The sequence below is a fragment of the Pelophylax lessonae genome, assembly GCF_965119305.1.
Source record: "Pelophylax lessonae genome assembly, chromosome: 6".
NCBI lineage: Eukaryota > Metazoa > Chordata > Amphibia > Anura > Ranidae > Pelophylax > Pelophylax lessonae.
Genome location: NC_138773.1, coordinates 318,914,603 through 318,986,691, shown reverse-complemented (window position 1 = coordinate 318,986,691; position 72,089 = coordinate 318,914,603).

Here is a 72,089-nt window from a genome sequence, read left to right as displayed (position 1 = left end):
GGGTGGAGTGAACAACATCCTTTTTGGGGTGCAGTGAACAAAATCCTTTTTGGGGTGCAGTGAACAAAATCATTTTTGGGGTGCAGTGAACACAATCTTTTTGGGGTGCAGTGAACACAATCTTTGTGGGGTGCAGTGAACACAATCTTTTTGGGGTGGAGTGAACAACATCCTTTTTGGGGTGCAGTGAACAACATCCTTTTTGGGGTGCAGTGAACACAATCTTTTTGGGGTGCAGTGAACACAATCTTTGTGGGGTACAGTGAACAGAATCTTTGTGGGGTGCAGTGAACACAATCTTTGGGGGGTACAGTGAACACAATCTTTGTGAGGTGCAGTGAACACAATCTTTGTGGGGTGCAGTGAACACAATCATTGTGGGGTGCAGTGAACTCAATCTTTGTGGGGTACAGTGAACACAATCTCATACTGAAGGTTTGAGGGTGCTGCCTGTTCCATACTCCCCCTACTCCTCATCTAGCCTTTTAGGGGTACAAACAATAGTAATTGGGGCCTAGTGTGGTTGTGTACGTGTGATATACATACACTTTTTTGGGATCATATTTTCTATTCCGCTATTTAATCAAAAACCTTTGGGGATCAGTTAAATTGGGGGATAGTCTGTGTTGGTACGTGTGAGAGAGATCCACCTTTCCAAGTTGTTGGGGTTCATCTCATACTTCTGAAGGTTTGAGGGTGCTGCCTGTTCCATACTCCCCCTACTCCTAGCCTTTTAGGGGTACAAACAATAGTAATTGGGGCCTAGTGTGGTTGTGTACGTGTGATATACATACACTTTTTTGGGATCATATTTTCTATTCCGCTATTTAATCAAAAACCTTTGGGGATCAGTTAAATTGGGGGATAGTCTGTGTTGGTACGTGTGAGAGAGATCCACCTTTCCAAGTTGTTGGGGTTCATCTCATACTTCTGAAGGTTTGAGGGTGCTGCCTGTTCCATACTCCCCCTACTCCTAGCCTTTTAGGGGTACAAACAATAGTAATTGGGGCCTAGTGTGGTTGTGTACGTGTGATATACATACACTTTTTTGGGATCATATTTTCTATTCCGCTATTTAATCAAAAACCTTTGGGGATCAGTTAAATTGGGGGATAGTCTGTGTTGGTACGTGTGAGAGAGATCCACCTTTCCAAGTTGTTGGGGTTCATCTCATACTTCTGAAGGTTTGAGGGTGCTGCCTGTTCCATACTCCCCCTACTCCTAGCCTTTTAGGGGTACAAACAATAGTAATTGGGGCCTAGTGTGGTTGTGTACGTGTGATATACATACACTTTTTTGGGATCATATTTTCTATTCCGCTATTTAATCAAAAACCTTTGGGGATCAGTTAAATTGGGGGATAGTCTGTGTTGGTACGTGTGAGAGAGATCCACCTTTCCAAGTTGTTGAGGTTCATCTCATACTTCTGAAGGTTTGAGGGTGCTGCCTGTTCCATACTCCCCCTACTCCTAGCCTTTTAGGGGTACAAACAATAGTAATTGGGGCCTAGTGTGGTTGTGTACGTGTGATATACATACACTTTTTTGGCATCATATTTTCTATTCCGCTATTTAATCAAAAACCTTTGGGGATCAGTTAAATTGGGGGATAGTCTGTGTTGGTACGTGTGAGAGAGATCCACCTTTCCAAGTTGTTGGGGTTCATCTCATACTTCTGAAGGTTTGAGGGTGCTGCCTGTTCCATACTCCCCCTACTCCTAGCCTTTTAGGGGTACAAACAATAGTAATTGGGGCCTAGTGTGGTTGTGTACGTGTGATATACATACACTTTTTTGGGATCATATTTTCTATTCCGCTATTTAATCAAAAACCTTTGGGGATCAGTTAAATTGGGGGATAGTCTGTGTTGGTACGTGTGAGAGAGATCCACCTTTCCAAGTTGTTGGGGTTCATCTCATACTTCTGAAGGTTTGAGGGTGCTGCCTGTTCCATACTCCCCCTACTCCTAGCCTTTTAGGGGTACAAACAATAGTAATTGGGGCCTAGTGTGGTTGTGTACGTGTGATATACATACACTTTTTTGGGATCATATTTTCTATTCCGCTATTTAATCAAAAACCTTTGGGGATCAGTTAAATTGGGGGATAGTCTGTGTTGGTACGTGTGAGAGAGATCCACCTTTCCAAGTTGTTGGGGTTCATCTCATACTTCTGAAGGTTTGAGGGTGCTGCCTGTTCCATACCCCCCCTACTCCTAGCCTTTTAGGGGTACAAACAATAGTAATTGGGGCCTAGTGTGGTTGTGTACGTGTGATATACATACACTTTTTTGGGATCATATTTTCTATTCTGCTATTTAATCAAAAACCTTTGGGGATCAGTTAAATTGGGGGATAGTCTGTGTTGGTACGTGTGAGAGAGATCCACCTTTCCAAGTTGTTGGGGTTCATCTCATACTTCTGAAGGTTTGAGGGTGCTGCCTGTTCCATACTCCCCCTACTCCTAGCCTTTTAGGGGTACAAACAATAGTAATTGGGGCCTAGTGTGGTTGTGTACGTGTGATATACATACACTTTTTTGGGATCATATTTTCTATTCCGCTATTTAATCAAAAACCTTTGGGGATCAGTTAAATTGGGGGATAGTCTGTGTTGGTACGTGTGAGAGAGATCCACCTTTCCAAGTTGTTGAGGTTCATCTCATACTTCTGAAGGTTTGAGGGTGCTGCCTGTTCCATACTCCCCCTACTCCTAGCCTTTTAGGGGTACAAACAATAGTAATTGGGGCCTAGTGTGGTTGTGTACGTGTGATATACATACACTTTTTTGGGATCATATTTTCTATTCCGCTATTTAATCAAAAACCTTTGGGGATCAGTTAAATTGGGGGATAGTCTGTGTTGGTACGTGTGAGAGAGATCCACCTTTCCAAGTTGTTGGGGTTCATCTCATACTTCTGAAGGTTTGAGGGTGCTGCCTGTTCCATACTCCCCCTACTCCTAGCCTTTTAGGGGTACAAACAATAGTAATTGGGGCCTAGTGTGGTTGTGTACGTGTGATATACATACACTTTTTTGGGATCATATTTTCTATTCCGCTATTTAATCAAAAACCTTTGGGGATCAGTTAAATTGGGGGATAGTCTGTGTTGGTACGTGTGAGAGAGATCCACCTTTCCAAGTTGTTGGGGTTCATCTCATACTTCTGAAGGTTTGAGGGTGCTGCCTGTTCCATACTCCCCCTACTCCTAGCCTTTTAGGGGTACAAACAATAGTAATTGGGGCCTAGTGTGGTTGTGTACGTGTGATATACATACACTTTTTTGGGATCATATTTTCTATTCCGCTATTTAATCAAAAACCTTTGGGGATCAGTTAAATTGGGGGATAGTCTGTGTTGGTACGTGTGAGAGAGATCCACCTTTCCAAGTTGTTGGGGTTCATCTCATACTTCTGAAGGTTTGAGGGTGCTGCCTGTTCCATACCCCCCCTACTCCTAGCCTTTTAGGGGTACAAACAATAGTAATTGGGGCCTAGTGTGGTTGTGTACGTGTGATATACATACACTTTTTTGGGATCATATTTTCTATTCCGCTATTTAATCAAAAACCTTTGGGGATCAGTTAAATTGGGGGATAGTCTGTGTTGGTACGTGTGAGAGAGATCCACCTTTCCAAGTTGTTGGGGTTCATCTCATACTTCTGAAGGTTTGAGGGTGCTGCCTGTTCCATACCCCCCCTACTCCTAGCCTTTTAGGGGTACAAACAATAGTAATTGGGGCCTAGTGTGGTTGTGTACGTGTGATATACATACACTTTTTTGGGATCATATTTTCTATTCCGCTATTTAATCAAAAACCTTTGGGGATCAGTTAAATTGGGGGATAGTCTGTGTTGGTACGTGTGAGAGAGATCCACCTTTCCAAGTTGTTGGGGTTCATCTCATACTTCTGAAGGTTTGAGGGTGCTGCCTGTTCCATACTCCCCCTACTCCTAGCCTTTTAGGGGTACAAACAATAGTAATTGGGGCCTAGTGTGGTTGTGTACGTGTGATATACATACACTTTTTTGGGATCATATTTTCTATTCCGCTATTTAATCAAAAACCTTTGGGGATCAGTTAAATTGGGGGATAGTCTGTGTTGGTACGTGTGAGAGAGATCCACCTTTCCAAGTTGTTGAGGTTCATCTCATACTTCTGAAGGTTTGAGGGTGCTGCCTGTTCCATACTCCCCCTACTCCTAGCCTTTTAGGGGTACAAACAATAGTAATTGGGGCCTAGTGTGGTTGTGTACGTGTGATATACATACACTTTTTTGGGATCATATTTTCTATTCCGCTATTTAATCAAAAACCTTTGGGGATCAGTTAAATTGGGGGATAGTCTGTGTTGGTACGTGTGAGAGAGATCCACCTTTCCAAGTTGTTGGGGTTCATCTCATACTTCTGAAGGTTTGAGGGTGCTGCCTGTTCCATACTCCCCCTACTCCTAGCCTTTTAGGGGTACAAACAATAGTAATTGGGGCCTAGTGTGGTTGTGTACGTGTGATATACATACACTTTTTTGGGATCATATTTTCTATTCCGCTATTTAATCAAAAACCTTTGGGGATCAGTTAAATTGGGGGATAGTCTGTGTTGGTACGTGTGAGAGAGATCCACCTTTCCAAGTTGTTGGGGTTCATCTCATACTTCTGAAGGTTTGAGGGTGCTGCCTGTTCCATACTCCCCCTACTCCTAGCCTTTTAGGGGTACAAACAATAGTAATTGGGGCCTAGTGTGGTTGTGTACGTGTGATATACATACACTTTTTTGGGATCATATTTTCTATTCCGCTATTTAATCAAAAACCTTTGGGGATCAGTTAAATTGGGGGATAGTCTGTGTTGGTACGTGTGAGAGAGATCCACCTTTCCAAGTTGTTGGGGTTCATCTCATACTTCTGAAGGTTTGAGGGTGCTGCCTGTTCCATACCCCCCCTACTCCTAGCCTTTTAGGGGTACAAACAATAGTAATTGGGGCCTAGTGTGGTTGTGTACGTGTGATATACATACACTTTTTTGGGATCATATTTTCTATTCCGCTATTTAATCAAAAACCTTTGGGGATCAGTTAAATTGGGGGATAGTCTGTGTTGGTACGTGTGAGAGAGATCCACCTTTCCAAGTTGTTGGGGTTCATCTCATACTTCTGAAGGTTTGAGGGTGCTGCCTGTTCCATACCCCCCCTACTCCTAGCCTTTTAGGGGTACAAACAATAGTAATTGGGGCCTAGTGTGGTTGTGTACGTGTGATATACATACACTTTTTTGGGATCATATTTTCTATTCCGCTATTTAATCAAAAACCTTTGGGGATCAGTTAAATTGGGGGATAGTCTGTGTTGGTACGTGTGAGAGAGATCCACCTTTCCAAGTTGTTGGGGTTCATCTCATACTTCTGAAGGTTTGAGGGTGCTGCCTGTTCCATACTCCCCCTACTCCTAGCCTTTTAGGGGTACAAACAATAGTAATTGGGGCCTAGTGTGGTTGTGTACGTGTGATATACATACACTTTTTTGGGATCATATTTTCTATTCCGCTATTTAATCAAAAACCTTTGGGGATCAGTTAAATTGGGGGATAGTCTGTGTTGGTACGTGTGAGAGAGATCCACCTTTCCAAGTTGTTGAGGTTCATCTCATACTTCTGAAGGTTTGAGGGTGCTGCCTGTTCCATACTCCCCCTACTCCTAGCCTTTTAGGGGTACAAACAATAGTAATTGGGGCCTAGTGTGGTTGTGTACGTGTGATATACATACACTTTTTTGGGATCATATTTTCTATTCCGCTATTTAATCAAAAACCTTTGGGGATCAGTTAAATTGGGGGATAGTCTGTGTTGGTACGTGTGAGAGAGATCCACCTTTCCAAGTTGTTGAGGTTCATCTCATACTTCTGAAGGTTTGAGGGTGCTGCCTGTTCCATACTCCCCCTACTCCTAGCCTTTTAGGGGTACAAACAATAGTAATTGGGGCCTAGTGTGGTTGTGTACGTGTGATATACATACACTTTTTTGGGATCATATTTTCTATTCCGCTATTTAATCAAAAACCTTTGGGGATCAGTTAAATTGGGGGATAGTCTGTGTTGGTACGTGTGAGAGAGATCCACCTTTCCAAGTTGTTGGGGTTCATCTCATACTTCTGAAGGTTTGAGGGTGCTGCCTGTTCCATACTCCCCCTACTCCTAGCCTTTTAGGGGTACAAACAATAGTAATTGGGGCCTAGTGTGGTTGTGTACGTGTGATATACATACACTTTTTTGGGATCATATTTTCTATTCCGCTATTTAATCAAAAACCTTTGGGGATCAGTTAAATTGGGGGATAGTCTGTGTTGGTACGTGTGAGAGAGATCCACCTTTCCAAGTTGTTGAGGTTCATCTCATACTTCTGAAGGTTTGAGGGTGCTGCCTGTTCCATACTCCCCCTACTCCTAGCCTTTTAGGGGTACAAACAATAGTAATTGGGGCCTAGTGTGGTTGTGTACGTGTGATATACATACACTTTTTTGGGATCATATTTTCTATTCCGCTATTTAATCAAAAACCTTTGGGGATCAGTTAAATTGGGGGATAGTCTGTGTTGGTACGTGTGAGAGAGATCCACCTTTCCAAGTTGTTGGGGTTCATCTCATACTTCTGAAGGTTTGAGGGTGCTGCCTGTTCCATACTCCCCCTACTCCTAGCCTTTTAGGGGTACAAACAATAGTAATTGGGGCCTAGTGTGGTTGTGTACGTGTGATATACATACACTTTTTTGGGATCATATTTTCTATTCCGCTATTTAATCAAAAACCTTTGGGGATCAGTTAAATTGGGGGATAGTCTGTGTTGGTACGTGTGAGAGAGATCCACCTTTCCAAGTTGTTGAGGTTCATCTCATACTTCTGAAGGTTTGAGGGTGCTGCCTGTTCCATACTCCCCCTACTCCTAGCCTTTTAGGGGTACAAACAATAGTAATTGGGGCCTAGTGTGGTTGTGTACGTGTGATATACATACACTTTTTTGGGATCATATTTTCTATTCCGCTATTTAATCAAAAACCTTTGGGGATCAGTTAAATTGGGGGATAGTCTGTGTTGGTACGTGTGAGAGAGATCCACCTTTCCAAGTTGTTGGGGTTCATCTCATACTTCTGAAGGTTTGAGGGTGCTGCCTGTTCCATACTCCCCCTACTCCTAGCCTTTTAGGGGTACAAACAATAGTAATTGGGGCCTAGTGTGGTTGTGTACGTGTGATATACATACACTTTTTTGGGATCATATTTTCTATTCCGCTATTTAATCAAAAACCTTTGGGGATCAGTTAAATTGGGGGATAGTCTGTGTTGGTACGTGTGAGAGAGATCCACCTTTCCAAGTTGTTGGGGTTCATCTCATACTTCTGAAGGTTTGAGGGTGCTGCCTGTTCCATACTCCCCCTACTCCTAGCCTTTTAGGGGTACAAACAATAGTAATTGGGGCCTAGTGTGGTTGTGTACGTGTGATATACATACACTTTTTTGGGATCATATTTTCTATTCCGCTATTTAATCAAAAACCTTTGGGGATCAGTTAAATTGGGGGATAGTCTGTGTTGGTACGTGTGAGAGAGATCCACCTTTCCAAGTTGTTGGGGTTCATCTCATACTTCTGAAGGTTTGAGGGTGCTGCCTGTTCCATACTCCCCCTACTCCTAGCCTTTTAGGGGTACAAACAATAGTAATTGGGGCCTAGTGTGGTTGTGTACGTGTGATATACATACACTTTTTTGGGATCATATTTTCTATTCCGCTATTTAATCAAAAACCTTTGGGGATCAGTTAAATTGGGGGATAGTCTGTGTTGGTACGTGTGAGAGAGATCCACCTTTCCAAGTTGTTGGGGTTCATCTCATACTTCTGAAGGTTTGAGGGTGCTGCCTGTTCCATACCCCCCCTACTCCTAGTCTTTTAGGGGTACAAACAATAGTAATTGGGGCCTAGTGTGGTTGTGTACGTGTGATATACATACACTTTTTTGGGATCATATTTTCTATTCCGCTATTTAATCAAAAACCTTTGGGGATCAGTTAAATTGGGGGATAGTCTGTGTTGGTACGTGTGAGAGAGATCCACCTTTCCAAGTTGTTGGGGTTCATCTCATACTTCTGAAGGTTTGAGGGTGCTGCCTGTTCCATACCCCCCCTACTCCTAGCCTTTTAGGGGTACAAACAATAGTAATTGGGGCCTAGTGTGGTTGTGTACGTGTGATATACATACACTTTTTTGGGATCATATTTTCTATTCCGCTATTTAATCAAAAACCTTTGGGGATCAGTTAAATTGGGGGATAGTCTGTGTTGGTACGTGTGAGAGAGATCCACCTTTCCAAGTTGTTGGGGTTCATCTCATACTTCTGAAGGTTTGAGGGTGCTGCCTGTTCCATACTCCCCCTACTCCTAGCCTTTTAGGGGTACAAACAATAGTAATTGGGGCCTAGTGTGGTTGTGTACGTGTGATATACATACACTTTTTTGGGATCATATTTTCTATTCCGCTATTTAATCAAAAACCTTTGGGGATCAGTTAAATTGGGGGATAGTCTGTGTTGGTACGTGTGAGAGAGATCCACCTTTCCAAGTTGTTGAGGTTCATCTCATACTTCTGAAGGTTTGAGGGTGCTGCCTGTTCCATACTCCCCCTACTCCTAGCCTTTTAGGGGTACAAACAATAGTAATTGGGGCCTAGTGTGGTTGTGTACGTGTGATATACATACACTTTTTTGGGATCATATTTTCTATTCCGCTATTTAATCAAAAACCTTTGGGGATCAGTTAAATTGGGGGATAGTCTGTGTTGGTACGTGTGAGAGAGATCCACCTTTCCAAGTTGTTGAGGTTCATCTCATACTTCTGAAGGTTTGAGGGTGCTGCCTGTTCCATACTCCCCCTACTCCTAGCCTTTTAGGGGTACAAACAATAGTAATTGGGGCCTAGTGTGGTTGTGTACGTGTGATATACATACACTTTTTTGGGATCATATTTTCTATTCCGCTATTTAATCAAAAACCTTTGGGGATCAGTTAAATTGGGGGATAGTCTGTGTTGGTACGTGTGAGAGAGATCCACCTTTCCAAGTTGTTGGGGTTCATCTCATACTTCTGAAGGTTTGAGGGTGCTGCCTGTTCCATACCCCCCCTACTCCTCATCTAGCCTTTTAGGGGTACAAACAATAGTAATTGGGGCCTAGTGTGGTTGTGTACGTGCGAGATACATACACTTTTTTTGATCATATTTCCTATTCCGCTATTCAATAAAAACCTTTGAGGATCAATTGAATTGCGGGATAGTCTGTGTCGGTACGTGTGAGAGAGATCCACCTTTCCAAGTTGTTGGGGTTCATCTCATACTTCTGAAGGTTTGAGGGTGCTGCCTGTTCCATACCCCCCCTACTCCTCATCTAGCCTTTTAGGGGTACAAACAATAGTAATTGGGGCCTAGTGTGGTTGTGTACGTGCGAGATACATACACTTTTTTTGATCATATTTCCTATTCCGCTATTCAATAAAAACCTTTGAGGATCAATTGAATTGCGGGATAGTCTGTGTCGGTACGTGTGAGAGAGATCCACCTTTCCAAGTTGTTGGGGTTCATCTCATACTTCTGAAGGTTTGAGGGTGCTGCCTGTTCCATACTCCCCCTACTCCTAGCCTTTTAGGGGTACAAACAATAGTAATTGGGGCCTAGTGTGGTTGTGTACGTGTGATATACATACACTTTTTTGGGATCATATTTTCTATTCCGCTATTTAATCAAAAACCTTTGGGGATCAGTTAAATTGGGGGATAGTCTGTGTTGGTACGTGTGAGAGAGATCCACCTTTCCAAGTTGTTGGGGTTCATCTCATACTTCTGAAGGTTTGAGGGTGCTGCCTGTTCCATACTCCCCCTACTCCTAGCCTTTTAGGGGTACAAACAATAGTAATTGGGGCCTAGTGTGGTTGTGTACGTGTGATATACATACACTTTTTTGGGATCATATTTTCTATTCCGCTATTTAATCAAAAACCTTTGGGGATCAGTTAAATTGGGGGATAGTCTGTGTTGGTACGTGTGAGAGAGATCCACCTTTCCAAGTTGTTGGGGTTCATCTCATACTTCTGAAGGTTTGAGGGTGCTGCCTGTTCCATACTCCCCCTACTCCTAGCCTTTTAGGGGTACAAACAATAGTAATTGGGGCCTAGTGTGGTTGTGTACGTGTGATATACATACACTTTTTTGGGATCATATTTTCTATTCCGCTATTTAATCAAAAACCTTTGGGGATCAGTTAAATTGGGGGATAGTCTGTGTTGGTACGTGTGAGAGAGATCCACCTTTCCAAGTTGTTGGGGTTCATCTCATACTTCTGAAGGTTTGAGGGTGCTGCCTGTTCCATACTCCCCCTACTCCTAGCCTTTTAGGGGTACAAACAATAGTAATTGGGGCCTAGTGTGGTTGTGTACGTGTGATATACATACACTTTTTTGGGATCATATTTTCTATTCCGCTATTTAATCAAAAACCTTTGGGGATCAGTTAAATTGGGGGATAGTCTGTGTTGGTACGTGTGAGAGAGATCCACCTTTCCAAGTTGTTGGGGTTCATCTCATACTTCTGAAGGTTTGAGGGTGCTGCCTGTTCCATACCCCCCCTACTCCTAGTCTTTTAGGGGTACAAACAATAGTAATTGGGGCCTAGTGTGGTTGTGTACGTGTGATATACATACACTTTTTTGGGATCATATTTTCTATTCCGCTATTTAATCAAAAACCTTTGGGGATCAGTTAAATTGGGGGATAGTCTGTGTTGGTACGTGTGAGAGAGATCCACCTTTCCAAGTTGTTGGGGTTCATCTCATACTTCTGAAGGTTTGAGGGTGCTGCCTGTTCCATACCCCCCCTACTCCTAGCCTTTTAGGGGTACAAACAATAGTAATTGGGGCCTAGTGTGGTTGTGTACGTGTGATATACATACACTTTTTTGGGATCATATTTTCTATTCCGCTATTTAATCAAAAACCTTTGGGGATCAGTTAAATTGGGGGATAGTCTGTGTTGGTACGTGTGAGAGAGATCCACCTTTCCAAGTTGTTGGGGTTCATCTCATACTTCTGAAGGTTTGAGGGTGCTGCCTGTTCCATACTCCCCCTACTCCTAGCCTTTTAGGGGTACAAACAATAGTAATTGGGGCCTAGTGTGGTTGTGTACGTGTGATATACATACACTTTTTTGGGATCATATTTTCTATTCCGCTATTTAATCAAAAACCTTTGGGGATCAGTTAAATTGGGGGATAGTCTGTGTTGGTACGTGTGAGAGAGATCCACCTTTCCAAGTTGTTGAGGTTCATCTCATACTTCTGAAGGTTTGAGGGTGCTGCCTGTTCCATACTCCCCCTACTCCTAGCCTTTTAGGGGTACAAACAATAGTAATTGGGGCCTAGTGTGGTTGTGTACGTGTGATATACATACACTTTTTTGGGATCATATTTTCTATTCCGCTATTTAATCAAAAACCTTTGGGGATCAGTTAAATTGGGGGATAGTCTGTGTTGGTACGTGTGAGAGAGATCCACCTTTCCAAGTTGTTGAGGTTCATCTCATACTTCTGAAGGTTTGAGGGTGCTGCCTGTTCCATACTCCCCCTACTCCTAGCCTTTTAGGGGTACAAACAATAGTAATTGGGGCCTAGTGTGGTTGTGTACGTGTGATATACATACACTTTTTTGGGATCATATTTTCTATTCCGCTATTTAATCAAAAACCTTTGGGGATCAGTTAAATTGGGGGATAGTCTGTGTTGGTACGTGTGAGAGAGATCCACCTTTCCAAGTTGTTGGGGTTCATCTCATACTTCTGAAGGTTTGAGGGTGCTGCCTGTTCCATACCCCCCCTACTCCTCATCTAGCCTTTTAGGGGTACAAACAATAGTAATTGGGGCCTAGTGTGGTTGTGTACGTGCGAGATACATACACTTTTTTTGATCATATTTCCTATTCCGCTATTCAATAAAAACCTTTGAGGATCAATTGAATTGCGGGATAGTCTGTGTCGGTACGTGTGAGAGAGATCCACCTTTCCAAGTTGTTGGGGTTCATCTCATACTTCTGAAGGTTTGAGGGTGCTGCCTGTTCCATACCCCCCCTACTCCTCATCTAGCCTTTTAGGGGTACAAACAATAGTAATTGGGGCCTAGTGTGGTTGTGTACGTGCGAGATACATACACTTTTTTTGATCATATTTCCTATTCCGCTATTCAATAAAAACCTTTGAGGATCAATTGAATTGCGGGATAGTCTGTGTCGGTACGTGTGAGAGAGATCCACCTTTCCAAGTTGTTGGGGTTCATCTCATACTTCTGAAGGTTTGAGGGTGCTGCCTGTTCCATACCCCCCCTACTCCTCATCTAGCCTTTTAGGGGTACAAACAATAGTAATTGGGGCCTAGTGTGGTTGTGTACGTGCGAGATACATACACTTTTTTTGATCATATTTCCTATTCCGCTATTCAATAAAAACCTTTGAGGATCAATTGAATTGCGGGATAGTCTGTGTCGGTACGTGTGAGAGAGATCCACCTTTCCAAGTTGTTGGGGTTCATCTCATACTTCTGAAGGTTTGAGGGTGCTGCCTGTTCCATACCCCCCCTACTCCTCATCTAGCCTTTTAGGGGTACAAACAATAGTAATTGGGGCCTAGTGTGGTTGTGTACGTGCGAGATACATACACTTTTTTTGATCATATTTCCTATTCCGCTATTCAATAAAAACCTTTGAGGATCAATTGAATTGCGGGATAGTCTGTGTCGGTACGTGTGAGAGAGATCCACCTTTCCAAGTTGTTGGGGTTCATCTCATACTTCTGAAGGTTTGAGGGTGCTGCCTGTTCCATACCCCCCCTACTCCTCATCTAGCCTTTTAGGGGTACAAACAATAGTAATTGGGGCCTAGTGTGGTTGTGTACGTGCGAGATACATACACTTTTTTTGATCATATTTCCTATTCCGCTATTCAATAAAAACCTTTGAGGATCAATTGAATTGCGGGATAGTCTGTGTCGGTACGTGTGAGAGAGATCCACCTTTCCAAGTTGTTGGGGTTCATCTCATACTTCTGAAGGTTTGAGGGTGCTGCCTGTTCCATACTCCCCCTACTCCTCATCTAGCCTTTTAGGGGTACAAACAATAGTAATTGGGGCCTAGTGTGGTTGTGTACGTGTGATATACATACACTTTTTTTGGATCATATTTTCTATTCCGCTATTCAATAAAAACCTTTCTAGGGCAAGATCTTAAATTACAGAAATATGAGGAGACCGTCAAATAAGGGCCGTGGCCTGGGTCGTGGTGCTGCTGGTAGAGCTCCTGTTGCAAGGAGAGGACATGGTCGATCTGTGCCAGCTACACGCACAAGTGAAACACCTTCCTCAAGTGTGAGTAGGCGACAGAACCTGCATCAGTATTTGGTAGGGCATCAAACGCCCCTAGAAGTGATGAGGCCAGAACAAGTTGAGGCGATAGTAGATTGGTTTGCTGCTGACAGTGCCTCCAGTTCCTTCACATTGTCTCCCACCCAGTCTACTGCAGAAAGGTCAGAGTTGGCACCTGCAGCCAATGTCCAACCGTCTTTCACCTCACCCCCTTGCAAATCAGGCCAGCAGTCTGAGCCCCAAGCCATACAGCAGTCTCTTATTCTTTTTGAGGACTCTGTCAGCAGGGTTTCCCAGGGCCATCCACCTAGCCCTGCCCCAGAAGTGGAAGAGATTGAGTGCAGCGATGCCCAACCACTTATTTCTCAAGATGAGTACATGCAAGGATCATCGCAGCACGTCTCCGATGATGACGAAACGCAGGTGCCAACTGCTGCGGCGTTCAGCATTGTGGAGACCGACAAGGAGGGCAGGGGTGAAGACTGGGTGGAAGATGATGTGGAGGACGATGAGGTCCTCGACCCCACATGGAATGAACGTCATGCAGGTGAACTGAGTAGTTTGGAGGAAGAGGCGGTGGTCGCACAGAGCCACCAGCACAGCAGAAGAGGGAGCAGGGTGCAGAAGCGGAGCGGCCGTGCCCTAGACACTACGCCCGCTACTGCCCAACGCAGCAAGGGAACGAGCGCACCAAAGTCAGCTCAAAGGAGTTCTCTAGCGTGGAAGTTCTTTAGAAAATGTGCTGATGACAGGACACGAGTGGTTTGCACCCTGTGCAATCAGAGCTTGAAGCGAGGCATGAACCTTCTCAACCTGAGCACAACCTGCATGATCAGGCATCTAAGTGCAAAGCACGAGCTGCAGTGGAGTACACACCTTCAAAACCAAGAAACGTCTCTGGCTCATCCTGCTTCCTCTTCTGCTGCAGTCTCGGCCGCTCCAGCCACATCTGTAGTGATACCGGCACCTGCCACCCCGCAAACAGACGATCTGTCAGCAACACCACCACCTGGGTCACCAACAACCATCTCCACAATGTCCCGTGGAAGCGTTCAGCTTTCCATCTCCCAAACACTTGAGAGGAAGAGGAAGTACCCCCCTACCCACCCGCGATCCCTGGCCCTGAATGCCAGCATTTCAAAATTATTGGCCTTTGAAATGCTGTCATTCCGTCTGGTGGAGACGCACAGTTTTAAAAACCTTATGTCGGTGGCTGTCCCACAGTACGTCGTGCCCAGCCGCCACTACTTTTCCAGGCAAGCCATCCCTTCCCTGCACAACCAAGTGGGGGAAAAAATCAGGTGTGCACTGCGCAACGCCATCTGTGCCAAGGTCCACCTAACTACGGATACGTGGACCAGTAAGCACGGTCAGGGGCGTTATATCTCCCTAACGGCACACTGGGTAAATGCAGTGGCGGATGGGCCTGAGGCGGATAGCAATTTGGCGCATGTCCTTCCACCACCGAGGATTGCAGGGCGCTTCAGTTTGCCTCCTGTTCCTAACTCCTCCTACTCCGCTTCCTCATCCTCTACCGCCTCCTCATCCGGACAGCGTAACACCTTCACCACCAACTTCAGCACGGCCAGGGGTAAACGACAGCAGGCAGTTTTACAACTTGCCTGTTTGGGGGACAAACCACACACCGCGCAGGAGTTGTGGAGGAGCATGGAACAGCAGACAAATGAGTGGTTGCTGCCAGCGAGCCTCAAGCCCGGCCTGGTGGTGTGCGATAACGGGCGAAATCTCATAGCAGCTCTGGGCCTAGCCGGTTTGACGCACATCCCTTGCCTGGCGCATGTGCTGAATTTGGTGGTGCAGAGGTTCCTTAAAAACTACCCCGATATGTCAGAGCTGCTGCAGAAAGTGCGGGCCGTTTGTGCGCACTTTCGGCGTTCTCACCCTGCTGCTGCTCGCCTGGCAGCGCTGCAGCGTAACTTCGGCCTTCCCGCTCACCGCCTCATATGTGACGTGCCCACAAGGTGGAACTCCACCTTGCACATGCTGGAAAGACTGTGCGAGCAGCAGCAGGCCATAGTGGAGTTTCAGCTGCAGCACGCACGCGTGAGTCGCTCTGCGGAACAGCACCACTTCACCACCAATAACTGGGCCTCCATGCGAGACCTGTGTGCCTTGTTGCGCTGTTTTGAGTACTCCACCAACATGGCCAGTGGCAATGACGCCGTTCTCAGCTTAACTATCCCACTTCTATGCCTCCTTGAAAAAACAATTCGGGCGATGATGGAAGAGGATGTGGCACAGGATGAGGAGGAGGAGGAGGATGAAGAGGTAACATTTCCAAGGCTTTCAGGGCAGTCATTCGCAAGGGGCTCCGAGGGTGGGTTCCTGCACACGCAAACGCCAGGGACGCAATTGTCCAGCAGGGGCACAGTTCTGGAGGATGAGGAGGAGGAGGAGCTGGAGGAGGAGATGGAACCATGTTCACAGCAGGGTGGCACCCAGGCCAGCTCATGGCCATCACTGGTGCGTGGCTGGGGGGATACAGAGGACACGGACCATACACCTCCCACAGAGGACAGCCTTTCGTTGCCTCTGGGCAGCCTGGCACACATGAGCGATTACATGCTGCAGTGTCTCCACAACGACCGCCGAGTTGCCCACATTCTAACTTGTGCTGATTACTGGGTGGCCACGCTGCTGGATCCCCGTTACAAGGACAACGTACCGTCCTTAATTCACTCACTGGAGCGCGATCGCAAGATGCGCGAGTACAAGCGCACGCTGGTAGACGCCATGCTGCTGGCATTCCCATCTGACAGCGGGGCCACAGTGGAAGCACAAGGCAGAGGAGGAGGAGGAGGAGGTCGCCAACGCAACCAGGGCACCGCCAGCACCTCAGAAGGCAGGGTTAGCATGGCCGAAATGTGGAAAAGCTTTGTCAGCACGCCACAACAAACAGCAGCACCAGCAGCTCAGATGGAACGTCTTAGCAGGAGGCAGCATTTTACCAACATGGTGGAGCAGTATGTGTGCACACGCCTACATGTAGTGAATGACGGGTCTGCCCCCTTCAACTTCTGGGTCTCCAAATTGGGCACATGGCCTGAGCTTGCCCTTTACGCCTTGGAGGTGCTGGCGTGCCCTGCAGCCAGTGTATTATCTGAACGGGTATTTAGCACGGCTGGGGGCGTTATAACAGACAAGCGCAGCCGCCTGTCCAGAGACAATGTGGACAAGCTCACGTTCATTAAAATGAACCAGGCATGGATCCCACGGGACTTTTCCGTACCTTATGCAGAATAGCAATGGATACCGACCTTACCCACCCATTGTTCCATTTTTGCTCTTTCTCACTCTTTTGGGGTGTACCCTCATTTAAAATTTGTGAAAAGAAGCAGTGTTGGCTACCTCGTCCTCCTCCTCAGGGCCAGATTAATGTAGGGGCTATTGGAGCTGCAGCTCCAGGCCCCTACCTTTTATATAGGCCCCGGGTTGGCCATATTCACTGTTACCGCTCTTCTGTCACTTGTAAACACAGAAGTCTGGCTTCTATGCTCGCTTCCCCAGGCAGCACCCTCAGAACCTCCCCACACAGCGTGAAGGCCGGACAAGGAGGGACAGTTGGCGATGCATGGATGTGTTTATGGGCTTCAGAGACAGCATCCCATGTTGAATTAGGCATGCATGGCTGCACCCTTCATCCTCTGGGTGCATGGCAAGGCACGGCCCTAAGGCCCTTCAAAATCCTCAGCACCAAGCCCATGATGCTGTTAATCCGGCCCTGGTCCTCCTCCACCGCCGCTTCCACCTACACCGCCCATAGGTGTGCGCAGCCTATTGCATTAAGGTGTGCACCCCAAAGTTGAAATACACATGCATGTGTTTGCCAGCAGGGAGAGTAATGTATCGGGGCCATGTACCTGTAGGCAAGGAGAAATAGAGCAGAGCAGGTCCCAGGGAGATCTTTCCCATCTCCTCACTGGCAATGCTATGTGCCCTAGGTGATTAGGGTGTGCCCAGGCACACCCAGCACACCCTGTGCGCACGCCTATGTCACCGCCACATCCACCACCACCTCAACCTCCCTCCTACTCCATATGGGCCTCGTCCTTCAGAGATGAAGAAGAACATTGTTTTATTTTTCTGTTTTTTTTTGTTGTTTTAAGTTATTTCCCTATCCACATTTGTTTGCAGAGCACTTGCCATGCTCTTAATTACGTTTTGCTGCCATTTGCAGCACTCTAGCCCTTTCCTTTGGTGTTTTAGAGCCATTTTAGTGCCTTAAAGTTCGGGTCCCCATTGACTTCAATGGGGTTCGGTGTCCGGGAAAAGTTCGGTAAAAGTCCGGGACACGGACCCGGACTTTTTTTTAAAGTTCGGCCGAACCCGTCGAACACGGACATCTAGGTGTCCGCTCAACCCTACTGACTTTTTTTTTTAACCTCTGGAAGGTTTTACCCCCTTCATGAACAGAACATCTTTTGCTATTCAGCACTGAGCTACTTTAACTGGTAATTGTGCAGTCATGCCACACTGTACCCAAATTAAATTGATATATTTTTTCATATTTGATCACCACTTTTTTTTTTTTTTTTTTATTATATAAATAAAATATGTTGAAAAAAAAAAACTATTTTCTACTTTCTGTTATAAAACATATCCAAACAAAATCTAATTTCTTAATACATTTGGGTAAAAATGTAATCTAATACATTGCAATGTGTAGTGCTGCACTGCCTCTCATAAAGTGCAATGTGACTTAAATAAATAAATAATAATAACTGGATTTTTGACTTACCGTAAAATCCTTTTCTCTTAAGCTCATTGACAGACGCAGAATCCATATCTTGATATGCATAGGGTTATACTGCCCCCTACAGGAGTAGGACACTAGGCAGGAAAAAAGTTCTGGCCACACCTATGGGCAGTCCCAGGGGGTATATCCTCTCTCTCCCTGCTATAGGATGTCAGTTATGTAACAAAGCAGTGTCAAAGACTTATACCAACCCAACTCAAAAATAGAGGGGCGGGTACTGCGTCTGTCAATGAGCTTAAGAGAAAAGGATTTTACGGTAAGTTAAAAATCCAGTTTTCTCTGTCGCTCATTGACAGACGCAGAATCCATATCTTGATATCCATAGGGACGTCCCAAAGCAGTGCCATAAATGAGGGGTGGGACAACAGAAAAAATCCAATCCAGAAGGTCAAAACAGAGCCAACCAGAAAAACAGAGGACTCATTGAACTAAGCAGATGAGACCCACCTGAAAAAACAAAACCCCCGAGGTAGACCAAAGGTCCCCTCAAACAGCGGCCTGCAAAACCTTGCGGCCAAAAGAGGCATCCGCCGATGCCAGCACATCAATTTTTTTAGTTCAGGGTCTGTGGCTTCTGAACACTGGGCATTATTCTAGGGCCAAAGGAAATCACAGCACCACGACCACGATGGCCCTTGCGGGGTGGCCTGCCTCTGCCTGTCATTTTTTTTTAGATTTGTGGTACTATGAGTGCAAGGTGCTGTGCCACCCTATAGGAGTGCTGGGCAGTGGGTACAGTACACTCTGTGGACCTGACAGTCACTGGCAGCCCAGGCAACTGCAATTAAAAAAATATATATTTTTTTTTAATTTGCAAGCTGCTGTGCCACCGTATATATCAGTGGTGGGCAGTGGCACTGCAGTGGGCACAGTACACTCTGTGGACCTGACAGTCACTGGCAGCCCAGGCAACTGCAATTATAAAAAAATATATATATTTTTAATTTGCAAGCTGCTGTGCCACCGTATATATCAGTGGTGGGCAGTGGCACTGCAGTGGGCACAGTACACTCTGTGGACCTGACAGTCACTGGCAGCCCAGGCAACTGCAATTATAAAAAATATTTTTTTTTCAATTTGCAACAAGCTGCTGTGCCACCGTATATATCAGTGGTGGGCACTGAAGTGGGCACAGTGCACTCTGTGGACCTGATACAGCACTCACTGCAATTATGACAGAGGAAAAAAAAATATAATATATATATAATAAAATAATTTTTAAACTGCAAGGTACTGTGCCTGTGCAACCCAAAATGAGTGTGGTGTGCACACAGTACAGTCTGTGGTGGGTCTGTGGCCTCTCACACACAGCGGGCAGGCAACTGCACAATAGATATATATATATATATATATATATATATATATATTAAAAAAATAACTCAAATACCAGCCCTAAAAAGGGCTTTTTGGGGACAATATATATAAATACTCAAATACCAGCCCTAAGAAGGGCTTTTTGGGGTGCTGTCAGGATGCTGTCGTTACAGCAGAAGTGGACCGAGAACACTGACTAACTGTCCCTAGCTATTAACAGCAGCAGCGACAGCAGCAGCAGCTCTCCCTGCTCTCACTAACACACTGCTTCAGAATGATCTAAGATAGATGCTGCCCTTGCTTATTTATAGGAGGTGGGAGGGTCTGGGAGGGAGGTATGCTGATTGGCTGGAATGTGTCTGCTGACTGTGAGGTTCAGGGTCAAAGTTTGCCTCAATGATGAATTATAGGGGGCGGACCGAACATCGCATATGTTCGCCCGCAGCGGTGGACGTGAACAAGCGATGTTCGCCGGGAACTGACCGCCGGCGAACAGTTCGGGACGTCTCTACCCACCAGCAGTACCCATCAGCAGTCTGTAAAATAAGCAGAAAAGGTACGTGTTTTAGCGTGTGTAAATAGTTGCAATGTGTTTTTTTAATAACTAGTTGTGTTCTGTCATAATAAAATGTCATGTCCTTGTTCAAACATGTATGAACAAGGACATGGCATTTTCTGGCTGCCTTCCTGAAATTAGTTTTTGCAGGTTGGGATGTCTGAGTCCCGACTCCCATATGCATCCCACCACCAAACTTAGCAGGTGGCAAGCGCCTGTCGGCCCTGCACTGCTGTCAGGCCACTTGGGCCATGGAGGGGGAGCCCACTACTGCAGGAATGCCTGTCCACCTCCTCGGGAACAGACACACAACACAGGACAGTCGAGTCTGACTCCCTTCCGTGTGTGTGTTCACCGGACCCAGCCGCCGAACTTGGAAGCTGTCATTAGCCTGGCTTCTGCGTGTCACTTTCATATCGGTAACCTCATGGGCCGATTCCGATATATCAGGAAAAGTGCATATCGGCCCCCGATATATCGGCTTTGCCGATAATTGGCGATCCCTACTATGGACCTCAAGCCGCATCAAAGTCATATCAAAGTAGTGTAGGGACTACTTTAAAGTAGCTGCAGCTTGAAGTTGCAAAGATATGAATGGTACTCATTGGGAATCATGGGGTACAACTTGTCATGTGACTTTGCAGTCCCAAATCGCAGGACAAGTCACACAAGTGTGAAAGGGGCCTTAACCCAATACTCACACATTTACATAATATTCCATCTGAATAAAACATGTCAATCTTGTGTCAAAGTTGGGTGAATCTTGCATAAGAATATTGATAGTTAGACCATTGTTAGAGATAGCGATTCATAATGCGTTACTCCCTATATAAAGCTACTGTATGTCTTGGTGAAGTTTGTGTTTGAAACAGGAATCAGAAAACTTTCTTTTTCTCGTATTTTGTGATTTGTGATTCCTTTTATTTATGTGTGTGTTGTGTTGTAAATTTTAGAACCATCATGTTAGAAAAAAATGAAAAAGAAATATATTCCTGTAAAAAAAAAATCTTGTACTGTCATCCCGTTTATTATTCGAATAAAAATACACAAAGTATTCTTTTTTTTTTTGTTACTTTTGTAAGACAGCTTTAGATAATCCGGCTGTTTATGGAGATGGTAAATAAGTCTATTTTCTACTTATTTTTATACATATTTTTAATTCTTATTTACTGAGCCTCCATTGTTGTCCATTGATGCATTTCTTTTTATTGGACCCATTTTAAATCCCGCAGTTTAACCATGTGAATTATTATCCAATTACAGATCGCAGGAAGAAGAAACTGCATTCCTTCTTAGCTTGCGCACATTTTTTCTTCTTCTTTTCTTTATCATCTGTTTTAATTCCGCTGTTGTTTTTGTTGAAAGATTGTATTTTTTATTTGTTATATTGATTTATCATATGTTAAAAAATATGAGAGTGGCTCCGATTTCACTGGGATTTTATTTATATGTTGCATCCAACATCTCATTATCATCACTATACATCCTCTGGAGATTTATGGATTGCATCTACTTTATTGGCTAAGGAAGACATAAATTTCTAGCGGTGTAGACAAAAAAAATAAATAAAAAAATAAAATTAAATGTGACTTGTGATATAAACCCAAAGGCTGAGCCTATTTTTCTTCTTTTCAAGACAAATAACCTGAAAGAATACAGTGATACAATGTTCTCCTTTGATACAATAAAATAAGGTTTGAACAAAGAACAGATAACAGTAACTGCACATTAAGGATGAGTAAATCCTCATCTAGTAAATCCAGACTTGTAATCTCCTTTATTGTAACATAGTTACGATGGTAGCTTGAAAAAATTACTTGCTTTTACATAATGATGACATGATAAAAAAAATAAATAAAAAATTCTTACATCCCCAAATGAACCATCAACCTTTGGTTGTTTCCAAGGAATTCAAACAATGGTTTGTTTTAGAAAGGACATTTTTCATCCTGATCCACAAATGCAACTACCGTATTTATCGGCGTATAACACGCGCCGGAGTATAACACGCACCTAAATTTTAGGGCAGAACTTTCAGGAAAAAAAGCTGAAATTTAAAATAAACAGCTTTAAACTCAGAACATTTTTTTTAATTAAATGTAGCCTTACCAGTGCCCACAAATGCAGCCTCATCAGCGCAGTGTCCTTAAATGCAGCCTCGCCAGTGCAGTGCCCATACATGCAGCCTCGTCACTGCAGTGCCCATACATGCAGCCTCACCAGCACCCATAATTGCAGCCTCGCCATCGCCAGTGCCCATACATGCAGCCTTCGCCAGTGCCCATACATGCAGCCTTCGCCAGTGCCCATAATTGCAGCCTCGCCAGTGCCCATAATTGCAGCCTTGCCAGTGCCCATAATTGCAGCCTCGCCAGTGCCCATATATGCAGCCTCACCATCGCCAGTGCCCATACATGCAGCCTTCACCAATGCCCATACATGCAGCCTTCGCCAGTGCCCATACATGCAGCCTTCGCCAGTGCCCATACATGCAGCCTTTGCCAGTGCCCATACATGCAGCCTTTGCCAGTGCCTATACATGCAGCCTTCGCCAGTGCCCATACATGCAGCCTTCGCCAGTGCCCATAATTGCAGCCTCGCCAGCGTCCATAATTGCAGCCTCACCAGCGCCACTATACACATCACTTTTAAAAAAATCCAGAGGGCAGCGCAGAGAGGTAGAAGGGGGCGGGCGGCGCCGAGGAGAAGAAAGGATGCGCTCTCATCGTAAGTCCTGGCACCTATGATAGGAGGCGGGACTTCAGATGACAGTGCGTCCTTCCTTCTCCTCGGAATCGCCCGCCCCTTCTACCTCTCGGCGCCGCCCGCCCCCTTCTACCTCTCGGCGCTGCTTTCTGGACATTTTTTTTTTATATCTGCGTATAACATGCACAGCTACTTTTTCCTCCATTTTTAGGAGGAAAAAGTGCGTGTTATACGCCGATAAATATGGTAAATACTCTCTGGATCAACATTATACACCAATGTTTTTTAACCTCTTTTTCAGTGAAGGCATCCTTTAATATCATGGACAGTCTCAAAGCACCTCATTCTAAAATATGAAAAAAATATTCTAATTGTTTTACATAGTTACATAGTAGTTGAGGTTGATTAAAAGACAATAGTCCACCCAGTTCAACCCGTGTAGGTGTGTGTGGACGTATTCAAATGCCGCATACATAATGTGGCAGCATCAACACACATAGAACACCCAACATTAGAGGTGTGATTTATTCTTCCAAAGTATTTACACTTTTGCCCACTAGTACCGACTAGTATTCCAATGTTTCTTTTCTCCCTCAGTTTCTCTCCATCACTCAGCTAATGTAACCCCAGTGTTGACAGAGAGGGGCAGGGGAGGGTCAAACAAGGATGCTGTGCAGGTGATCAACACCCTTCTTATCTTTACTGGTGACATCTTTGGTTGTTAGGACACCGGTGGCTGGAAGAGTGAAATGGTGCACAATTAAAACCTGTGATCCACCTGCTGGCTTGTATACAATTTTGGTAAATTTTTAGGAATTTTGCCAAGGCACCCCTGAAGAAACCTCAAGGCACCCTGGTTGAAAATGAATGTTCTGCACACTGCACTTTGTAAGATTGTTAGCAACTATTGATATGTTGTGCCTTTAGAAACTGACACTTAAAGAAGTTGTAAACCCCCCCCCCCCAAAAAAAAAAAAAAAAGAGAAAAAAAACCCCTGTAAGACAAAGGCATAATGGGCTAGTAGGCATCGCTACTAGCTCATTATGAAATATTTACCTTAGAACGAAGCCGCGATGACATCACTCCTGCATTCCGTTCACAGCACAGGGCTCTGAAGGAATGGCACGGTTGGCCGTTCCTTCATAGTGAATGGGCCAAAGGCTTACCTATAGGTAAAAGTTATAAAAGTTGGTTTACAACCACTTTAACCACTTAAGCCGCGGAAGATTTTACCCCCTTCCTGACCAGGGCCTATTTTGCGATTCGGCACTGTGTGACTTTAACAGACAATTGCGCGGTTGTGCGACGCTGTACCTAAACAAATTTGACGTCCTTTTTTTCCCCACAAACAGAGCTTTCTTTTGGGGGTATTTGATCACCTGTGCGACTTTTTGACAGTGCGCTATAAACAAAAAAAGAGCATCAATTTTGCAAAAATAACAATATTTTTCACCCCCAAAAAATTTAAAAATCAAAATTTTTTAACATTTTAGGCCAATTTGTTTTATGCTACATATGTTTGGTAAAAAAAAATAGCAAAAAGCGTATTTTGATTGGTTTGCGCAAAAGTTATTGCGTTTACTAACTAAGGGAAAGATTATTGTTGTTTTTTTTTTTTTAACGAGTAATGGCGGCGATCTGCAATTTTTTTTGCGGGACTGCGACACTGCGGCGGACAGATTGGACCCTTGACTGACATTTTTGACACTTTTGGGGGTACCAGTGACATTACTGCAGTAGTCAGTGCTATACATATGCACTGTTACTGTAAAAATGACACTGGCAGTGAAGGAGTTAACTTTATTGGAGAGGGAGGGGTTAAGTGTGTCCCTAGGGGCGTGTTTCTAACTGTGATTGGCTGTGGCTACTAGTGTAAGAACAGAGATCAACAGTCCTACATAGTAGAACCGTGTGATCTCCATTCTTACACAGGGAAGAATGACAGGCGGCTTTGTTTACATTAGCCGCCTGCCTTTCTTCCGGTGTAACGGACCATCTCGAGTGCCCGGCGGACATCGGGTCTGCCGGGCACATGCGCGGGGGGGGTCTGTGACCACGCGGGAGTGCACCTCCGGCAGCGCTCGCTCGCTCTCTAGAGCCTCACAGGCTAGCGACGTAGTACTACGTCGCTAGCCTGTGAGGGGCTGACCGCCGCAGTAAATAGTCGTGCGGCGGTCGGCAAGCGGTTAAAGTGTTATTATTATTATACAGGATTTATATAGCGCCAACAGTTACACAGCACTTCAAAATATAAAAGGGAGACAGTTACAATAAAATAAAATACAAAAGGGTTAAGAGGGCCCTGCTCAGAAGAGTTTACAATCTAATAGGTTGGGGCAGGTGGTACAAAAGGGTGTGGGGAATGATCTGATGGAAGATGTCAAAGATTAGTTGGAGTTATGATAGGCTTCCCTGAAGAGATGAGTTTTCAGGGATTGACTGAGGGCAGCTAGAGTAGGTAGATAGCCAGACAGGTTGCGGTAAAGCGTTCCAGGGGATGGGGGAGGTTCAGGAGAAATCCTTGAGATGAGCATGGGAGGAGGAGACAAAGGAGCTTGAGAGTGGAAGGTCTTGAAAGGAGCAAAGAGAACGGTTTGGACAATATTTGGAGACAAGATTGGTGATGTAGCTCGGAGCAGAGTAGTGAATGGCTTTGTATGTTGTGATTAGTATTTTAAATTTAATTCGCTGGGCAATCTGGAGCCAGTGTAGGGATTGGCGGAGAGGGGTGGTGGACACTGAGCGATTGGTAAGGTGGATAAGCCTCAGGGCACAAACACTAGGAGAAGGGATCTAGGACCCAGCAGCGCTATCAGCACTTTGGCAGGAAAAGGACTTTAGGACCCAGCAGCACTACCAGCAATTTACCTGAGCCTTTATAAGGAAGCCTGCAGTGATTTTAGTTGCTGGTTGATCTTTAGCTCCTTCAGTGCGTTATCTTTGTGAAATTCCAGTTCCTGTTACCGACCCGGCTTGTCCTTGACCTGTCTCCTGATTTCTTCCTGTGTTTGACCTCGGCTTTCCACCTGACCACATCTGCTCGGATACCCACCTGGCTCCTGATCTTGGCTATCCACCTGACCATGATCCAGTCTCAGCATTATCCAGATCCTGCAAACACCTCACAGGCGCCACCTATCTGCTGATTCCACTCCAGCTGTACTCTGGACACCCCCTGCACACAGTCCAGCAGGCAATCTGTGCTACTTTGGGCCTGACCTCTCCTGTGTTCATCCTCAGGGGGGTCTGGAACTTAGTCGCAAAGGAAGCCCTCACTCTCCATTGGCCTCCAGCACCAGGTACTTGATAGCCTTGCAGCAGCATTCATGATAGACTTAAGAGGGGATAGCCTATGGAGAGGTAGGCTTATGAGAAGAGAGTTGCATTAGTCGATAGCAAATTTTAGAGATGTTACGGAGGTGAAGTCTACAACCATTTGACAATGATTGGATTTGAGGCTGACAGAACAGGTCAGAGTCTAGGATTACACCTAGTACCCTAGCATGAGGGAGGGATTAATGGTTGCATTTCTTTTTTTAATGGAAAAGTCATGGAGGAGGCCATGGGCGGGGGGGGGGGGGATATTACCAGCTCAGTTTTAGAGACATTTAGTTTAAGGAAGTGGTGTGACATTCATGCTAATATGTCAGTTAGTAAATTAGTAATGAGAGAGTAGACTGAATGAGTGGTGTGAAGAGTAGACAGATAGATTGGGGTGGCATTGGCGTATAGATGGTATTAGAAGTCGTGGGCGGTTATCAAGTGACCAAGGGAAGAGGTGTAGATAGAGAAGAGAAGGGGTTCAAGAACAGAGCCTTGGGGGACCCCCACAGAAAAGGGCAATGGATAGGAGGAGACAGTTGTAACACTGAAGGAGAGCTGTGATAGGTAGGAGAACTAAGATAGAGCAGAATCTTGGAGGCAAAGGGAACGGAGTTTATTGAGAAGGAGCTGGTGGTCAACAGTATCAAAGAGGGCAGAGAGGTCAAGTAATAGGACTATAGAGTAGTGGCCATTGGTTTTAGCAGTTAGTAAATCGTTAGTGAGTTTTAGTAAGGCAGTTTCTGTGGAGTGATGTGAGCAAACACCAGACTGTAAGGGATCAAATAAATCCAGACTATGGAAAACTCTCATTGCATGCCATATGCAACGGGTATAGAAAAGCATCACCCTCCTGTAAAATAATTACATTGTGTTGCTTTGCAGCCTGAAATGAAGACATACACCATTTTTGGAAAAAAGACTACAGTAAACTGCTGAGGAGACCACTGGAGAACTGGGTGAAGAAGCCCCAGAGGAACAGACTGGAACAAGCAGCTGACAGAGGTACCAGCATCCAGGACAGGCCAGAGAAAGAGTCTGAGGTGGCCAGAAGTAGACAACCTGGAGGGGAGATATGAGGCACACAGAAGGCAGGATCAAGGTCAGGATTCAAGCTGATGTCAGCAATGGATAGACAGCAGGATCATGGTCAGGAGGCAAGCTGAGGTCATCAATAGATAAACAGTAGGATTGTGGTCAGTAATCAAGAGTTCTGCAACAGATAGCAGAGAAGTAGTCAGAAGGCAGGTCGAGGTTTTCAACTGATAGACAGCAGGATCGTTGTCAGGATTCAAGCTGAGGTAAGCAATAAATAGACAGCAGGATAATGATCAGGATTCAGGGCAATGTCAGCAATGGATAGACAGCAGAGGAGTAGTCAGGAGGCAAGCTGAGGTCAGCAATGGATAGACAGCAGGATTGTGGTCAGAATTCAAGCCAAGATCAGCAACGGTTAGACTGCAGGATCGTGGATGGAAGGCAAGCTGAGGTCAACAACAGTTAGACTGCAGGATCGTGGTCAGGTTTCAAGCCGAGGTCAGCAATGGATAGACAGCAGGATAATGATCAGGAGGCAAGCTGAGGTCAGCAACAGATAGGCAGTAGGATTTTGGTCAGGATTCAGGGCAATGTCAGCAATGGATAGACAGCAGAGGAGTAGTCAGGAGGCAAGCTGAGGTCAGCAATGGATAGACAGCAGGATTGTGGTCAGTAATCAAGCCAAGCAACAGATACACAGTGGAGAACTAGTAAGGAGGCAAGCTGAGGTCAGCAATGGATAGACAGCAGGATCATGGTCAGGAGGCAGGAGGAGGTCAGCAACAGAGAGACAGTACAATCATGGTCAGGATTCAAGCCGAGGTCAGCAATGGGTAGACAGCAAGATTGTGGTCAGAATTCAAGCCACGATCAGCAATGGTTAGACTGCAGGATCGTGGATGGAAGGCAAGCTGAGGTCAGCAACAGTTAGACTGCAGGGTAGTGGATGAGAGGCAAGCTGAGGTCAGCAATGGATACACAGCAAGATCAGGGTCAGGATTTAAGGCGAGGTCAACAATGGATAGATGGAAGAGCCAAGGTCAGAATCAAGTGGGTCACAACAGGAGGCCAGAATGGAGAGAAATACAGAAACAGGTCAATTCAGCAACAGGAAATCAAGAACAGGATGCAAGACACAGGGAACAGTTGAAGATCCTTCAGCATCAGCATTTTCCTTTAAATGGGCCATCTGTCATCAAATCTGGAATCAGGCATCTATACCCATGTGCCTGCATGTGCAGATATTCTCCTGAAGATATCTTGACATCCTCCAAATGCTTCTACAGTTCCCAATGGCAGCCAACAAAATCTGAACACATACCAATGAATACATTGTATACTTCAAGAGCATGTGAAATCATGTTTATCCATATTCAGCCTTACAAACTAATCTGCTAGTCAAAGAAACGATGGCATGTGCAGAGAAAGCTAAAATACACCAAGAAGCTTTCCTCCACTCATCCAAAGCATTAACTTTTGTCCGGCCGATGTCCGCACGTAAAACACCATGTCTAACAGGATTCATTTATCAAGTCCTAATTTTCCTGGCGCTGTCTGCGTTTGGTGTGATTAAAATATGGAGGATTAATGTATCCAGTAACCATCTTATGAATATCATTATCCTTCAGAGAAAGTGTCATAAAGGTATCGTGATTTGTGAGTTCACCTCAAATGCTCAGATGACCTTCTGTGGTTTAGATTTAGGCTGAGAAAAAAAAGTGTGACATAGTGCATTTCAGATATATAACCTTCCGGATAGAGGACCTTCTACGTTTAGGTAAAATATTTAATTCAACCACTACAATGAATTTTTATAAATACTACTTGTTGAATGCGACTTATTGGAGTCAGTGGGGTTGCTCTGCAAGTTTGGGGATTAAAGCAAAAGCTGTCACATGCTCTCTGAACAGTCATCCGAATGTTGATCACTCTTCAGGGAGCAAAGCACATGTGAATGAGACCCTTTTTAAATTACTTTTTACATTTTTTTTTTTTTAAGGGGAGGGCTGATGAAATATCAGGGGTCTAAATAGTCCCCTGATGTCTCACTTTTGTGACAGAGAAAAGGGACTGAGGACATAGATTCCTCAGTCCTTTTCTCTGCAGCCTCAGCTTTATTGGAGAAATATGAATAGGAAGTGCTCCGAGGCTTCCTGTTTATTCACAAACGGAAGCATAGTGTGACTGTACTCACATTCACTATGAGTGAAAGACAGATAAGTAATGGTTTGGATTGCTTCAATATTTGTCAGCAAAATCTCCATATAGAAATATGAAGATTCAATACCACCTTACACAGTGTATTCCATGCTTGGCTGTGAGAGAGACACAAAGACTGTCATTCGCAGACTTCCCTATTGTTTGTGTATTGGAAGGGAATGTGTATTGTGTTAAAGTTTACCTGTCTGTTCCATTGTTAAATGTTAATGAACTCACATTGTTCTGTCTGACTGCCTTAAGAGAAACTTATTATGGGATGTATATAGGTATGTGGATTGGATGCTAAGGGGGAGGGGGGAATGTCCCACATTGTATATTTTTGTGTACACTGTACGAGAGTGTAAAGCTCTGTTCCTATTGGATTGTGAATGTCTTGTCCAGTCTTCAACAAGGTCAACCTAGGCGGTAACCTTGTGGGTGAAAACTGTATATAAGTCTGTTCAATAAAGTTGTGCTAGAGTTACTTCACCCTCAATCTAGAGTCCTGTCTCTTATTGGGGGAATATGCTGCAAGGGATTGCTATGGTCTTCCATACTCCCTTGGATAAACACTAAGCTCTTGTAAGAGCTTGTGTAAGAGCTTGTTCTGCTGCACTCTCTGGGGAAAGAGAGGTTCACCCACGAGAACCTGGAGCCTTGTCGTAGGTCCAGGGTGGGTAGGAGACGGCGAGACTCTAAGCAAGCTGCGGCGGTTCGTGGGGTCTGAAGTGGTTACGGTGTCTGGTGGAGTGCTTGGAGCCCTTGGAAAGCACTAGGAGCATCTGTTAACTAAGGTACCCAGTCAGGGGTGCCCTGTTCCGTTACACATAGTAAACACAGTTTACTATGTTTCAGTTATAAATGAACACAGGAGTGATTGCTAACAATCACTCACTGTGTTCATTCAGGAAAGAAAGAGGCTTATATACATGACATATTTTCCTTCCCTCCGGCTTTCCATTCTAAAACAATCCGTCTGTGAGCTGTAGCCGTCGGTAGTGAGAGGGGAAATGCTACACGGGAAGAGAAGCAAATGGGGGGCCAGCAGGGGGAAGGGGGGTGAAGATTATCAAAGCAAAGAGGGATAGGGGGGACAGATACTGTAACTGACCCCCACGTGGCCCCCCTATATTGCAGCCAACAGGAGGAGGGGGGGCAGAAGCTAGCTGGGTTGCAGGAGGAGCCACAGAAAGATCAGTTCCAGTGAGAAGGCAGTACAGCCGGTCCTTCTGCTTGGCAGATGCTGTACGGACCTGGTGGTGAAGCCTGACATGTGTAGGTAGGCTTCTCTTACACCTCTAGTTCAGGAACCCTGGTAAAGTGACAGGAGCGTCTGAGCAAAGAGTGGGCATGAGTGTCTGACTGGTCTACCTTTGCTGAATGCTGAAGAGCAGGCTGTGCGTTGCCGAAGAGCAGGCTGTGCGTCGCTGAAGAGCAGGCTGTGCGCTGCTGAAGAGCAGGCTGTGCGTCGCTGAAGAACACGCTGTATGTTGCTGAAGAGCAGGCTGTGCATCGCTGTAGAGCAGGCTGTGCATTGCTGAAGAGCAGGTTGTGCGTCGCTGAAGAGCAAGCTGTACGTTGCTGAAGATCAGGCTGTGCGTCGCTGAAGAACACGCTGTATGTTGCTGAAGAGCAGGCTGTGCATCCCTGTAGAGCAGGCTGTGCATTGCTGAAGAGCAGGCTGTGCGTCGCTGAAGAGCACGCTGTATGTTGCTGAAGAGCAGGCTGTGCATCGCTGTAGAGCAGGCTGTGCGTCGCTGAAGAGAAGGCTGTGCGTCGCTGAAGAGCAGGCTGTGCATGTACAGGGTGGAAGACTGGAACAGGAGATAGGCACTAGGGATGATCGAACGGTTCGGGTCCACCATCGGTTCGGCCCGAACATTGGTTGTTCGAGGTTCGGCCGAATTTAGAACTTTTTGCCCAAAAAGTTCGGAATTCGGCAACCAGAACCGCCCAAAATGCAATGCTTCAGGAAATGGGCTTTAAAAGCTTGTGATTGGACCAGAACCATTAGCAAAAGCCAATTGAGGGGGCAGGAGAATGCTAGGAATGTGATTGGAGTGACTAGGGGGTCCCTAGACCAATCATTAGTGAATACGCCCCCCAGTATATAAGATCGCCCCCGCCATATTCCTAGCATTGTTATACTGGACATGGAAGAGAGTGGAAGCAGTTCTGTTAATTTTACTTTAAAAGTGTCATTTAGCATTTATTAGTGTGAGGAAAGGGATATCTAGTGTAGTTAGAGTGCTCCTTTACACTTAAGTTAGCTTCAAAAATTGAGTTTCTGTAGGGAAAGTGTTAAGTGTCAGGGTGACCGTAATGTAGTGTAGGGTTAACTGGCAGTGACTGCTATGGCAGGGTGACAAAACCCCTCCATAGCAGGGTAACCGCTATAGAGAAATTATCATTTCTCTGAATAGCTTCGGAACTGGAATATGGCTTCTCACCAGCCAAGCATTTTTTATGCTGCAGGGGCTGTCACTGCCAGTGCTTTTTTGAGGACATGTTTGATGTCAGACATGACATCTGAACATGTGTATAGGGGGTATATATACACATATATGTCTGTATATATACCCCTAGACATATATAGGTGTGATAGTAGCAGAAATAAATGCTTGCGCTAATGAAATCATTTACAGTAATATATTTCTGCTACTATCACACCTATATTTGTCTAGGGGTATATATTCAGACATATATGTGTATATATACCACCTATACACATGTTCAGATGTTTTGCCTGCCTCAAAAGAACCCCAAAAAATGCCAAAACAACGCTAGCGTCAAAAAAAAAATGCCCAGGTGTGTTTTTTTGGGAGTTTTTGGAGGCAGGCAAAACCTCTGAACTTGTGCACAGTACCACTATACACAAGTTCAGATGTTTTTCCTGACTGCAAAGATCCCCAAAAAATGCCTTCTATTAAACCGGCAAGGTGTTACAGGAGCGAAGCAAACCCCCTGTCAGATATTTTTCTAATACAAACAATCCTTTTTTTTTCTGGTTCTGGACATGCTACAGAGCTGGGCATTTTTTTTTTGACACTAGCATTTTTTTGCCATTTTTTGGGGTTCTTTTGAGGCAGGCAAAACATCTGAACTTGTGTATAGGGGGTATATATACACACATACATATATTTATATACACACCTAGACATATATAGGTGTGATAGTAGCAGAAATATATTACTGTAAATGATTTCATTAGCGCAAGCATATATTGCTGCTACTATCACACCTTTATATGTCTAGGTGTGTATATAAATATATGGATGTGTGTATATACACCACTATACACAAGTTCAGATGTTTTGCCTGCCTCAAAAGAACCCCAAAAAATGCCAAAAAAAAATGCCCAGGTGTGTTTTTGCTGGCATTTTTTGGGAGTTTTTGGAGGCAGGCAAAACATCTGAACTTGTGCACAGTACCACTATACAAGTTCAGATGTTTTTCCTGACTGCAAAGAACCCAAAAAAATGCCTTCTATTAAACCGGCAAGGTGTGAAAACCGAGAAGCCATATTGGTGAAAAATCAGATCTGAAAGTTTTCTAATACAAACAATCTTTTTTTTTTTTTATGGCTCTGGACATGCTACAGAGCTGAAACTTCACATGCACACCTTTTAGACCCCCCCAGATACTAAATCCAAAGTATCTCTTTTTTTTTTTTTTTTTTTTTAATTTTTCAATAATTGGCTTTTTTATCGAAAATTACAATTTTTAAGAACTTTTTTGTGTGATTTTGTGTCTGGGGGGTCTAAAAGGTGTACCTGTGAAGTTTCAGCTCTGTAGCATGTCCAGAACCAGAAAAAAAGATCATATAGGTGTTAAAGTTAAAGGAGGGTCCCGACCCACATCCCTGTTCTACTGAAAAATTCTCTTTTTTTTTTCATGGTTCTGGACATGCTACAGAGCTGAAACTTCACATGCACACCTTTTAGATCCCCCCAGATACTAAATCCAAAGTCAAAATCAAAATCTCTCTCTCTTTTTTTTTTTTTTCAATAATTGGCTTTTTTTTTTAAAAAATGACAATTTTTAAGAACTTTTTTTTGTGTGATTAATAGTTAATGGGGCATGACCCAGAACCCTAGGCACTTTTTAGGGGCATTTATTGGGTTTTGGGGCTTCAAAATGGTGTTTTTTGATTACCGAAGTTCGGGTCCCATTGATTTCAATGGGGTTCTGAAATCCGGGCCGAACTTTTCGGGAAGTTCGGATGTTCTGGCCGAACCGAACTTTTCAAAAGTTCGATCATCCTTAATAGGCACAAGTCAGCAGGTTCAGAGGCAGTTAAACAGGGTCAGGCAGTCTGGGTCGGCAACAGAAAGGCAGATAAAGTACAAACGTTAGGTATAAGTGCCGGTTCACACTGATGCGGCTGCGGCGATCGCATGTAATGTCGGAGCGCACTGCTCCTTCATTACATGCAATCGGCTGTGCGGTGCGAGTTTAGCCATACACATTGTATGGCTAAATTCGCACCGCACCCGCAGCAAAGACGCACAGGACCCTTTTTTGCAGCTGCATCAGGATCGGATCGCACAGCGGTTCACACTTGTGCGATCCGATCCTGTGCGAACTGCAAGATCGCACTGCAATATGCGATCAAACTGGGGGTGTCGTTAAGATTACATTGACACCCCCAGCGTATCGCATATGGCAGTGTGAACTGCCAGGGGTGCGTTTGCGATGCGGGAACAGGCTGCGGATTCGCAGCCTTCCCGCATCGCATAAGTGTGAACCGGCACTAAGAGTAATCTAAGTCAGGCCAGGGTTGGTAACGGCGGGCAGATGGACGAATAAGCAGGAGCAGGCAGAGACGAAATCCAAAGACAAGCCAGGGGTCAGTACAGGCAGCACTCAGGCAGAGTCAGGTGCAGATCAAGTCGGTAACAGGGAGTCAATGCAGGGACAGGTAAAAGGGATTCAGAAAACAGAATAGACTGAACAGCAAGGCCTTTGTGCAGCTTAAAAAGCCCACCTGCCGCTTGTGCACGATCGCTCACCCATTCGCCCACCTCGCACATATGCGCACCTGCAAATTGGCCACGGATCAATTTTCTGAGCACAGGAATGCACCTTTCCTGAGCGATGTCTTGGCCCCCCTGTTGAACTGATGGAGCCTGGGACCAGCACAAGAGGGCCGGCTGTACTCCATTATCGGCGGCCCTGATCTTGTCAATCACTGCATGTAGAGTTAAAATTCCCACAATGCAAAGCAGCTGTAGCAATGTGTAAGAACCCAAGCAGCACCATGTGTGCTTTGGTAGTAGATGGTTGGGTGGTTAAAGGTTATAAAAGGAAAACTGATCCAAAAATAGTAAAAAAAAAAAATGTTTTGATATGTATCTATATATTTCTTGCCGTTACCAAAACCCAACACCAAAAAAAAACATCCAAAACAAATTATCCTACTCCTGGCGATCAAAGCAATGCCTCATATGTGTTTGGTATTCATTCTTTGTACCTGTAGGGTTAGGGTTGCTATCTCATCCCTTTAAACCAGGACATACAGGTTCTGTGGATGATTAAGGTGGTAATTAAACTCACTCGGTGCCTTATGTGCATTATATCAGCCTCAGAACTTGTGTAATTATTATGTGTCCTGGATTAAAGAGATGAGGTGGCAACCCTAAGTAGGGTTCAAAAACAATAGCATGCATTGTGCTTTGTTTTGTCCTAACCAAAAACACACAGACACTAAGGTTTGATTTACTAAAACTGGAGAGGGGTTCAGCTGTGCATGGTAGCCAATCAGCTTCTAATGTCAGCTTGTTCAATTAAGCTTTGATTAAAAAAAAAAAAAAAAACTTGGAATCAGATTGGTTTCTGTGCACAGCTGCACCAAATTTTTCACACTCTTGTTTTGGTAAACCACCACTAACTGACAGTGCATTGCTGGAGCAAAGGTGAGTATAGGCAGCTTTAGTTTCACTTTAATATAGGTTGCACAGAAAACATTGGTGTCACAGAGCATTATGTGTGTAGCACTGCCCCCTTGAGGACTGCTGGATTTTACACTTTCGGGTCCCCCTGGGTTACCGATAGCAACACTGGCATTCACAATTTAACACTTTACTTCTTGGCTCAGTCAATAATCAGTCCAGGGGTATGTAATTGTTTTTGGTGTTTCATTTTAAATAGGGATGGGAGAAGGGAATAGTGGAATACTCCAAATTAACTATTCACAAGTTGTGAGGATTCCTGTCTGATGATGCAGCCAGCCTGCTGATCCACATTGCCACTTAGGTCGATTTGGTTTTAGTCCCTTGGTAGAAGACTTGGTGAACTACATTTCTCTTCGGGACACTCTCCTCAGTATTCCCTTTCTTGACTGCTGACACCTGTCCAGTGATTATCCCACTCCTGGGGTGGACCCCCTCATGTCAGGCCCCTCAACACAATCCCCTGTACTCATGTGTAGCGAGTCACCCTATTCACATGAATGGGTCCCATTTGGCGGCAGTACTGTTGTTGGTTTCTAATAAGTAGATAGGTTCCCTTCTCAGTGATGTCACCGGTCTATAGTGGTGAGATGGGCTCTATTTGTAGGGATGTTGTTGGTCTCTAGTGAAAGGATAAGCACCATTCTCAGTGATATGCAGAAAAAGGCGCCTCTAAGTGCAGTATGTCAGCAATTGTATTAAAAGGCAACGGTTAAAACACTTACAGAAGTAAATAGGCTCATCAATGTATGAAGTCCTCCTGAGATGGAAACTAGTTTCGAAGCATGCTCAGAGGCTCCTTCTTCAAAACCCATGGAGCCTCTGAGCATGCTCCGAAACTAGCCATGCTGTTTCCACTATGGTGATCAGGCACAGTAGAAAGACACGAGCATGTATCCCTTCATAAAGGCAGATAGATATCAAAATGATATTGACTTCAAAGAGCAAACATATCCCCGCTGAGCGAACAAATCCGCCCATTATACAGGGTCCCCCGCTGGTGGTCATATCTTGCTGCTTGATCCTTGAACTCTGCACCACAATACACATAGATCTCTACCGGCAAACAGATCCAAGCATAGCGCATGGCGTGTTCGCCGGCAGAGATGTGTAGGTAGAGCGAAAGCGTCTACACATCTAAGAGAAGGTTTTCACTGCCAGTATTCTTTCCTCAATGCCAGTTCGCCTGTACATGCTCTAATGAGTATATTGCAAGCAAACTGACAACAGGAGCCATAATGACAAGCTAAATAAAACACATCCTAAAAAAATGTCAACACTAGTTCTAATAAAATTTCCCCAACAGTATAGGCTTCATTCTCAGTGATGTCACTGGTCTCTAGTGAACGGATAGGCTCCATTCTCCGTGATGTCACTGGTCTCTAGTGAATGGATAGGCTACATTCTCAGTGATGTCACTGGTCTCTAGTGAAAGGATAGGCTCCATTCTCCGTAATGTCACTGGTCTCTAGTGAATAGATAGGCTCCATTCTCAGTGATGTCACTGGTTTCTAATGAAAGGATAGGCTTCATTCTCAGTGATGTCACTGGTCTCTAGTGTAAAGATAGGCTCCATTCTCAGTGATGTCACTGGTTTCTAGTGAAAAGATAGGCTCCATTCTCTGTGATGTCACTCATCTCTAGTGTAAGGATAGGCTCCATTCTCAGTGATGTCACTCGTCTCTAGTGAAAGGATAGGCTCCATTCTCAGTGATGTCACTCATCTCTAGTGTAAGGATAGGCTCCATTCTCAGTGATGTCACTGGTTTCTAGTGCAAGGATAAGCTCCATTCTCAGTGTTGTCACCTGTCTCTAATGAAAGGATAGCCTCCATTCTCAGTGATGTAACCAGTCTCTGGTAATGGATAGGCTCCATTCTCAGTGATGTCACTGGTCTCTAGTGTAAGGATAGGCTCCATTCTCAGTGTTGTCACTTGTCTCTAATGAAAGGATAGGCTCCATTCTCAGTGATGTCACTGGAATCTAGTGAAAGGATAGGGTCCATTCTCAGTGATGTCACTGGTCTCTAGTGAAAGGATAGGCTCCATTCTCAGTGATGTCACCAATCTCTAGTGAAAGGATAGGCTCCATTCTCAGTGATGTCACCAATCTCTAGTGAAAGGATAGGCTCCATTCTCAGTGATGTCACCAGTCTCCAGTGACTGGGTGGGCACAATAGCAGTGATGTTGCTGGCCTCTATTAAATAGACAGGCTGTGGTGTCATTGACTACTAGTGCATTCTTACTGACAACTAGCTAATGAGTAAGCTTCATTCTCAAAGATATCGCCAGATGCTCCTAAATGAATGATCCTAGTGAATGGATTAGCTGCACTAACAGTAATGTTGTCCATCTCTACTAAAAACCTAGTTTGCTGTTGGACCAAAATCGAGTCAGGATGAGCGTTGCTCAGCCATTAACAGAAATACTTGTAATTTTATCAATGAACGCAAGGTTTCCTCTAAATGGCTGAAGTGGAGATCATGACATCATCCGCTCACCTCTCCACCTAAGCCAATCAGAGACAGCCTTGTATTCATATATACATGTACAAGGCTCTCTGTGAATGTTAGTAGCACTCTGTCCAACTCAATTTTGTTCTGACAAAAGACAGGAAGTACTGGTACTGCTGCCAGAACACTGCATACTGTATGTGGTTAATGCTACATATAGTTTATACAGTAGCCACAGCAATTATTAAAGGAAATATTTAATTTGGGCCAGCTTGGCCCAAACAAACTATTTAAAGTGAAAGCAAACCTGAATGTATGTATTAAAGTGGTTGTAAACCTTTGAAGTGGTACACAGAGAGGAAACAAATCCTCCTGCATAAGTTGTATCTCTTTATCGCAAGTCTTCTCTTCTCTGCATTGCTTCAAAGTGCACAGTTTATACAGAATTTCTGAGCTTTAAGAAGCAGGGGGTGGGAATCTGATGTCCCACACTGCACAGCATAAAGAGGAGAGCTGAGTGGAATCTGAGACTTAAAAGGAGGGAATAGACACACCCCACTCTACACACTCTTAGAGAAACATGCACAACTGAGGCTGTCAATCCCGTCCCCAGTCCCCTTGGATTCCTCTGAGTTGGCATAGTCTTCAGCTCTTCTCCCCCTCACGTCCGTGTTTCACTGGCTTTGCTGGGGCTTCATTGGCTCCCAGTGCTGTCAATCAAAGACAGTGATGAGGGAGCTGGGGGTGAGGGGGGGGGGGGACAGGGTCATTTCCTTCTGTCTGTGTCAATGGACGCAGCAATGGGGCTCAGGACCGAGCACACACAAGTGCCCCCATGGGAAGCAGTTTGCTCAAAGTCACAGCACATCATCTGCCTACTGCCTGCACACCATGGACTGGAGAGGTGAGGGGACCCGCCAATAGACAAAAAACTCCTAGAACTTGCTGTTAGCAATGACCAGAGCAAAGCACACACAGCTATGGAGGTTAACTGAGTGCAGGTAGGAACAGAGCCTAGTGTGAGCAGTTTCCCAGAGGACAGGCTGCCAGAAATAAATTACTAGTAATGCTGCCTGCAGTAGAGCAGTGTTGAGGGGTGCCCTATGTACGGAGTGCAGGGTTGTGAGGTGCGCTACGTACAGAGTGCAGGATTGAGAGGTGTGCTACGTACTGAGTGCAGGGTTGAGGGGTGCACTACGTACGGAGTGCAGGATTGAGGGGTGCACTACGTATGGAGTGCAGGGTTAAGGGCTATATACAGAGTGCAGTGTTGAGAGGTGCGCTATGCACGGAGTGCAGAGTTGAGAGGTGCGCTATGCATGGAGTGCAGAGTTGAGGGGTGCGCTATGCATCAGCATGGGGCTAAAGAAGAGTAGCTGTAACTTACTGCATGTCCATGGAGTCTGTGAAGGAGCTTCTGCCTGTGTAGAGCCCCCCGCCCCCTCCCCACTCTGCTCTCGTATAGGGAGTGATGTGTAGAGCAGGGAGGGTTCTGAACAGCCGCCTGGGAGAGGAGCGCTGTCACTTGTCAATATAGAAGCAGCACTTCTATATTGATAAGTGACAGTAGTGAGCAGCTCAGCAGCCAGCGCCAAATCCTGAAGGTGGCGGAACTCTGGCTGAAAAAAAGCCATTGGGCAGCAGCGTTGGGCTCCCTACAATGAATGGGCCCTGGGCAGCTGCCCCATTTGCCCCTGTTAAAGATGGCCGTGGTCTCCCAACTGAAGCCATTAAAGTCGGATGTTTTAGAAAGGACATGGTGTAGCCACTCCTGTTTTCTCTTTGTATTCTGTGGTTCAGAGACGGCTTTATAGACAAAATTTGTTTTCTGTGTAAAGATGTTATTTAAAAAAAAATTAAAAAAATTCTTTACAATCGCTTTAACCACTTCTGGAACGGAAGATTTTACCCTCCTAATCACCAGGCTATTTTTTGCGATACGGCACTGCGTAACTTTAACTGACAACTGCAAGGCTATGCAACGCTGTACACAAATAAAATTGATGTCCTTTTTTTCCCCACAAATAAAGCTTTTTTTTGGTGGTATTTGATCACATTGGCGGGTTTTTATTTTTTGTGCTAGAAACAAAAAAAAGACCAACAATTTTGAAAAAACAAACAAACAATATATATATATATTTTTTTACTATTTCTGCTATAATACACATACAATGAACAAAATGTAAAACATAAAATGTCTTCATCAATTTAGCCCAATATGTATTCAGCTACATATTTTTGGTAAAAAAAATCCCAATAAGCGTATATTGATTGATTTCTGCAAAAATGATAGCGTCTACAAACTATGGGATATTTTTATGATTTTTTTTATAAATAATGGCGGCGATCAGCGATTTTTAGCGGGACTGCAACATTGCGGCAGGCAGATCGGACCCCTAACTGACACCTTTGACATTTTTGAGGAAACCAGTGAGATTACTACAGTAATCAGTGCTAAAGATATGCACTGTCACAGTACTAATGACACTGGCAGGGAAGGGGTTAACACCAGGGGCAAGCAAAGGGTTAAGAGTGTCCCTAGGGGTTGCTTTCTAACTGGGGGGAGGATGGGCTTACTAGATGAACACAGAGATCTGTGTTCCTAAATAGCAGAAACCCAAGATCCCTGTGTTCATCTCTAACAGATCGGCAGAACGCCATTCTGTCTCTCTGGGAGAGATCGCAGGTGGCCGGCAGACATTGTGTCCGCTGGAACTGCTGATTGGTTCCCTTTCTGGCCAATTGGGGTGTGCGCGCCCCTGCTGGCTATTGCACGAAACAACATACAGGTACGTCGTTTCATGCCAGGGGCGTAACTAGAACCTTCAGGGCCCCCAGGGAAAGAAACTATGAAGGGCCCCCCTGGCCAGGGACCTTCCCTTCAAGCCTGGGGCTCTTCCCACTAATCATGGGGCCCTTTACTCTCATTGCAGGACCCTTTCACAAGTTCTGCAGTGGGCTCCCTTCCTGTCATCTTGGGGCCTCCCCACGGTGGTGGAATGCCAGGGCCCGGTCGCAAGTGTGACCTTTGCGATCCTGGAAGTTCACCCAATGGTGTCGGTAGTTTTTATTTTTTTTGGTATTTTAATTGTATTATTTTTTATCATTTTTATTTTATTTTTTTTACAATGTCACTGACTATGACTCTGTCCATTCAGAAAAGGAAGGAGCTGATAAATTACATATTTACTGACCCCTTCCTGGCTCTCTATTGTGGCACATCTCCTGCAGCAGCCGGCAGGAGAGGGAAGGGAGCACAGTGGGGGGGGGGGGGGCAGCACAGTAGGGGGACCAGGGGAGCACACAGGCGCCCAGAGACAGCAGAAGTGAACTGGATAGGAGGAGTGGCGGGGGCAGCATACAGCGGAACCAATCTCCTCCATTTTCCTCCTGCAGCTACAGGAGGAAAAAGGAGGACAGTGATTTCTCTACATGCTGCCCCGCTGCCTCTCCCATCCAGGTGTACAGGGGAGCCACACAGGCCCTCTGGAGCATGGGGCCCGGTTGCAATTGCAACCCCTGTAGTTACACCCCTGTTTCGCGCAAAAGAGCTGACTTGCCGCTAAATATGTATATGTTGGCAAGTGGTTAAATTAAACACTGCTAAGTAAAATACTTCACTTCATTCCATCTTAGTGTAGCCCGTCCCATATCCCAGAAATATCAGAGCACTTTATCTCCCTCTCTCTTCTGTAAAACGCATTATGATCCGTCCCTTGGCGAACCTCTAATTTGTTCTCTCCTCTTTGTGGCGGCTCCCATCCACCAGCAAGATTTCATCAGCCCGGCTTACAAATCTACATTTGCAAAATGCAATTATGGCATTCTGTTCTAAGATAACTAACCAAAACACGGGGGGAGTTGTGTTACACAACACCCAGATCTCCAACAACTCGCAACACTGGAGGCTAATGTAGTCTGATTCGATAAAGGGCAGGAATCTTATTTCAGGCCTTTTATCTCTTCTAATGCCTTCCTGCCTATTCAGTGTCATCGCACACTATCTGTGTCCTTCAAACACCGGCTGGGGAAGATACATAAATCACAGCAATCCGATCTCTGGATGTCATTAACACCTTAAGTCCCGAACCTCACCATTGTGAAATTCGGGAAGCGATGTGTTGAAATAAAATCTCATGAAGAAGATAAGGCCATGTCGGAGCAGTCGTGTTTGCCATCCAATCTCGCTTTTATGCTTGTTTGGGTAATGCGATCACATTATCGTCGCTGTTCTGTCTACGTCAACTTTTGAGCTTCTCTTTTGAAAATGTCAACCTCTCTAAAATGGAAAAATCAACCTCTCGTTAGGTAATCAGTGATTATAACCTGGAACCGAAATTGCTTTTGTGTCATGTTTCCACTGCAAAGCATTATGTGGAGTACATTGTCAGGCACTACATTCCTATTAAGTGCTATAGAAAGACCATTACAAATAACGAAGAGTATAAACAACTCATATTATCTGTCATCATCATTATCTGTGTCCAATAGAGATTATGCTTTCTGAGTGCTTTCAGAGAAGATTGCTGCGTTGGTATTGAAGTGGTAGTAAACTCTTTTTTTTTTTTTAACTTGTACCTACAGGTAAAGCCTATACAGGAGGACAGTTTTTCTCCTGCGCTCGAGTGGTGTGCAAGAAGGTGAGTGGTCTTATGTGGTCTTTGTTGACACCACCTAAGGTCTTGCCGCCCCCTCAGGACCAACAACAAGAGAAGGGCACACAGACCTTGTGCATTATCACTAAAAAGGTTTATTTAACCACTTTACCACCGGAGGATTTTGCTGTCTTATGTCCAGGCCACTTTTTGCAATTCGGCACTGTACGACTTTAACTGACAATTGCGCGGTCGTGCGACGCCGTACCCAAACAGAGCTTTCTTTTGGTGGTATTTGATCACCTGTGCGATTTTTACTTTTTGCGCTATAAACAAAAAATAGTGTAAATTTTGAAAAAATAACAATATTTTTCACATTTTTTTATATGAAATTCCCCCCCAAAAAATGTAAAAATCTAAATTTTTTAAAATTTTTGGCCAATTTGTTTTCTGCTACCTATGTTTGGTAAAAAAAATCACAATAAGCGTATTTTGATTGGTTTGCGCAAAAGTTATTGTGTTTACTAACTAAGGGAAAGATTTCTGTCATTTTTGGTGTTTTTTTTTTAACGAGTAATGGCGGCAATCTGCGTTTTTTTTGCGGGACTGCGACATTGCAGCGCACAGATCGGACCCTTGACTGACATTTTTGACACTTTTGGGGTTACCAGTGACATTTCTACAGTAATCAGTGCTATACATATGCACTGTTACTGTAAAATTACACTGGTAGTGAAGGGGTTAACTTTTTTAAAGAGGGAGGGGTTATGTGTATCCCTAGGGGCATTATTCTAACTGTGATTGGCTGTGACTTGAGGTGTAGGAACAGTGATCAACGGTCCTATATAGTAGAACCGTATGATCACTGTTTCTACACAGGGGAGAATGACAGGCGGCTTGTTTACATCAGCCGCCTGCCTTTCTCCCTCTCCACCCGACGATCGCAAGTGACCGGCGGACATCGGGGGGGGGGGGGGGGGTCCGTGACCACGCGGGAGCGGGAGCGTGCCTCCGGCGGCGTGCACTTGCTCCCTAGACCCTCACAGGCTAGCGACGTATCCCTACATCGCTCTGCCTGTGAGGGGCTGACTGCCGACGTAAATAGTCGTGCGGCGGTCGGCAAGTGGTTAAAATCCAAAAAAGATATAATAAAATATTTACAAAAAGGTGAGGGGTGTACTCACTTTTATGAGATACTGTACATTGTACTCACAAACATATGATAGTTGCATGCATCCAAAGACAATGAAACCAATTGTCTACAAGACAGCCAGGGTACTCCTACGGTGCTGGGTGACGTGATGGTATCCACATATACCTATCTGATGCGTCTTGAGGGAGGACCCTCTTCCTCAGAGCCAAAAAAGTGCTACCTTTACCTTTAGTAGCACTTTTTGGCTATGAGAAAGAGGGTCCTCCCTCACAACACATCAGCCAGGTGTATGTGGATACTATCACGTCACCCAGCACCGTAGGAGTATCCTGGCTGTCTTGGAAAATGATTGGTTCCATTGTCTTTGCATGCGTGCAACTATCATATGTTTCTGAGCACAATGTACAGTATCTCACAAAAGTGAGTACACCCCTTACATTTTTGTAAATATTTTATTCTATCTTTTCATGTGACAACACTGAAGAAATGACACTTTGCTACAATGTAAAGTAGTGAGTGTACAGCTTGTATAACAGTGTAAATTTGCTTTCTCCTCAAAATAACTCAACACACAGCCATTAATGTCTAAACTGCTGGCAACAAAAGTGAGAACACCCCCAAATCCAAATTGGCCCCAAATGTTAAAATTCTTTGTGGCCACCATTATTATCCAGCACTGTCTTAACCCTCTTGGGCATGGAGTTCACCAGAGCTTCACAGGTTGCCACTGGAGTCCTCTTCCCCCCCTCCATGACGACATCACAGAGCTGTTGGATGTTAGAGACCTTGCACTCCTCTGCCTTCCATTTGAAGATGTCCCACAGATGCTCAAGAGGGTTTAGGTCTGGAGACATGCTTGGCCAGTCCATCATCTTTACCCTCAGCTTCTTTAGCAATGCAGTGGTTGTCTTGGAGGTGTGTTTGGGGTCGTTATCATGTTGGAACACTTGTGATGGTACTCACTGTCACTAGTAGTGAACGACAGATACTTAATGGACACAGAGAATATGGTTTGGATTGCTTCAAATGGGTTCTGTGTTTACACTTATAATAATGTGTATTGTACTTCAATGTCAGAGTGTAACGCTCCTGCGTTTTTGTAACAAGATGGATTTGCAGCTGCAGAAATCTCCACTCAGCAGTCATGTAGAGATGTGTTGAAATACCAATTCCAACTCCCAAGACTCATCACTGTGGCCTGCCTGATTCAGCATACAAATATACACACTCAATAAGATGTTCCTGGAGTGATAGATGTATATAGCAGTATAGTGGTGATGTGCTGAAGGGACAGGTATGAACAGTGACAGTAGATGGCAAGCACTCAAGAGAAATGTTCAGGAGAGTATAGATGGTAACAGGTAGGATGCAGATAGGTTAGCAATCATGTATGGTAGTAGGTGGTAGGATAGCAGATGACATACAGGAGAGACTAACCCAGTGCAAGGATAGATGTTAGTAGGCTCAAGAGCTAGCAATCTAAATAACAGTGCAGATGATGTGTTTAGTATTGCATAGAGAGTGACAGTCTTTAGTGAGCAATAGATATAGTGTAAGTAGGTTTTATGGAGGTTTCCCCTGCGGGGTACTTATCACTAGAGAGTAGGTTAGTAGCGGGGTCCGGTAATGAGGAGTGATCCGGTAGCGAGATACAGGGATCAGGAGCGAGGTTCCGGTCTGTTCAAGGCAAAGGAAAGCAACTGGAGGTTCCGACAGCGAGACACACTAGCAAGCATGTGGACAGCCAAGCAGGTTGAACGAACGATGTGAGTGAGACCGCCGGCGGTTGAAATAGCCGCTCTGCGGCGCTCAGCAGTGACCTCATCGCTCTTAAAGGTATATGCGTACCACCTAAAGGGAAAGGTGGGACGCATTGAAAAGAAAGTAGTAAATAAGGGTACTAGAGGTACCAGAATCTTACACAGAGACAGACAATCTGTCACTGGCGGTCTATTCCTATTGTCTGTGTATTGAGGTGTGATGTGTATTCTGTTAAGCCTGTCTGTCCTATTGTAAATTGTTAATGAACTCACATATTTTTTCTGTCCAGCTGGCTAGATAATTAGTTCAGCTTAATTCTATTTCTGTATACAATTGAATCTGCATATGATAATGTAATCAGGCAACCCCTGACCTGTGTGTGGTAATCTGATCAGGATGGGGATGTCCATGCTGTATATAAATTCTGTGTGACTGTTCAAATAAAGAAGAAGGTTCCAGTACAAGCTAAGTTGTCAGCTAGCTTTGTATGGGGGCGGCTGGAATATTTGATATCTATGTTCAAGACTGAAGGAAGCCGTATACTGACGGAAGCCCACAAACACAGTTTGGATCGCGGTTCCGTTACATTGGTGACAAGCGGTGGGATGCTTCTTGCAGTCTGGGACATCCAAACCTCCACCGGGATCCAAGGTACGGATAGCAGAAGAGGAGAGGTACAGATATCAGCCGTCATGGAAGAGGAATTCGAAAGGAGGTTGGGAGAGATGCAGATAAGGCACAGGGGACCAGTGTCAGAGAAGGTTCAAAAACCTATACAAGCTAAGTTGTTGGCTAGCTTTGTATGGAGGCGGCTGGAAAATCTGATATCTATGTTCACAACTGGGAGGAAGCCGTATTCTGAGGGAAGTACAGTGTGGGTCGCGGTTCCGTTGCAATCAACATGAAAGGTTTTGTTAGGAGAATACCTGTAGAGAGTGGAGACCAATGGCTGAAAATGTTAGGCTAAGCACTGTTCTCAGTTCTTAAGAGGTTGAATTGTCTGAACCTCTAGAGCACACGTGTCAAACACAAGGCCCGCGGGCTAAATCCGGCCCACTAGGATGCATCCAGTTTTGCAGCCAGAACATAGCAAAACTCCATTCTCCACTTCTGGTTCTCACCCTTTTCTCCCGCTCCTACTGTCACTTGTAAACACAGAAGCCTTCTTAGTTACTTAGTTCCAGTGAAGGGAACTCTTAACCACTTGCCGACCAGTCACGCTGACTGTACTGCGGCAAAGTGGTTCGTTATCGTCTGGCGACATAAACCTACGTCACCAGACAATCCCCTCTCTCGGTGGGGCACGCGAGCCGCCGGAGGCTCACTCCCACTGTATTCAGTTACAGCGGGAGTCGGGCCAGGAGAGGAGTGGCGGTGATCACCGCTGCTCTTCCCCGATCGTCGGGGATCTAGTGTGGAAATCCGCCTGCTTGTGTAAACAAAGCGGGCGGATCTCCTAAGTGACAGGCAGGGTCAGATTGCAGGGTACCGCATAGCTGAACCTGCGATCTGTCCCTGTGTCACTCAGTCACCTCCCCCCCCACACACGTCAGTAAGCACCAGGCATATATTAACCCCTCCCTCTCCAATAAAAATGAACCCCTTCCCTGCCAGTGTCATTTTTACAGTAACAGTGCATATGTATAGCACTGATTACTGTAGTAATGTCACTGGTACCCTCAAAAGTGTCAAAAATGTCAGTCAAGGGTCCGATCTGTCTGCCGCAATGTCGCAGTCCCGCAAAAAAAAATTGTTAAAAAAAAAACTCCAAAAATGGCAGAAATCTTTCCCTTAGTTAGTAAACGCAATAACTTTTGCGCAAACCAATCAAAATACACTTATTGCGATTTTTTTTTACCAAAAATATGTAGCAGAAAACAAATTGGCCTAAAATGTTAAAAAATTTTGATTTTTACATTTTTTGGGGGGGGGGAATTTCATATAAAAAAATGTGAAAAATATTGTTATTTTTTTTTTTGTTTATAGTGCAAAAAGTAAAAATCGCACAGGTGATCAAATACCACCAAAAGAAAGCTCTTTTTGTGGGAAAAAAAAGGACATAAATTTAATTTGGGTACAGCGTCGCACGAACACACAATTGTCCATTAAAATAACGCAGTGCCGAATCGCAAAATATGGCCTGGTCAGGAATGGGGTAAAACCTTCCGGTCATAAAGCGTTTAAAAATACGCTCAATGAGAATTTTTTTTGTCAAAGACATGTAGCTAAATACATTTTGACCTAAATATATGACAAAAATTGAATTTATTGGATATTTTTTAACTGTCAAAGTAGAAAAATATTGTTATTTTTTCAAAATTGTCGCATTTTTTAATTAATAACGCAAAAAATGAAAATTGCACACGTGATCAAATACCACCAAAAGAAAGCTCTGTTTGTGGGAAAAAAAGGACATAAATTTCGTTTGAGTATGGTGTTGCATGACCGCGCAATAGTCAGTTAAAGTCGCACAGTGCCAAATCGCAAAAAGTGGCCTGGACGTAAGACAGCAAAATCCTCAGGTGGTTAAGGAGTCACCATACCAAGACATTTTGGAGTCCTAACCTCAGCCCAAATATCTTTGGGATGAATTAGAGTGGAGACTACGAGCAAGGCCTTCTCATTCACATCAGTGCCTGGCCTCACAAATGCACTTCTGGAAGAATGGTCAAACATTCCCATAGACACACTTCTAAACCTTGTGGTCTAAATCATTTGGTGGAGGGAGGATTATGGTTTGGGGTTGTTTTTCAGTGGTTGGGCTTGGCCCCTTAGTTCCAGTGAAGGGAACTCTTAATGAATCAGCATAACAAGACATTCTGGAGTCCTGACCTCAGCCCAAACATCTTTGGGATGAATTAGAGTGGAGATTATGACCAAGGAATTCTCATTCACATCAGTGCCTGGCCTCACAAATGAGCTTCTGGAAGAATGGTCAAACATTCCCATAGACACACTCCTAAACCTTGTGGTCTAAATCATTGTGTGGAGGGGGGATTATGGTGTGGGGATGTTTTTCAGTGGTTGGGCTTGGCCCCTTAGTTCCAGTGAAGGAAACTCTTAAGGAGTCAGCATAACAAGACATTCTGGAGTCCTGACCTCAGCCCAAACATCTTTGGGATGAATTAGAGCGGAGATTACGAGCAAGGCCTTCTCATTCACATCAATGCCTGGCCTTACAATTTCTGGAAGAATGGTCAAACATTCCCATAGACACACTCCTAACCCTTGTGGACAGCCTTCCCAGAAGAGTTGAAGCTGTTATAGCTGCCAAGGGTGGGCCAACTCTGTGACGGTGTTCACCGTCACTGGAATTTAAGGACATATGGGTGATGGTTTGGATTGCTTCATATTTGTCAGCAATGTCTCCATGTAGAAATATTGAGATTTGTTCCCATTTGCCATGAGGTCTGTGATTTCTGAGTGCTGTGTGTGTTACATATCTTTCAGTGTCAGAGAGGCTTTCCTTTTGTTTGTGTATTGGGAGGGAATGTGGATTGCCCTGTCTCATGCTGAGTGCTGATGACCTCCCATTGTTCCGTGTCTGGCTATTGAGTACATTGATTGTCCCCTGGGGGCTTCTGTCTCATTACACATAACAGTCCTTCTAATCAAGCTATCTGACCAATCCCTGCTGACTTATTTTTTTAAGTCCTCATTTGCATGGCTAAGGAGGACCTGAAGGAGAACGGCATGTACTGTGCAATTGACCAATGGGAAAGCGGTTGTTGGGGGCAGTATTTTCCAAATTCTGTATAAAAGTGTACTGTGTACTTCCAATAAATTGTCTTCCTGTTTGAACTTACATACAGCCTGCCTGGTGTTTGTTCTAATGGATTCCGAATGGCACATAGCTGTAGTTCCGATCCCGGAGCCTTGGTTGACCGAACCATCAGACGTTGCGATCTGCAAGCTGACTCACTAGAAACAGAGGAGTGTCGGGAGAGCGGAAGCGAGCCAGCAAGGGTCTCGTCACAAACTCAATATGGGACCCTACGGACTAAGACTGGGATGCCATTCAAATTCATGTGCGTGTAAAGGCAGGTGTCCCAATACTTTTGACAATACAGTGTATATTACAATTTTAAATAGTATATTTGGGTCTATACTTTTGTAGTACCATAAAAAGTCCTTTTTTTTACCAAGTCTTTGGGTTATAAAGTAATATTTTGATGAAAGTAATAGAGGCCTGTTCTGAAAAGAACATACCGCCGCTCCAAATTGTGTGCTAGCCACCTTTTGACCATGTCTGCATGCTTTATGTATTGTTGTAACCACTTGATTTACTGTTCATCTTGCCATAAAGGAAAGATGTGACTAATAAAGTGTCCGATGAATGTGGGATGAAAGACACTGCAGTAAAAACGGACCAACTGCACAGAAAAAAAGGACATTTTATAGGCAGGCGTCGGCTATTTTGAGTGCTCGGATCCTTTTTTCTTTTTTTTTCCTCTCTGTGTTGACTTTTCTATTGAAGTACAGTAGCCGAAGAAAGAGAAAGTTTAGAGAGCTGTCCGGTGTGATACATTAGGCGGCTCGCACTGTACCGCGCGTTTTATTGTATTTTCCTGGGCACACAAAGCAAGCGCACTAACAGTAATGAGTATTTATGAGCTTCCAATAAAACAAAGGAAAGCGTATTACTCTTAAGATTAAACTTCACAGCGTCTGACGGAAACCTATTTATTCTGAAAATTTCCAGGCTAAGGCGCTTTTCACATCCGAGCCGCTTTCATGCACTTCGCCGGGCGGGAAATTATTGCAGCTCGCGGAAGCCGGCGAACAGCTCAACCGATTCCTGGCTTTTTATATTCATATTTGTTTATGTGTTTTGTCTGGAGCAGATCGACTTAATGTTGTTTACTAAAATAATAGCGGCAGACAAAGCAAAGTAAGTACATAGAACATTTCGCCTTTTTTTTTTTGTTTTGTGGCTCCAATTTTCTTCGCGTTTGGATGGGAAATGGCACAAAATTGCAGGTAGAAAGGATGAAAGAAGCACACTAAATTAGAAGTACCATAGTGAACATTCCAAGAAAAATAATTTATTTTTTACAGATGTTAGTGTATAGTCACTTAAAGTTGACCTTTCGTGAAAATGGAAGGTCTATTACATTCAAAGCCCCTCAAACCCAACCATAAAAAAATAAAATTAAAACATTTGGAAAAAAAATACTTACTATTACTTCATGTACATTTGTTCTGCGCTAATGGGGTAAAAAAGCTAACCTTTTAACGCTTACCTTGTGCTGTTTGTGTCATGTGCTTGGGATTGAACCTGGGTGTTGTGGCCAGGGCCGCTGATAGGGGGGGACCACCAGCCCTCTTGTAGGGGGCCCGAGCACACAGGGGGGCCCCACACAGAGAGGGGGATTAGTGATGGTGATGGACAACAAATACAGTCTTCCTCCAGCACCTGAATCTGATCTGTCCCTCTCCCTGCTATCAGCTTTTATCTGCTGAGAAAGAGACAGTTGCCCCTCACTAATCCCCCTCCCTGTGTGGGCCCCCTCCCAGCACTGGCTCTAATGTTATCTCTGCTCAGGAGTTTATTTGTAACTTTGTTTCTCTCTCTCTGTCTCTCTGATCATGGAGCTCCAACTGCCCAGCCTGTATATTTTTCTCATCTCATCTTCATTTTTATTTAACATAGTTTTTTTTTAGATTTAGCAGGGATTATGTGAGTTATGTTATATTTGTGTCTGATAATAGTGATTTTGTTGTAATTTTAGATAAATATATCTTTAATATTTTCTTGGGGGGGTCCTGCCAGGTAGTCTGTACGGGGGCCCCTTGATTTCTAACAGCAGCCCTGATTGTGGCTGCAGCTCTGTTCCCTCTGCCACTGGGGAACCTGAGCTGTACTGTATACACCTTCCATAGAAACTTTGCTCCTAGTTCTCATGCCACTTTTCCCACAAAGCCTTGCTAGACACTCAGAGGGATCCATCCATTAAGGGGGTGTTCTATCAGAATATCGCTACCCATGTGCATTCGCAAGGGGGGGCAAGTGACCCCCCCTGGAAATTTCCTGGTCTGCTCGAAAAAGGGAATCTTTAGGTAACCTTGCCCAAAGGGGGAACTATGGGGGAAAACTCCAAAACTAAGACTATGGACTCTATAATCATGGACTAAGTTATTTGAATCTGATATGCTGGTTTACATCACCCGTTTGTGAGTAGACGCCTTTTAATTTGTTATAAATAAAAGCCTTACTGAGGATAATGCGCTAGGCTGGTGCTCCCTTTCTTTGAGTTTTTTGTTTGCGAACTTTGGGGGACCCTGGCCTGCTCTAAAGGTGGATCTATGGGAACCCTGCTCTTTAAGGGGATCTATGGGGACCCTGACCTGGCCTACTCTAAAGGGATCTATGGGGACCCTGGTCTGCTCTAAAGGGGATTTATGGGGATCCGGGCCGGCTTTAAAGGGGGTCATATTGGCTAAGTAGTATATATATATATATATATTCTTTGCAGGGAAAACCTGGTAGCAGGGAAATATAGGTGAAAAGGTAAGACTAAAGAGGGATCGATGTGGACCCTGGCCTGCTCTAAAGAAGGATCTATGGGGGACCCTGGCCTGCTCTAAAGGGGGGATCTATAGGGACCATGCTCTAAAGGAGATCTATGGGAGACCCTTGCCTGCTGTAAAGGGGGATCTATGGGGGGCGAAAAAGGGGCTGAGCATGGGTGATCTTAAAAATGATGCCCTCCATGAAAAATGTTCTGCGGACGCTCATACCGCTACCTATCAGATTCTACAACCCGGAAGTGATGAGAAAACTTACTGCACATGCTCTATGCATTCCAACATGCCCGCTATGCATTGCGATTCTGCTCCTAGTACTCTCTAGCTCCACCTACCTTCCAGCTGCAATAAATGCACAATCAGATCAGCCTAAAGTGTTTGTTACCCTAAAAAAAAAAAAAAAAAAAAAGAAAATGGATCCTGTTCTCTTAAGCATGTTATACAGCACAGTGCTTGTGCTGTGTAATTTGGCCCCCTGTATCACCTGAAATACCTGGCTGATCCTGCCTGGCTATACCCTCCCCCTGTAAACTGACCATGGTTTATCATGGATGCTGAGTACTGACACCGAGGTCAATTTACGTGCCTCTGACATCCGCAGTTCTCCTCCTTACTCTCCTGTGTCTCCTGTGTCCCCTTCCACTCAACGATCCTCCCCTCCTGCTGCTTTCATATCTATACTATGATCATGCCATCCCTTCTGTTATATAACGCTGTGTGTCCATGTGCCTGTGGTTTATAAAAGAAAATGCAGATTATACCTTATATCAGAGCGTCTCCCGGCGCTCATGTGACTCCTCTGCTCTCTCCTTCCCGGCTGACGTCAGAAGGAGTGTTAGCCCCACCCACTTTTACAATATACATTGAAGGCCAGTCATAGATGGGGGCAGGTTGGGAGAGGCTTGGGCTACCTCCATGCCCACCTGTCCCTCATCTATCCATTAGCTAACATGTGCTCCCACTGTGGAGACACTCATAAATTAGTAGTGTAAGGACTGCAAGTAATACAGGGTGCCGGGAAGGGGCCTTGCAGCTTACACATGCATTTGCAAACGTGTCTTAACTAAACCCCTGTTTTTAACCAACATTGTTAGACAGGTTGATTCGGTTTGTTAGCAGACTGGTCAGTGAGTATGGTTTACTTAGGGCCGATTGTTCTCACGCACCTCATTTAAAGTCCCATTCCTTTGCCCTTAATTTCCATCACAGGGATGGAGACGCAGAGACATACCCAGCATGTGTCTCATTCAGAGTCCCAAAACTGCTCTTACTTAACATACAATCAGGGATGGAGGTGCGTGCTCCTCAGTCTGTCATTCTTAGTTTCATCCCTGTGGCTATCACATAGCTATTGGTTTGTATTCACTTGTGATTTTGTAATATACATTGAAGGCCAGTTATAGATGGGGGCAGGTTGGGGGAGGCTTGGGCTACCTCCATGTCCACCTGTCCCCCATCTATCAATTAGCTAGCATGTGCTCCCACTGTGGAGACACTCATAAATTAGTAGTATTAGGACTGCAAGTAACACAGGGTGCCATCAAGGGGCCTTGCAGCTTAAACATGCGTTTGCAAATGTGTGTTAACTAAACCCCTGTTTTTAACCAACATTGTTAGACAGGTTGATTCGGTTTGTTAGCAGACTGGTCGGTGAGTATGGTTTACTTAGGGCCGGTTGTTCTCACGCACCTCATTTAAATCAATCCTTTTTCCTTAATTTCCGTCACAGGGATGGAGACGCAGAGCCTTACCTGGCTTGTGTCTCATTCAAAGTCACAAAACTGCCCTTACTTAACAGCCCCACCCACTATAGCTGTCAGCCAAGCAGAGAAGAGAGCCGAGGAGTCACGTGAGTGCCAGAGGACGCTCTGATATGGTATAATCTGCATTTTTTTTTATTTAGCACAGGCACAGGGACACATAACGTTACATAACAGAGGGGATGGAATTATCATAGTATAGTGGGTTAACAACCACTTTAAATTGCAGGACTTCTTGTAGACTATGCCTGTTTGTTGGATCTGTTACCTTGGGTTTGTGACAAACTACTGAGTTGCTGAATTTCTGGACATTGACCTCTGCGTGTTCCCTAGATTACTCTCTTTGCCTGACAATTCTACACTACCCTGCTGGCCTGTGTATGACTCTGCCTGTCCCTGACCATGCTTCTGGATTTTGACTCTGTACCTTGCTGCCAAGATTCGTTGCTGACCCGGCCTGCCTGACTTTATTAACCCCCCAACCCCCAGCCAAAGCTCCACTCTAGACTAAAGTACCTTACATAACAAATGGGCCACAATACCAATGGACCAGCTGAGGTGGTTAAGGCTATTGCACATTAGGGACATTTGCTTGATAATCATGAAGTTCATCTTATTTCTCTGGATGCTAAGCTTGATGTCTGCTATGATTAAATCCATGTTGGCAGTGTTCTTCGAACCAATCCAGACTCATGCTCCTGGTCTACTTCAAGCTGTCTCTTCAGTACCTCCCAAGCTTCCTCTGCTTGAAAAATGTGGAGGTGATAATGAGGAATGCGGAGGCTTTCTGAACATTTGCCATCAGCACTTCCACAATAGCCCTGAGACGTTCAAAACAGCTTCTGCCAAGGTGACCTTTGTCATCTCATTGTTAAGGCTACGTTCACATGTTGGCATAACGGACTGTGTGCAGAATCACCGCTATTCCTGTGCGTTGCCATTGATTTGCAATGGCACCCCAAACGCTGTGCGATGTTGCCGCGATTTCCACCTTCCGAATCGAGGTAACATCGCGCAAACAAAATCGCGGTTCGCATGACGCCCAAAAAAGGTACAAGAGCTTCTTTGGGGCGTCTTGTGACCCGCAATTTTGTTTGCGCGATGTTACCGCGATTCGGCAGGCAGAAATGGCGGCAACATCGCACAGCGTTTGGGGTGCCATTGCAAATCAACGTCAACGCACAGGCGTCCCGCAATTTGCAATGATTTACGGATCGCGGGCAGAATAGCAGTGATTCTGTCCGCGACCTGCTACGCCAACATGTGAACATAGCTCAAAGGGGAAGGCACTGGCATAGGTCTCTCCTTACCTGGAACATAATAATCTTTTGCTGCAAAACGCGTATAAGTTAATGTTGTTACTGTTTTTGATAAGCCTGGCAGTGTTTCAGCTGTTGAATGCCCACTCTTGGATATACAGCAAGGTATCAAACCTGTTGCGTAATATGCTGTTGAGTTTTGTATACTGGCTGCTGAGACAAACTGTAATGCTGGTGCTCTTCGTGCAGCCTTTCGCAAAGGGCTTACTAATCGCATAAAGAATAAACTGATGTATAGGGATCGATTCCAGATGATCTTGAAAAGTTTTTTGAGCTGTGTGTCCGTCTGGATGTCTGCTGCCATGAAAGGTGTCCGGAGACTCGCAAGCTACCTTGTCTATTGTATCAGTTAGCTCCTAACTTCCAAACGCCTCCTAACTCCAGACCTGAAACTGCTGCTAGGTGTCAGGAGACTCGCAAGCAACCTCTTCTATTGTATCATCCTAACTTCCAAACGCCGCCTAACTCCAGACCTGAAACTGCTGCTGAGTCCATGACACCTGCAGAGCCCATGGGCATCAGCTGTCTTTAACTGACTGAAACAGAGAAGCAAAGGAGATGTTCCCTGGCCCTATATCTTTATTGTAGAGTGAAAGGCAACATGTTGTCCGCTTGCCCAAACCGTCCAGTAAAAACCCATGTTGGAGGAGTCGGGTAAGACCTTACATATCCTTCGTCCAAGCTCACGATTTTCCTTTAGTTTACAAACCTAGACCTTTGAACATCACCCCTGTGAACACGCAACCTTTGGGCAAAGGCATTGTGGAATTCGAGGTCACCAGTCACCCTACAGTTTGGTTCCCTCCATAGAGAGGACATTATCCTATCTCCTATAGACTTACCATGTCTGCCTGTAATCCTTGGGTTTCTGTGGTTACAACTACCTCCTCCTGTTCTTGTGTATGGGCAGCCTGTGTATGAGCTATCTAAAATTCTGGATTCAAGAAGTCTGGGCCGGGTGTACAGTAGAAGTGAAACTCTGTAGTTGATAGATATTGGGTTCCCGCTAAAGATCTACATGCTCTTTCCCTCTTTTGGAAATTTCATGCAACCTTTTCCATAAAGCCTTACTAAACCCCCATTGTGGGAGGGGGGGGGGCAAGTCTTGTGCCTGGGATTGAATCTGAGTCCTGCTGTGCTTGGGCAGCAGCTCTGTTCCCTCTGCCACTGGGGAACCTGTTTCATGCAGTATACACCTTCAAAAGTACCTCTGCTCCTAGTACTCTCTAGCTCCACCTGCCTTCCAGCTGCAATTAATCCACAATTGGATCAGCTTAAATTTCAGGACTTTCTGTGAACTATGCCTGTTTGTTGGATCTCTTTCCTTGGGTGTGTGACATACTGCTGAGTTACTGAACTTCTGGATTTTGACCTCTGCCTGTTTCCTGGATTACTCTCTTTGCCTGATGATTCTACACTACCCTGCTTGTCCCCAACCACACTTCTGGATTCTCACTCTGTACTTTGCTGCCAAGACTCGTTGCTGACCTGTCCTGCCTAACTATGCTAACACCTCAACCCCAGCCAATGCTTCATTCTGGACTAAACCTTCCTACAGGTACCTTACAGTTTGAATGTTATCTGATTTAAAACAGAAAATATAGCAAAAAGGCCACTAGATGGCACTAAGTATCATATTAATTGTTCTATGATATTTACCTTATGTATATTCATTCTGCATAAATGAAACAAAATATGAATGTTATTAGGTTATTTCCTGTGCCATTCCAAAGTTTTTCATAGCTTTACACGCTTTCTATCCAGCCATAGTACAATGGCCAACAAGTTCAGCGCCAATGTGGGTCGACATACCCGTATGTCCCCCCCCTGCATCTGCCTCTTGTGCACAATCCCTTGGAGCATGCAGTGGAGCAATCTGTACCTTCTGTCCACCAGAAACAGTGGAACACTGATTGCGGTACTAGGCCACTCTTGGTGGCCCTGGTACCATGTAATCACTTTAGCTTCAGCGATCACATGGACAGCAGAAAACAATATGTCATTTTTTGGCATCATTGTTTACTACTACTGTGTGATCTCTGTGATCAGTCACACAGGTCATGTAATACAGGGCCATTCACAGCAGCCCTGTACCATGTGATAGCTGTGGCCATTTACAGCTATCACAGTATTTCTCAATAGCTGCAGGAATGCAGCCAAAGAGAGTAGCTTTAAAAGCAATCACAGTGTAAAAGAAAAAGAAAAATCCTGATCACCCCCCAGTGTAGTACACTGTCACCAGTGGTGACACTAATCTGCAAGGGTGACCATATGTAAAATTAAATAAATAAATAAAATAAATAACAAATGTAAAAATAATTTAATGAAAAAAAAAAAGTTATATATATTTTTTCTTTTCAAATCACTGTCATCAGTCAGTGTCCCTAATCACCATCACACACTCATAGTGACCATAATCACACCAAAACTGGTTACAGTGACCCTGCTCACTGCCACACCAGTTACAGTATTCCTGATTACTGCCACACCAGTTACAGTATTCCTGATCAGCGCCACACTGATTACAATGTCTGTGATCACCAACACACCAGTTATGGTGTCTGTGACCACCCCCACGCCTGTCCCAGGTCACTGATCACCGCCACACCACTCATATTGTCCCAAATAACTGGCACCAACTGAGTTTCACTAAATATCGTTGCACCACTCACAATGTTGGTGATCCCCATCACACCAGTCATATTGTCTGTGATTACCGCCACACCAGTCATATTATCCCTGATCACCGCCTCACTATTTACAGTGTCCCTGATCGCCACCACCCCAGTCCCAATGGCCCTGATCACTGCCACATCACTCATATTTTCCCTAATCACTGCCATACCACTTACAGTGTCAGTGATCATTCGCGACACCAGTTCAAGTCTTCCTGGTCACCACCACACCAGTGTAGTGTTGACTCTGTCTGCTGCCTGTACCAATTCTGGCTTTTTATTTACAACATTTCTGCTTGTTGCCTGGAATGATCCTTTGCCTGCTTGCTGACCATGTCTCTGCCTTCGCCTGAACTTACCCATCTGCGAATCCCACTAACTACGTTCCGCTGAGACGACAGTCCCAGCCAACCTCTGCAGGACAACTCCTGGAACCACAGGATTTTTTTTTGTTCTTCCTTTCTTCAGCCTCCTGTATTTCCTGGCCAGTGAACATGGCTTTCTTGGGGGTAGCCAGTAGGCTAGGCTTATGTGAACTTGGCCTGCTATAGGTGTTGCTACACTAAGCTATAGTCTCTGACCACTCGTACAGAGGCTACCTTTACAATACGTTGGTTATTATGACACAATTGGTTGATTTTTGTGATATACAAGATACCATGTCTGGTATATAATCAGTCCAGACACTTTTGGGGTTTTATTCTAAGTATGCCTATGGTGTTTGTGAGAAATATCTTTTTGTGAGGAGATTGTAGCCATATTAGTGTACTTGCGACAGAAACCATTGAGTACTGTCTGTAATACTATTTTCACTAACATACTATTTTTCAGGACAAGAAGAGGACCTACACCGGAAGTTTGTCCTGTAAATGTGTATGTTAGTGCAAATAAAAGTATCAAAGACAGTACTCAACATTATGTAAAAAAATGTATTTTCATTTTCTTTCTTTAAAAGACTCACCATATCTTTTAAAAACTACCTAACTACCTTTGGGTGTTGACCCTCCAAAATGTGGTAATTTTGTGGGTGTTTTCACTGCTCTGGTGCTCCAGGGCTTCCAAAAAATATGATAGGTAGTCAGGAAATGTAATGTGTAATCTATGCCTCTAGAGAGTCTGAGGTTGCTCCTTGGATTTTTGGCCCCTCTGTGTGGCTAGGCTGTGAAAAGTCTCATGCATGTGTTATCCACACTAGGGAGGAGTAGCAGAATGTGTTTTGGGGTGTATTTCTAAGTATGCCTATGATGCGTGTTAGAAATATCTTATTCATTGACAATTTTATGTAAATAAAAACAAATACCATTTCATTTTAATTCCTGCATTTCCCAGAAGCTTCTGGCAAAGAAAGACATTTTCAAGATACACACTATGCCTTTCAGAAAATAAACTGGAGCATTTGCTTTAAAAAATTGGGTCATTTTGTGGGTGTTTCTACTGTCCTGGTGCTCCAGGGCCTCCAAAAATGTGATAGGTAGTAAGAAAATTAGATGTGTAATTTATACCCCTGGGGCTCCTGAAGGTGCTTCTTGGATACTGGGCCCCCTTATGCATTTCGGTTGTGTAAACGTCTCACACATGTGGTATCCCCATACTCAGGAGGCATAGCAGAAATAGTTTTGGGTTGTAATTAGTGATCGACCGATTGTCGGCAAAGCCGATATATCAAGGGCCGATATGCACTTTGCCCGATATATCGGAATCGGCCTTTGATTTACCGATATTGCCGATATTTCGGGAAAGTGCTTGTACCGGGGTGATGTCTGCAGCTAGAGGGATCACCCTGGTACCGGTGTCCATAGCCAACGGTCGGCTGTCTTGTAATGACAACCGATGCGGTTGAGAAGCCACTTGGCTGTCATTCCAAGGAGAGGAAGGGGATGTCCCCCCCTCCAGCCACCTTCCGCGTCTTGCCCAGGTCTCCTGTCCCACCGGGAGACCCGGACGTCCTACCTTCACCGCTGCCACCTGACCGGGTCTCCATCTGCACCGCTGCCATCTGACCGGGTCTCCATTTCTTTAAATTCGGCGCCGCCGAGTACCCGGAAGTGATGTCATGACATTACATCACTACCGGGTACTGGCGGCGCCTAATTAAAAAAACGTACAGCATTCAAAACAGCTAAACTTGGCGTTTTGAATGCTTTTAAGTGCAGAGGAGGGGTTTGGGGTCTTTTAGACCCCCAGATCCCTCCACCAAAGTACCTGTAGACATTAAAAAAATATATATAGATTTTTTAATGTCCAAAAATATTGGCTGATATCGGCCGATACCGATATCCGATGACCAAAATATTGGTATCGGCGGCAAATAAATGATACCAGTCGATCAATAGTTGTAATTGTAAGTATGCTGTGTGTGATGTATATAATAGAATACTAATATAATATTATTATTATTATTAATATTATATTTGTTTTTTTTTTTCATCAAGTTTAAAGTAGATATACTTTAATTGCATCTTGTCCTCCATGCACCTTCCACTCATCTTGTCATTCTTGAATGGATTCTTGACGGTGGTACACAAAAATACAAGCTTTTTATTATACGGCAATGACATAACTTTGAAAAGAAACATTTTGAGAGAAAGAGACTCTCACCTAACAGTCAAAATGTATATTTACAAAGACAGCTACAAAATCACTGTGTTCTCAGTACAAGTGACTGAAGTCTCCTCTGCAATAAATGGTTGTGTTTCAGAAGACGGGGTAGACGGCATAGGTTCTAATTTACGCGGTAAAAGGTTTCAGAGGCAGCGTTTGTCTGATGGCCATGTAGAGAGCCGTTCTGACAGTGCAGCAGATCGAGAGACGCAGGAAGAATACAAAGGTGATTTGGACTAGAAGCAATCTGTGAAACTGATAGAAAGTAATTGATGACTATTGGCCCCTGTGGTCTGTCAGCATGGCAGAGCAAAGGATTAAGCGTAAGCAGTGTATTAGAACAACGGTCTTGTGTGGCTTTTTATAGCTTATTTAATAAAGCAAAGAGCGTAGACAGTAAGCAGTAAACCAAAACAACCAGCTGACAGTCAAATTTCATTGTCCTGGCTGCTCTAGAAAGTTTAACGGTGACATTTGATTGGTGTCTATGGGTCATTGCACTTTACTTCATCGTGTTTTTTTCTTTTATTATTATCCTTTATTAAATAAACCCTTCCTAAAGCTTTCTGTCCTAGATTACCAGAAAAGCTGATCTTCTACTTGTGGTTGCACAACCATGTGGTCCATCCTACCTTGTCATACAGAACTGGGAGATATAGGCATCAACAGAACTTTTCTGCTGGCTGATATAGCAGCTACTTGGCAATTCCTTGTCTACCCTGTCAATCAACTGCACTATTTAGCTTTTTTCACACCAAAACCCATTTTCCTTAGCAAAAGGTCAATTTCACAGCCCAAGACTCATCAGCTTGTATATTGACTAGGCTTGTTTGCTGCCTACTCTGATCTCCTCTGGCCTATGCCAGTTTCTGAAATGGCATGTTGACTGTGGCTCATGCCTTATTAAATAAACCATTTGGAAAGCTTTCTGTCCTATATTAGCAGCATACCTATCTGCTTCTTTTGGTTCTACCACCATGTGGTCTTTTCTACTGGGTTGCACAGGATTGTGTTAAAGCTGGATACACACTATCCAACTTTTGTGGTTAGATTTCCTTCAGATTTACCTTTTCTATGTAGTGCAAGGGCCTGCCAGGTTGCATACAAATTTAGGTTTGACCTCATATTATATGGTTTTGGTAAGTCTAAAGGAAAAAGTCTTCAGAAAATCTTACATAGTTACATAGTTACATAGTAGGTGAGGTTGAATAAAGACAATAGTCCATCCAGTTCAACCTGTGTAGCTGTGTGTGGCTGTAATCATCTCACATACCCCTGAATTTTCTTACCCTAGAGATGCAAGTCTAAGAGTCTTTTGAAAGCCACCATACTTCCCGCAGAAACCACCTCTTGTGGTAGAGAATTCCACAATCTTGTAGCCCTAACAGTAAAGAACCCCCCCCCCCCCACGTTGCCTGAGGTTAAAACGCTTCTCCTCTAATCGCATTGTATGCCCTCGAGTCCTCATGCAATCCCTTCGACTGAATAGCTGTTTTTCTAAGCTGAGATCCCCATTGAGATATTTAAAAATTGCTATCATGTCCCCCCTCAGGTGTCTCTTTTCCAGGGAGAATAAATCAAGCGATGACGCTCTTATAGTGTGTATGGCCCAATAGGCATCTCCAGATCTCACCTGCTGGTTGGTATAACACCTTCATGGTTAGTCCCTGCCCAGTGTGTCAATCAACCTCACTATTAAGCTGTTCTCCCACCAAAACCCATTGTCCTTAGCAAAAGGTTAAATTTGCAGCCTAATGCCTCGTACACACGCAACGATTATCGGCCGACCGATCGTCCGACTTTAGTCCAGAGTGGTGTTTTGTTGGTTGGAATGTGCCTAGACTGCACACGAATTTTCTCGGCCAACAAAATTCTACTTCAGAAGTGATGTCATGTGCTGGTTTGATTTCTATGTGTTCTTTCTTCTCTGAGCATGCCCAGACTTGCTCATAAGATTTTTCCCTGTCGAAATCAGTACTGACTGCACGAAAATCGGCCGTGTTTTGACGGCCAACAAAAATTTTATAGTCTGCACACCAGATTTTTTTCGTCCGAAAAGTCAGAGTCAGTTGTCGGAAGCATCATACTAACAAGCCGAAAATCGGCAGATCGGACGTTGGACGAAAATTCCCTGCCAATTTTCGACGTGTGTGTACGGGGCTTAAGACTCATCAGCTTGTATATTGACTAGGCTTCTTTGCTGCCCACTCTGATCTCTGACCTCTCCTTTTTTCTGAAATTGCATGTTGATTGTGTCCCATGCCGTCCTAAATAAACCCTTTGTAAAACTTCCAATGCTGATCTGCTACTTTTGGTTCTACCACCACCATGTGGTCTCTTCTACTGTGTTGCACAGGATTGGAAGTTATAGGCATCACCAGATCTCACCTGCTGATTTATATAGCAGCTATCTGGCCAGTCCCTGTCTACCTTATAAATTAACTTCACTATTTAGCTGTTCTCCCACCAACACCCAATGTCCTTAACAAAAGATTAATTTCAAAGCCCAAAACTCAAAAAACTTGTTTCAGCCCACTTTGATCTCTGGCCTGCCCCTGTTTCTGAAATGTCAAGCTTTCTGTCCTATATTAGCAATTAAACTGATCTTCCACTTGTGGTTCTACCACCATGTGATCTTTACTATCCTGTGATCTTTACTAGCCCACTCTGATCTCTGGCCTCTCCTTGTTTCTGAATTTGAATGTTGACTGTGCCCATGTGTTAATAAATAAACCCTGGGGGCGTGGTTTACATCGGCATGGCCGGACGTGTTTGAGAGGAGCTCCGCCGGCCACTCACAGAATCCTGATCCATCCTGCATCTACCTAGCTGCTCTCCTTCTTAAACGTGCTTGTTGTGACGCCTGCTTAGCCTGGGATCATCTTCAGCCATCAGCCGAGCCAGACGCCTGGCAGGTGAGCTCCGGTCCCGCCGGTCTCCATCCCTCTTCATCCCTCTCCATCCTCCGCCTCGGAGCCAGATTACGGCCCCTTCCAGCATCCATCCGCTATGGTGGGCCCTGCCATTGGTACCTTGGTCCCTAGTTCTGGTGCTGGAGCCAGGATTCAAGACACTGGAGGATTGCGGCCCACTCGGGCCTACGCCGCAACCGGAAGCCTCCGGCCTAAAGTAGCTGCCGCCCGGAGCCAGGTAGGAGTTGGCCAGATCCCCATCACGGCCTCCCGACCTGGGCTCCTGCCTGCCATCAGTCAATAAATAAACCCTTCAATAAGCTTTCTTTCCCAGATTAGCCGCAAGACTAATCTGTTACTTTTGGTTCTACCATCATGAGGTCTCTTCTACCATGTTGCACAGGTCTGGGAGGTATAGGCATCTCTAGATCTCACCTACTGGTTGGTATAACACCTTCACGGCCAGTCCTCATCCAGCTTATCAAGCAGCCTCACTATTTAGCTGTTCTGCAACCAACACCCATTGCCTAAGCAAAAGGTTCATTCCATAGAGTAAGACTCATTGGCTTGTATATTGACTTTGCATGTTTGCTGCCCACTCTGATATCTTGTCCCTGTCTCTGAAGTGCTGAAAGTGTCCCTTGCTCAGGTTCTATCCCTGCTCAGATGCCATCTGTATAGATGTGCCCGGGGGTGGCAGCCTGGTACACCCACCAGTAAAGTCCATGATTCCTTACTGGGACCTCTGGTGAAGATCTAGTGGCGTGTACTTAGAGTCAGCACCTCAGCCCTTTTTTAGGACTCACAATCTATCCAAAGTGCACAGAAGGTCCACCATCTAGTTTATTCATGCCAATTTTATTTCAAGATACAGGATGTTATGAGTAAAAAGGGAGGACCACCAGTCCAAACCACATCGCCTGCAACAACTTATCAGTTTTTTGGCCAACGAAAATGCCCAACAATGCAGCCTGTCAAAATCTTAAATTAACGACATTATGAAGGATTAAAAAAAAAAAAAAAAAACAAAAGACAGAAAATGGAGAATTGAAATAAATTCCCTGAAACTAACTACTTAGCAGTCACTGCAGAGATACTGCAAACTGCCATCATACCAGGAGAAGCTGCAAGACCCCAAAAACAGATAGACTTGAGCCTGTACATACTGAGTGTCCACAGCCTGGAAATTGAAGCAAGGTGGCACAGAAAGACCTACCCAAGGAGAGCAGACTGTGCCAGTGGAGTGACTGCAGGGCCCAGGAGGAAGAGGCCCACTTTATACTGGGCTCCAAGTACTCAGCAGGGGGATTCTCACTTCCAGAGACTCTCTGCTCTCATCTCAGACTTTAACCGCTTCCATACAGAGCAGTTAGACCCCCTTCCTGCCCAGACCAATTTTGAGCTTTCAGCACTCTCACACTTTGAATGAAAATTGCTCAGTCATGCTACACTGTAACCAAACAAAATTTTTAACCTTTTTTTTCACACAAATAGAGCTTTCTTTTGGTGGTATTTGATCACAACTGGGGTTTTTTTTTTTCGTGATATAAGCAAAAAAAGAGCAAAAATTTTGCAAAAAAAACACTTTTTTTTAGTTTCTATTATAAAATTTTGCAAAAAATTAATTTTTCTTCATACATTTGGGCCAAAATTTATACTGCTACATATCTCTGGTAAAATTAACCCAAATTAGTGTATATTATTTAGTCTGTGTGAAAGTTATTGAGTCTAGAAGCTATGGTACCAATTACTGAAAATTGATCACACCAGATGTACTGATGGCCTATCTCCTTTCTTGAGGCCCTGAAATGTCAGGACAGTACAAATACCGACCAAATGACCCCTTTTTGTAAAGTAGACAGTCCAAGGTATTTTGGTGAGTTTTTTGAAGTTATAATTTTTTCCCACAATTCTTGGTAAAATGAAGAAAACATTTTTTTTTCTTTTTTTTTCCCAAAACGTTGTCAATTTATAAGCTATTTCTAACACATAGCATGTACACAGCAAAAATGACACCCCAAAATTCATTCTGCTACTCCTTCTGAGTATGGTGATACCACATGTGTGAGACTTTTACACAGCCTGGCCACAAAAAGAAAAAACAAAGCAAAGAAAAGGGCGCACCAGCCTAGCGCATTATCCTCAGCGAGTTTATTTAGATAAAAATTAAAATCAGCTACTCACAAACAATTGTGAAATTCAGGCACATCAATTCCATAAATCTGCCTCTTGCCAGAAGATCAACGTCCTTTACTGGAAGCAGAGGGCTGACGCGTTTCGAGGCCGTGCCTCTTCCTCAGAGCCTGGAGGCCATGGTCAAGTCCGTAGTTTAAGTATGGTATGGAAGACCAGGCCTCCACGGTGGAATTTCACGATTGTTTGTGAGTAGCTGATTTTAATTTTTATCTAAATAAACTCGCTGAGGATAATGCGCTAGGCTGGTGCGCCCTTTTCTTTGCTTTGTTTTTTCAGTGTTTGGTCGACCGCCCTGGTCGTAAGGGGCAGCAAAGCCTAGCCATCATGGATGCCTAATATTAGCACGAGTTCCGGGATTGAGGCAGCCTGAGGACCAGGTTCCGAGCGCAGGAAAAAAAGGGGGTGCTATATAGCACTTATCTTCTTTTGGAATGGCCACAAAAAGAGACTCCACGTCAAAGTAGCACCATAAGGCGTTTTAGGAGCATAAATACACATAAAACTTTCTTACTACCTATCACACTTTTCAAGGCCCTAGAGCACCAATACAATGGAAAAGTCCACAAAATGACCCCATTTTGGAAAGCAAACACTCCAACGTATATTCTATGAGGCATTATGGGTCCTTTGAACATGTCATTTTTTTCCACAAGTTTTTGGAAAATGTGGGAAAAAAATAAAAACTTTTTTTTTTTACACAAAGTTGTAAATTTATAGAATATTCCTAACACATAGCATGTACATAGCAAAAATGACACCCCAAAATACATTCTGCCACTCCTCCTGAGTATGGCAATACCACATGTGTGAGCCTAGCCATATAGAGGGGCCTAAACATCCAAGGAGCATCATCATGCATCCTAGCCACTTGCCTAGGCCTATTTTTGACATTTGGTGTTTACAAGCTAAAATCAGTTGTTTTTGCTAGAAAACTACTTAGAACCCCAAAACATTATATATTTTTTTTTAGCAGAGACCCTAGAGAATAAAATGGAGATTATTGCAATATTTTTTATCACACCGTATTTGCGCAGCGGTCTTCCAAACGCAATTTTTTGGGAAAAAAAATCACTTTTTTTAATTAAAAAATAAGAAACCAGTAAAGTTAGCCCAATTGTTTTCCATAATGTGAAAGATAATGTTACGCCGAGTAAATAGATACCCAACATGTCATGCTTCAAAATTGCGCACGCTCACAGAATGGTGACAAACTTTGGTACTTAAAAATCCCCATAGGCGACATTTTAAAAATTTCTACAGGTTGCTATCTTAGAGTTACAGAGGAGGTCTAGGGCTCAAATTATTGCTCTTGCTCTAACGATCGCGACGATACCTCACATGTGTAGTTTGAACACTGTTTACATATGTGGGCGGGGTTTCCGTATGCGTTCGCTTCTGCGCGCGAGCTCGTGGGGACAGGGCGCTTTAATTTTTTTTTTTTTTTTTTTTACTATTTATTTTATTTATTATTTTTTATTTTTACACTGTTTTTTTTAAAAAAAAAAAATTGATCATTTTTATTTCTATTACAAGAAATGTAAACATTACTTGTAATAGAAAAAGACACGACAGGACCTCTTTTTTGTGAGATCTGGGGTCAAAAAGTCCTCAGATCTCACAAGTACACTAAAAGATAGAAAAAATAAAAAAAAAAAATTAAAAAAAAATTAAATAAAATGAAAAAAAAAAGGGACCTTTAAACTGGTTGCTAGGCAACGACGTTTGCCGTAGCTCCGGTCCTCCAAGACCATAGAGTCGAGTGAGGGCAAGCTTGCCCTCACTCGACATCCTGTCTGTGAAGATCTGGGACCGGATCGTTTTCCCCGCTGCCGGCGGGTCCGGTAAGCGGGGAAAAGGACCAGAATGCAACGGGAGGGGGGGCACCTCTTCCGCCACCCCGGAAGGGTGATCCCGCGGCGAATCCGCCGCTGGGACCACCCTTATCGAAAAGCCAACCGTCCACCGTTTAAAAAAATACCAGGGTTATGGCAGCTATCTGCTGCCATAACACCGGTATTTAGGTTTAAACGAACGACGTATATAAACCTTTTTGGACTTGGACATGGTGGCTGTATGAAGGGTGACAGGTACTCGGGTACTTTGCTGGGCAGGTGACAGGTACTCTGGTACTGATGAGCAAGTGGCAGGTACTCGAGTACTCCGATAGGCAGGTGACAGGTACTCGGGTACTCTTATGGGCAGGTGACAGGCAGGTGATAGGTACTGATGAGTAGTACTGATACTGATAGGTGATACTGATACTGTACTGATGATGGGTACGGATGATCAGTACTGATACTAATAGGTGATAGGTACTGATGAGTACTGATGAGTAGTGATGGGTAATGATGAGCAGGTGGCAAGTACTCGGGTACTTCAGGTGTCAGGTACTCTGATGAGCAGGTGGAAGGTACTCGGGTACTCTGTTGGGTAGGTGACAGGTACTCAGGTACTCTGATGGGTAGGTGACAGGTACTCGGGTACTCCGATGACGGGTACTCGGGTACTCCGGTGACGGGTACTCAAAGTACCAGAGTACCTGTCATCAGAGTACCCGAGTACCTGTCATCAGAGTACCCGAGTACCTGTCATCAGAGTACCCGAGTACCCATCATCAGAGTACCCGAGTACCTGTCACCAGCCCATCAGAGTACCTGTCACCAGCCCATCAGAGTACCTGTCATCAGAGTACCTGAGTACCTGTCATCAGCCCATCAGAGTACCCGAGTACCTGCCATCAGAGTACCTGATGGGCTGGTGACAGGTACTCGGGTACTTTGATGGGCTAGTGACAGGTGCTCTTTATTGGGGGGGGGGCAATCAGTGTGGTTGGGGTGCACTGTACTTGGTAACTAGCTGTTACCACAATCTCTTCCTCACACAGGATCAGTGTGTGAGGAGGAGAACACGGTGACAGCTAGTTACCTGTTCTCTGATGACATTTGTGACCGGCTGTGATTGGATACAGCCGGTCACGTGGTAAAGAGCCAATTTCATTGGCTCTTTACCTAGATCGGGGATGGGCTCGGTCCGAGGGACGAGCCTCGTCCCCGATCGCCGCGCTGCGCGCCCCCGGGGGCGCACATTAAGGAAGGAACGAGCGGCTCGCGCTGGAGCCGCTCATATGATCGGCTGTGATTGACACAGCCGATCACGTGGTAAAAAGCCAATTTCATTGGCTGTTTACCTTGATCGGGGTTGGGCTCAGTCCGAGGGACGAGCCTCATCCCCGATCGCCGCGCTGCGCGCCCCCGGGGGCGCGCAGTAGCGGGGAGATCCGGGCGCCGTCATATGACGTCCGCCCGGATCGAGAAAGGATTTGTGCCGACGTCATTTTACATGACGCGGTACGGAAGGGGTTAATACTACAGAAGAGAAGAGGAAAGATAAGACGGTGGGACAAAGAAAGAAAGAGAGAAAAATAAGGGCAGAGAGGGAGAGTGAGAATAGAAAGAGTAAGAAGGCGGTAGGATAGAAACAGAGAGATGAGGAAGGACAAAAGAGAGAGAGAGAAAAGGAAGACAGAGAAAGAGAGAGGAGGGAGAGGGAGAGAGGAGGAAGACAGAAAGAGGGGGGGGAGAGAGAGGGGGGGGGATAGAGAGAGAATGAAGGCAGATAGAGAGAGAGAGAGAGAGAGAGAAGGAAGAGAGAGAGAGAGAGGAGGGGCAGAGAGAGAGAGAGAGGGGGCAGAGAGGGAGAGAGGGGGGGGGCAGAGAGGGAGAGAGAGAAGGAAGACAGAGAGAGAAAGAGAGGGAGAGAGAAAGATAAGGAAGTAGTAGGAAGAAGGACAGAGAAAAATAGAGCACAAGAGAGAGAACAGAAGGAAAGAGAAAGTAGGATGGAGAAAGAAGGAGAGAGAGAGAACAGAATGAGACAGAAGAATCTAGGATAGAAACAGAGGGGGAAAGAGGTAGGTCAGAAACAGAGAAAAGGAAGCAGGACAGAGAGAGAGAGGAAAGAAAGATAAGACAGTGGGACAAAGAAAGTCAGAGGGAAAGAAAGAGAAAAAGAAGAAGGGCAGAAAGGGAGAGAGAATAGAAAGAGAAAGAAGGAGGTAGGATAGAAACAGAGAGATGAGGAAGGACAAAAAAAGATAGAGAGAGAGAAGGAAGACAGAGAGAGAGGAGGAAGAGAGAGAGAGAGGAGGAGGAGGAGGAAGACAGAAAGAGGGAAAGAGAGAGAGAGAGGGAGGAGATAGGGAGAGAATGAAGGAAGATAGAGATAGAGAGAGAGGGAGGGGGGCAGAGAGGGAGGGAGAGAAGGAAGACAGAGAGAGAAAGAGAGGGAGAGAAAGAGAGAGAGAAGATAGACAAAGAAAGATAAGGAAGTAGAAGGAGGTAAGACAGAGAAAAATATAGCGAGAGAGAGAGAGAACAGAAGGAGAGAGAAAGAAGTAGGATGGAGAAAGAAGGAGAGAGAGAGAGAACAGAATAATCTAGGATAGAAACAGAGGTAGAATGGAGGTAAGTCAGAAAGAGAGAGAAGGAAGCAAGACAGAGAGAGAGAGAGAGAGAGAGAGAGAGAGAAGAGAAGAGAAGTAAGACAAAAAAAGGGGGAGAGAGAAGAGGAAGCAAGAGAGAGAGAGAGAGAAGGAGAGAAGTAAGACAGAGAAAGAAAGAGAGAGATAAGGAAGTAGGAGGTAGAAAGAAAGAGATAGAACAGAAAGAGAGAAGAGGAAGACAAAAAAGGGGGGCAGAGGGAGAAGGAAGTAGGTCATCAATAGAGTGCAAGAGAGAGAAGGAAGCAGGACACAGAGAGAGAGAGAGAGAGAGAGAGAGAGAGAGAGAGAGAGAGAGAGAGAGAGAGAGAGAGAAGTAAGAGAGAAAGAGAGAGAAAGAGAAGGAAGCAGGACAGAGAGAGAGAGAGAGCAGAAAAAGAGAGAAGAAAGTAGGATAGAGAGAGAGAGAGAGAGAAAAGAGAGAGAAGGAAGTAGGGTAGAGAAAGAGAGAGAGAGAGGGGAAGCAGGACTTGGATAAAGAGAAGGTAGTAAGACAGAGTGAACGAGAGAGAGAACAGAAAGAGAAGGAATTGAGATGGAGAGAGAGAGAGAGAGGATATAGGAAAGAAAGAGAAAGGACAGAGAGAACCTACAAATCCCTGTATGTAGTTTGGGCTAAAATGCTTTCCAGCTTCCCCAGCAGCCCTTCACATATCAGATCTGGATACTTACCTATTCAAGCCAAGTTTAACCAAACTAAGTAGGGAAAAAAGAAAGCTCATTGCAGTCATAAATATTTCAGGTGAGATGGATTTTTTTATTTGGTGCTCCTAGCTCGCACCCAGAAGTTGTTCATCTGTTGAGTGACTATAATGATCAGAAAGGCAATAGTCTAGGCTTACAATAGGGTCTTTACTTTGCCATGAATTTTACTCTGACAAGGAAACCTCACTTTATTCACTATTCATTAGAATTAGTATCTACTCTCATAGGCCAATGCCATCACACACACATCAGACCAAAGAGTAAATCCTGTCTGACTTCTTTAAATTATAGACTTGTTATCTCCATTTTTTTCTCAAGGAACTTCTAATGATCTCAGTGTTTTCATTTCGTCAGGAAAATTTAGATCAATTTGCATTAATTCTTTATTCCAATTAAGCCTACCTCCACCAATCCTGTAAACTCTGAAGCAGCTGTGTTCTAGCAAGAAAACTTTTTTTGGTCTCTGTGAGATGTAATGATCCGAGTTTATGACCCATTGCTTGGTTTAATTAGCAAGTTTTGTAATGAAAAAAATAAATACTCGTGGTGCGCTCTGTAAGAGCGGTATCCAGAGTTTGTTTATCTGTGGGGGGGCTGGGGCTCTTTAGTTTTTTTCTCATCTAAAAACCAAATTAGGGCTGAAAATGAGTTCCACTTGCTTTGGTTCAGGGTAATATTAATATTTTAATTACTTTAATATTGCCTAGGAATTCATGAGATGTTTTGTTGGAAAACATTATAAACAAGAAATTGGATACTTTCCCAAAATTTATAACATTAATGCTGAGTATATGATTAGCATGCTTTATGTTCCAATTAAGGACTTCTGCAATGCATCTATACTTTATTGTTTTAGGGTACAGATGAAGCACACATTGGGGTTGATTAATTAAAGGTGAAAATAATGTTCAATAAGCTTAATGAAAATGGTGAAGTAATGTTCACTTTGAATACCTGATCATGTTCAGGGATGGGCTGAACTGTCCTGGGTTCCGTTCGAGAAGATTTTTGGATGCCTAACCAAAGCTCCACTAAAATCGATGAGAGCTGAATCCATTGAATCCAAAAAAAAAAAAAAAAAAATGCCCATTTTCTGGGCTAGTGTCAAGGTCTTACCTTGCCTTCTTGTTTGCAGCCATCTTGGACATGTGCAGACTGCTGTCTATTATAAATTCTGTTTGCATCATCACTTGCCTGCTGCCTGGGCGTCGCTCAGTGATAATGTTGCACACCTATTTATATCACTTGATGACTTGCAGTCCTTGCACTTGTGTTTGTGCTCCAAGGTGCATCACTGCTAGCAGTCTTCTGTTCTCTGTGTTCCTATGTGCATGACCTGGCTTGGCTGACGACTTTCCTGGCTCTCAATCCCGCATCGGCTTATGTCCCCGCATCGGCAGACGACCCGGTGTTCCGTGAGAATTACCTACCCCGTGAGAAAAACCTACCCTGGCAGTGCGCATGCTCACAGCCCCTAGTGCGCATGCGCACTAGTCTGAAATGATGACTCTTCCGTGGAAAAAACCTACCATCGCGGCGGGTACATTAAAACAGCTGTACTGCAATATGAGTAAGCTCCGCTTCTTGCCCTGTCACTTCCCTGATCTTGTCTACTAAATATAAAAGCGGCTGGCGGCTCCGTGATTTATGT